Source organism: Bacillus rossius, chromosome 1 (assembly GCF_032445375.1).
Source record: "Bacillus rossius redtenbacheri isolate Brsri chromosome 1, Brsri_v3, whole genome shotgun sequence".
Taxonomy (NCBI): Eukaryota; Metazoa; Arthropoda; class Insecta; order Phasmatodea; family Bacillidae; genus Bacillus; species Bacillus rossius.
Window position 1 is genome coordinate 272,225,866 of NC_086330.1, and position 72,089 is coordinate 272,297,954.

Consider the following 72,089-nt stretch of genomic DNA (forward strand, 5'->3'; position numbering starts at 1 on the left):
AATAAATTAATTATGCTACACATCACATAAAGTTTGCAGTAAAATCGGAAGCATTTATGATAATTTGCACGCTACATTGGCTTTAACTGTTCTCAGTATGCCCATTTACCTAACCTAAAATTTGATGTAAGCAAAGGTCCACTTACAGTTTTTTTTTCTTCCATTTCCATTTAGTCTCTCAGAAAATGATTTCTTGAGGTTCAACATACTATTATTGTATCACACGTTTTGTCAAACAAACGTAATATTTTAATACATTCGAAAACTTTTGAATATTTGAAATTTTCAAATACCCAATTTGGTTTCGAATGTGAATCGAATCAAATATTGGATTTGCACAAATATTTGCAATTTCAAGTATTCGCACACCCCTAGTACTTTAATAGCAAGGGTCCAATGAAAAGGAATACTGTATTTACTCGCACATGGGTCGCCATCGCAGATAGGTCGCACCCATAATTTGAGGTCTTTAATTTGGTATTTAAGATTGCCCCCCCCCCCCCATATAGGTAGGTCGCACCAGTAATTCATTACACATATGCATTGCACCACAGTAAAAAAAAAAAATTTAAAAAAAGGGCTGCAAATTGATGGAAATTTACCGTCAATAGCGCGCCGTGCGCGGAGAAAGGTCATTGTACTCGGTCAGCTGCTGTTACGGCGCGCCGGCTGGCTCTCTTTGTTCACTGAGCTGCGCATGCGCAGTATAACTCACTCAACGCTCCGCCCAGACTTGTGACGTTCCATCAGCAACCCGCCAATAGATGCGAGCTTAGCGGAAAAAATATAAGCTCCACCTCCCGCGTACCAGTTTTGTCCAGTTCTGATACCAGTTTATTGGTATACGCACCAGTTTTCTCGCTGCCGTGACATGTTCAAGTTTACGTTCATCTTGATGTCCTGATGCCAATAATTAATTATGATCCCCAGGAATAAATTGTTAGTTTAAAAAATATGCGTCAACTGTACAATACTTCCAAAATTATAAAATACGTATAAAACAGTTGCCAAGACTCCGCTCATTTTATCTTGTGAAGTTTGTCTCGTACCAGTATTTCGGCTAAGTTGTGACATAAATACAGTATTAGAACTTAACAATCAGCCACGTTTGTACATTAGTGAGTTTACGTTTTTCCCTCGTGCATTTTAGATTGTCTCCTGCTATAATTACTCGGACTTTTACACGCCTAGGCTTAAATTGTTACATGTTTAGAAATAAAAGCAACTTTTCATGTTATAAAAAATGTATATTTTGCGATTTAAAATGTTTATTGCCGACTATAAACGTTATGTTTTTCACGATGTTTTTAGGCCTACTAGCTAATCTTATCTACTCTTAAAAGTACCCACGGTATTTTCTGGTTGTTTATGGTTGTTACGTGACGTAAATAGCGGGATGGATTCGATTTTTGAGACGTAATTCGCGTGAAAGTATTGTATTGGACTAGATGGGAACTAAACGGGACCTGAAGAATATAGTGCAAATAACGGGAAAACTTAAATAACGGTAACGTAAATAAGGGGTTTCGCTGTATGTGTACATTGTAAATAAATTTGCCTATACCTATATAAACTTTTTCGCATTTTAAAGCAAAATATTGCAAAAAATATTCCTAAAAAATTTTTCTTCACATATAGGTCACACTTCATTTTCCCCCCATCAAATCTGGTAAAATTGCCGCGACCTATATGCGAGTAAATACGGTATACCAAATAAAATCAAGCTACTGTCACCAAACAAAGCATAAAACAGCCCAATGCGTGGTCACTTCGTTATTGCTCGCACGAGAGGCGAGACGTGGAATGTTAGAAGAAAAATAAATGCGGGGGAGACAGATGGCAGCCAGTGTGTTTCCTGCGTGGGGAATAAGTGGTGTTGCCTCTTTTTTTTATGCTGGGTGAAGAGACCTTTTTCTATCAACCCACGGGAAAAGATAATTGCTTGAGCTGTCAAAATAAACATCGCTGCAGGCGTGCATCCAGTCGGTCGCTGTGTATATCTACTCGAAAAACATAACATCTCAATTCAAAACAAGATTACTTATAACCTACACGTATTGCCGGATGTTTTCAGCCTGATCCATGCAAGTTCTTTAGCCACGTATTGAGTGAAAACAACTGGCGGGCCAGTGTTGTGCCTTGTTTTGCAGACACACAAAGCTTTTATCAATCTGCTGTTTTAATATATTTTTACTCTCCTTGTTAAAATGAAGCAGATAACGTGATTGTTAACAAGTACAAGCAGCGCACGGTACGGGGAGAGGGTGAGCAAGGGCGAGCGAGCAGCCGACTACCATGTTCACACGCTGCGGCCGGAGGGTTTTTCCTGCGTTGTATTAATAGTAATTAATATTTAATGGTATTTTATTTATTAAGAAATTACACACATCAGAAAAAAAGGAAGAAAAAAAAGAAAAAAACCTGCATAAGTCATCAACAATACAGTAGAACCCGTTTATAGTGAACCCGCCTATAATGAATTCCCGTTTATTGTGAATTTCCGTCTCAGTCCCGGCAAAATGATGTGAGGTTATGTATTAATTTATTGGATATAGCGCACAACTTTTGTCAATGTTGATACGTTTTCCCGTGTACCACGAACAAATTTTGCCGACATAATGCACATTTATCTCAAATATTTTCATATAATTACAAGTTTTTTCACAAAACGTCTATTCTGGATCACATTGAAGTTTTTCTCGGCAATACGCTACTCGATTGTCCACTGTTCATATTATAAACAAGTCGTATTCGAGTGGCCTCGGTAGGCTACGTGTAGCCATAAATGGTGCATCAGTTTGGTGAAAATAAAAAATAGTTTTCCCTGCATAATTAAAGAATGGACGAACGCGTGTACATTTAATATGTTATCAAAATTAAACATAAATTACCACCACACAAATACGTATGTACATTATAGCAGCAAATTCAATATTTTTACGTCTCATTTTTATCGTTCACGTTTCGGACATTTTGATCGAGTAAGGTTCGTAAGACTACCACTAGATAGAACTCTGTGGACTAAATTTTTCCATAGAAAGTGAGAAAATTTCGTTCCAAATTTAGAAACTGTGATACTAAATGATACGTAGTGATCTTTGATGTGCCAGACTCGTTATTTTTCGTTTATTTACTTTTGACGGTAAAAAGAATTTCGTGTTATTAAGCTGCAAATGTGCTTCAATAAGAAATACGTACATAAAAATGGGTGAAAAACGTAAGGCATTATCTGTGCGAGATAACTGGACATTATTGAAAAGATAGACTCCAACCCCACTGTCCCGCACGTGTTAATAGCAAAGGAACTGGGAATTGCAACATCCACATTAAGTACAATATTAAACAAGCTGAATAATCTTCTTTATCAAGCTGCGGAAACGTCACAGAGTATTAAATGCCTGAAAAAAGGATAATTCGCCGATGTCCAAGAACCATTAGGTAATAGAAAGTTTGTACATGTATAGTTCATTAAAAATAATATCTGCATTTTCTCATAAAACTGTTGCTTTGAGTATTTCCATTCGTTCTTTTCTTGGCTTAGGCCTATGTGTAGTTAAGATTTTGCTTTTGAGTATGTATTGCCAATATAAAAGTTTTCCCAGATATAAAGTTTCCCCTCTATAGTGAACATATAAACTACTCCCTTCAGATTCGTTATAACAGGGTTCTACTGCAGTTCTCAAATTCAAGCCAGAAAATATACGAAATCGGACTTCAAAAACTAAGAAAACATTGTCAACCAATAGTAATCAAAATCAAGAGAAATCCAGCAGGTAGCTTTGCCTTAACTGCGTACCTCACTACACACACGCAAAAAGCTAAACGTAAACACGTTGCCACAAAAACCTTTATCTGCACCCTGCTGGCAAAGGGACGTGGAATGGGGGTTGTCAAGCGCTGACAGCGGTCGACAGGAAGTGGTATCTATTTTTAGATATGCGCTGCCTACAGCCGGCAGTACAGCACTGGGCAAGAGAAACGCAGTAACACGCTACTCAACACTACTCACCACAAGAAACTTATTTTCTGTCCGATTTTTGGCAATTTTTTCACGGTTCCTCGAAATTGGGTTGTAATAGAGGTGGTCGCAATACATGGGGTCGCAACAAAAAGGTTTTACTGTATATCTATGATGAAACAGGCATTGTGACTAAAGTATGCAAATAAATGTAAATGGTTTAGGATTCCAAATGAAATTAGCAGTAATTGTGTTTCTAATATTGCTGAACTAAAATACAATTTACCTGGCTGCCGTTAACAACGAAAACTTGTGAATGTCTATGATTTAAACATGTAAATATGAGCTCATACACAAATTGGGAATACAGCATTTTAAAAAAGATTCACATTTTCATGAAATAGATGACAATGGATTTCATGGTATTTTACGGTTCACGAAAATTTTCTGGATCAATATGTTGAGTAGCAGGTGGTGGAAAATAAGGTGTATAGAAACAAAAAGGTTGGTTGGTTGGTTGGTTGGTTGGGTTAAGTTAGGTTAGCTGCATAATTAAGTTATTTCACCTAATTTAAATATAGTAGAATCCCGCCGATGCGTCCATTCCGTTTATACGACCGTTTTTTGAGAAACCGTGAAAAATTTAAGCAGGGAAAGTCGAAAATTTGAGTAAAATCGGCTGAAAAACAAGTCTGTTACACTTTGCTGGGTGCTATGTGTTCACGTTTATCTTGGCGGGAGCTGTACTGTAAGAAGGCAGGCATACAAAAGACGGCTAAAAATAGATACCACCCCTCTAGACTGTCCACGCGGCAGTGTCTAGCGGAGCTCGGCGCTTCCACTATCGCACGAAAAGCAGTCTCAGCTGTCATGTTAACTTACCCGCCCGGCGGCTTGACGTCATACATGACGTGACGCTTGCCTCTCCCATCCCCTGCTAATTCTTCAAGGCTTATCCCTCCCAGAGCCATAAACCATGTAAAAACAACCCCCCGCCCCTCCTTTTCCAACTAACATTTCAACACATTCCCTCCCTTATTTCAACCTTCTGCATGAGAAACTGTCAGCGTGTTTTTTTCTTTTCTTTTTTTTACGCTGCGAAGGGACGTGGAAAAGATAATTGCTTGAGCTGTCAAAATAAACATCGCTGACGGCAGGGCGGGAGCGCATCCTGTCGGTCGGTCGCTGTGATTATCTACTCCAAAAACATGTCACAACATTTCAGGATAGCATTGTTCTTATATCTTTCGTTTATAGGGGAATGTTTTCTACCTGATCCACACAAGTTCCTTCGCCACGTTTTGAACGAAAATAACAACCAGCCGGCTAGCATAGCCAAAATCGCGTGACGTGAATTCATTTATATTGGGGGGGGTAAAATTGGTCCGAATTCTCTATTTCGACTATTCCGTTTATAAAGTCAGTTTTTCCGGGAACCGTGAGAGGTTGCATCAGCGGGATTCTACTGTATTGTAACAAACATTTTCCATATAATTCTTGTAGCAGACTTAACCCCTTTCACTTTAGTAATATTTGTATAATTTTCCGAAGTTACATGACGTGAAAACAATTTTTTAGTGGGATTCCAATTCTCATTCTTACTGTTCAAATTCAATATTCTTATTCACGAATAACTTGATATTCGTATATGATTCAAACCATAAAACCGATTTTCGCACAGGACTACTTAAGAATTAACATTTGGAAAGGTTTTACCCAGTTTCAGGAAGACTGGTGAAACAATGAAATGTTTCTTAAAAATATTTAATCACTCATTTTTTATACATGAAATAAGATTAATTATATACAATACTAAAAAGGTCTTCTATACTTAGGAACCTTTTCAGAGACAACTTCCCTGTGAATACATTTGAAAGTCTCCAAATATACCTAAGTGAGATGCCAAAAAATCAAAATGCAAGCTAGCAAAAGTGTGCTGGAAATTGAATATCTTGACTTCCAGCATCGTTACAGTTTATTTTGGGACTTTTTCCTGTCTTGTCTACAACCTGGGTTTACAAAGGAAACAACAGAAATAAGTCCATGCCAGCGTGTTGGAAAACATGACCCTTTAATCAGCTGTCAGGGTGTACATGCCGCTAGCGAACGCACAGTACGCGAGGAATCTGCCACTACGTAGGGACCGGAACCAGCTCAGGCGCGGGCCGACAGCGCCTGGAGGTCAGCGATGCACCTCTGCAGGGACTCCTTCTCCTGCTGTGGCGTGAGGGACTTGAGCACGGAGGACACAATCCACGATACCATGTGCTTGTGTGCGATGCGACGGTCCACGTTCAGTCGCTCCACCTGGTAGTCCAGCCGGCGCTTCACCTGCGAGACACACAGTGGCCACTCTACCAGGGATGCTAAATTACAGCCTATTTTTTTTAAGTTTAGTTTTAATAATTTCCTCAGGAATTTAAACAAAAGTTTCTGTTGAAAGCAATGTTTTAGACTTTTTTACAGGTTATAAAAGGTACTTTTGAATACCTGACTTTCTGTGTTGTCCAAAATTTTGTGGCCTTTCTCCCATTCCAGTCTTTCTCTCCTACATCATTACCACGGAGTGACAAAATTATACCAGGTATTGCAGCAAGACGTAGGGGGCATGCACTGTCTCCTTTACTCTCTCTCTCTCTCTCTCTCTCTCATACACCCCCCCCCCCTCCTTATCTCTCACACTTTACCACACAAGCTCTCCTCACCTTCACACACAAGACTACAACAGGGATTGGCCAAGATCTCTGCCAAAAACCACTCTGGCATTTGCCTGGAGTGAATACACCCATGAATCAGTACATTGATAAATAATACGAGTTTTAAAGCCTTGTGGACATTGAGGTCATTAGATTTTTTTGTATCATCTAGTGTGTTTTGTCGAGATTCCTGGAATATAAAAAGAATAAAGTGTATAGGACCGCCATGATGCTTGATCCTAGATTCAAAGCCGCTGTTCTTAATAAGTGTGAAAAAGACCTAGGAGTGCACAGCGGGGGTAGAAGCAATATCTGGTCTGCATTTGAAGAAATGAAAGAAAAGCAAATTACAACATCTAGTATTCTAGTGAGTGTTGTCTCTATTCATTTTGTTTTCATATTGTATTCAGTAATTTTGTGTATGCTAAATTAATAAACTGTGAACTTTTTTTTATAGAGATGCAGAGCGATGAGAGAGAAATTCAAGTCGGGACATTTTTCAGTGAGGGCATTATACCCCACTCAGAAAATCCATTGAAATGGTGGTGCCAAAACATATTGAAATTCCATTTACTTGCACCAGTGGCCAAAAAGTATCTAGGAATTCCCGCTACACAAGTAGCAAGCGAGTTTTTTCTTCTGCAGGAAATAAAATTACTTTGAAGCGATGGAATCTCTTGCCACAACATGTAGAACCCCTGATTTTTTCGCACGAGAAACGTTTACGTAACCAAAGTTGTTAGAATAATTTTGTATAAACTCTTCCCGCAGTTTACATTGTAATGAACAAGTTTAAAAATATTTATTCTGTAAAAACTCTTGTGTGACTGCAGTTTGTATGTTATTTATAATCAATACAGTTTTACAAATTCACTTGTTGCATTACTATAATATACAGTAAATACATGCTAATAAATTTCTCGAGGTTATTTGGAAATTTAGACTCAATAACAGGAAAATTTTATTTAAAGGTTAAACAGTATGTATTTACATAATTACTTTATACTTATTATGCAGGGAATATTCATAAGTAGTATTTTAAGAGGGTTTTGTTTTAATGTTACAAAATGATGAATTTTTTTGGTATACTAAATTTTAATGAATATGCGAAAAATGCAACTTGCTCAACTGGACTCGAACTACGCTTGAAAAACCCCTGCTCGCAGATGTCTACAGGGAAGGAGGGGGAGCTGGAAGGGGTCGGACCTCCTGGTAGGCAGCGGCGACGCGCTCGCGGTACGCAGCCTCCAGCTGCAGCGCCACGTTCTCCTTCTTGGCCTCGAACAGCAGGTTCTGGCCCTCGGCTCGCCACTGCTGCAACTTCTCCAGTGCCACGCCCTCCTCCAGGGACTTGACCGTGAGGTCCCGAGAGTCGGTCAGCTCCTTGTCCGCCGCCTGCACACCCACGACCCCACCGCCAACCCTGAGGCATCCATCCCCGGTCTAAGTCAAGGACATTGTTGAGGTTTACCAAAGTTCCTGGGAAGTGAATATTTAAAAAAACATTGCGAAGTCCATACTGGAGAGGAACTAAAAGATGTCATACTGGTTTGAACATCATAATTATTTTCAATAATGAAATTTTGTCCTTGTTAAAGCAGAGATCACACGGGAAAATGTTTATAGCATCCACTCGCTCTATAACTTTCAGGAATTATGTTTAGATATATATTGCATAATGAAGGCAAAAATTAACCATATGTAATTATGGCCTAAAATATGCTGGAACCAAGATGGTCTTTGGTTCTATCTCTCCCCAAACTAATTGCGACAGTTAAAATATACTCTATGACACTTTGTGTGCATTATTACATTGCAAAATGTTAGTAATATTGAAAGATTGTTTTTTTTTTCACATTTTCTGCATTTTAAAAGTTTCATTAACATTACATATTAGAAAGTAAGAAGTTACAGAAACTTACAAAAATTCCCAGAACCAATACCAAAGATTTCAAAAGTTGTTTTTAAGTTGGTTATTTAAGGAACCAATATCCGATCAGAAAAACCGCAAAGCATACTGCAAACTATGTAGTCCTGTTCAACATATTTTGTACTGTGATATTAAATTATACAAATATTTATTTACTAGCAAGAATTAGAATACAAAAAGAACACATTTTATGTTTTTATTTTGTGTTCATTATATTTCTACCATTGAGACCTAGATTCGAATTGGAAGGTTAGACTTGAGGTACTTTCGTATAATCAAATTCAAAGATTTGGATTCGAGAAAATTTGATATTTGCTCCATCACTACAAAAAATACTTTTCTTAATATGATGTGAGTTGGAAAAGGATTTTATAGAAGACATTTTCACTTACATTTTGTGCAGAGATTACCGTCAAAGGTCAAATTACAAACTTTTTGGATTAGCGACAATGCACTACAGCAAGAAGCAGACATTTCAGTTCATTAACCTTTTCAGGACGAATCTTGTGCAATACGAGCGCAGCGTTTCATTCAGCCAGTCGGCACTCGTATGCTACGTGGTTTCTCGCATAATCGTCGCACATTTGATTCTAAAATCAAATTTGAAAAGTAGGGGTGTGAACATTACGCGAGAAAAAAAAATTGTTGGATAAAGTTATTTATGAAAACAAAACCCATTCATGGAAAGTGCGTTTATTTAAAAAGTGAAGTTTAAAAGAGCATGCCAAACAATTTAAATTAATAAGTCGTGCAACAAAAACCTTTCTTCGACTTTAAATAGAAAAACCAAAACTGTGACGCAAACGCAAGCCACTTGAATCTGTGACTTGAACTAGCGCGTAACTATTGCCGTAGTACACACTTGCCATGAAAGAGTGCAGGCCATCAAATGTAGTTAACTCAACAGTTGACGGAGAGCGCGCGTTGCATGCAATCAGCGAGATATCGATATTCGACTACGTGTGCGCACTCTATGCAGGAAGCAACATAACCAAACACGAATGATGCCAACTAGCGCTTTCTACATTATTGTAAATGGTACGTCGCGATGATGCAAACGAACAGATAAAAGTAATAACATTTGAAAACATCTTTAAAAGAAAATTTACACGTCAGACAACTTTGTATTTTCGTTAATTAAATAAGTAAGTGGTAATGTCTGAATAAATATTAGATTTCTACTATAAAATACATCGTTTTATACGGAAAAGATACCTACACAAAGTGCTCGGCATAATAGAGCGGGACCAAAAACAACATATGACATTTACGCGAGAAGTTCTTTTATCCCAATTTTGACGGGCTAAAATATAGGTGCGATGATTATGCGATAAAAGAGGGTATATGGACTGCAACTTTCATTTATCTTGAACACATTTTGCTTGCATTGCAAACAATATTCTGTATTTTGTCATATATGATTTAAATGAACAAATTCCAAGAATTCTAACCACGTAGCATATAAATATGTAAAGATACTTTATTTAATAAAAAAAAGTGTTAAAAATAAAATTAACATATATATTGCAAAATTTTACTCAGGCACGTGATCACTGCATAATTTCCTTAGAAGTATTATGGGCAATCCTTATTTTAGTCTGGAACTTTTAATATTTTTAAAATTAAGCACCACAATTTTAAACACACTCAAGACACTTATAATGATGTAAATGGATATTTCATGAAAATGGCAGATGTCTAGATTCATAGCATTGAAAACTTTTAAACTTTCAAGAATTCAAAACTTTTTTTTTGCTTGAAACAAATTATAGATCTGATCTTGATATGCTTAAGTGAAATTAATTTAAAAAAAAAGAATGGATTTATGACAATTGCAATATTTATGTTAGTTAAAATCATGCATTTTTTTTTTTTTTAAATTTTAATTTCTATGTAATAAAATAAAAATTCTAATAAGTTTTTCATACTGTATAAATACATTTTCCACTTTTTCAGGGACAACTACTACCATGATTAACCACTTGTAGCTACATTAAGATGAATATTCAGATTATTAATCACAAGTCAAGAAACTTAGTTACAAGGACACAGATGGAGACTTCTGCAGGTTCATCACACACACACAGTCAACAATTTCCAGCTTCATTCATCCAACCAAGTGGGAGCCTTCAAACCCTAATGCAAAAAAACGGACAGGGTAGCAAATTTCATTGTAAAAGGTATGCATCCCTTTGCCATTGTAGATGAACCAGGATTTAGGGCACTGTTAGAGGAAGCACAACCCAAATACACGGTTCCAAGCCGTACAACATTCTCACACAGTATTGTTCCAAACTTGTACCAAAAATGCAAAAGTAAAATGCAGGAAACATTGGCTAATGATATCCAAGATATTCAGTCAATGTCATTCACAACAGATTCTTGGACATCAAGAGCCTCAGATTCTTATATGTCTCTCACTTGCCATTATGCAGACACACATTTTTATTACAGGTCTCATTGCCTAAAAGTCAGCAAACTGAGTGGTGCTCATACAGCACTTTCCATAAAAGCTTCTATTGTTGAAACTCTGGAGGAATGGGACATATTAAGTGAAGGAAACACTATCGCACTGTTTATTGTCTCAGACAATGCTCGTAACTTTAGAGCTGCACTTGAAACAGTAAATTGCAAATAACGAACTTGTTTTGCACATACTTTTTTGCTGGCAATTGGTGATACCAAGAAGGAAACAGAAGGACTTCAAAATATGTGCCAGAAAGCAAGGTCCATAGTGGGGTACTTCCGTACTTCTCACGAAGCACTTCAGCAAGACATAGGCTTCATGAAAAGCAAAAGAGATTAGGGGAACCTGTTCTAGAATTAATTCAAGATATTGAAATAAGGTGGAATTCGGAACGTGACATGCTGGCCAGACTTATTTTGGTTAGCGAATCAATTGGGGCAGCTCTACAAGGAACTAATTTGGACTCATTCACTCAGAATGAATGGAATCTCTGCAAGACTGTTTTTGATGTTTTGGAACCTCTTGCAGAAGCTACTAAAGAGGTCAGTTCAGATAGTTTCCCTACTAGTTCGCTAATTTTTCCCATTCTCTTCTGCATGGATTATACTTCTGATGAAGAGCAAGCAGTAAATCTTGCCAAGAACTTACTTAAAAGCTTGTGATCACGTTTCATGGTGTACCAAGATTGTGAAGTAAATGTGTTTTCTATGATGGTAGATCCACGGTTCAAAGATTCACTAATTGAGGATGAAAATTAAAAAAAAATATGGGTTGAAAATTTGTGCAGGGAGGTATGTAAGCTGTGTAAGCTGAACACAGTAGCTGAAACTATAACTGAGACAAGTGAGGCTACAAGTGAAATGCCTATTAAGAAGTCATCTTTGTGGGCCTACGTGAAACCTTCAACAGCAGCTCAGTCTACGCTTGCAAGCTACGGAGAAACTATCCAAGGAGAAGTAAACGAATATCTGGCAGCACCCTTAATCCCAAAGAAAGAAAATCCTTTCAGTTTCTGGTCAGAGAAGGGGCGCCCCTTTTTTCCGAAACATAGCTGTGGTAGCAAGAAAGTACTTGCCTATACCTGCCACACAAGTGTGCAGTGAGAGACTTTTCTCAACAGCTGGCAACATTGTGAAATGTAGAAGAGAGAGTCTACTCCCCGAAAATGTAGAGCAGCTTGTGTTTCTCCACAAAAATTTAAATTAACTAATATGTAGTGATGTGACAAGACCTTTTTTAATACGAACTAATTATAAAATTGGAGAACCTTAAAATTTTAAGTACTGTCAGTTTTTTGATTCTACATACATTGTATCAGTAAATATGTACCTGTTATCATATTGTAATGTGATGTGATATAACATGTAAATATGTACCTGTTATCATATTGTAATGTGATGTGATATAACATGTTTTATGGGATTTCAATTCTCATTCCAATTATTCGAACTCAATATTCGTATTCGAGAATAATTTGGTATTCGTATTCAAATTCAATTCGAACTAAAAAACTGATATTCGCACAGGCTTAAATAGCAACCATTATCTAATACTTCAAGCAATCTTTTAAAAATTATATATAGAAATCAAATTTAATAGTTTTATTTTCAGGCCAATTTAGTTTATAAAACAGAAGATTTTGGCATTATTGTAAAAATAAACCAGCATGAATTTGTACGTTAAATTTTTTTTACCAAAGTCTTAATGTAAAATTGAGTTACTAATAAAAAGTTGCAAGATCAAAAGTATTAAATTACTTTCTCCAATCTATTTCATAAATACATTTTGGTACAAACTTCAAGCTAAATAAATTACGTTCATTGAATTTAATATATTAAAAAAATCACATTTTAGTGATTACAGTTCTGATTAAAAAAGCCTATTATTTTTGTGATTTAATTTGCATTTCGGTGGTTTATGATGTATTAACTTCCATTTTGGTGTTACATGGTGTATGGACATGCTTTTCATTGTTATTTTGTTTATCACAATTCTTAGTACAATCTTGTCCCTAAATTATATATTTTGCTTTAACGAAACCTAAGTTTGAAGATTAAGGGGGATTAAGCCCTGCCATCTTGAATTTTCCCATCTTTTTGCAATAATTCTAATTTGGAATATATTTTTTTAATTTTTTGCCATGTCAAAGCATAAATATCTCCCAGGCCTTCTATACCTCGTTGCAACCACAAATTTACCAATAGGCTTAGTCCGTAAATGGTGCAAGAAAATTTTTTAATATTTCTCACAGGCGACTAAAACTATCATGATAACCACATCAGTTCACAAACGTTGACTTCAACAAGTAGCCAAAACTAAGTCCTATGCTATGTCGTAAAAAAAAATTTAGTACGAAAACTCCTGTCCTGTCGCGCAAGCCAACCAGCACTCACGTCCACTTCCTTGTCGAGGTACTCTGCCACCTTCGGGCCGAACTTCTTCACCGCAAAGATGCACATGATGCCAAGTGACAGACCGGTGTAGAACTCGTGCTCGCACACCAATATCTCCTTGCTGAACAGGTACGTGCCCAGGCCCACCGTGAACATGTACGGCCCTACGGAGCAAGCGATCACCTCACTGCCTGCAGCAATCTCACAGTTACAACTACGATGTTGGCAAGCATAATCAGGGGAATTAAGGCTTAATGTCTCAACTTCATTAGGATCATTAGAAATGATGCGGGAGAACATGAAATGATGATCATCGAAGGAATTCCTTTGAGGGGGGAAAACCCACAAGGATTTATATACTATGTCCCCCACATTCAAGGTTTGACCTCACCAGGAATCAAACCCAGATCCTTTGAAGGGAGAAAGTTTTCTGACCACTCGGTACAGGGGCCCTACCTGCCTACTACAAGATGATAAAAAAAAAAAAAACCCACCACCCACACACAAACACTAAAATGTTATCATGTGGACCCAGGGCTGGTTTGGCTACTGTGCCATCGTCATGGGCATATGACCATGGTGTGACTAAGGCAGAATGGGCAAGGTGATTATGCAGAGGTTCAGCATTATCTTCCAAAAAGTAAATTTTACACACAATTTTTTTTTAAAAATTCTTAGGTCAGACAGAAGTCAAACCCCGGACCCCCTCCAATAACCGGCCAGTTATAACTATGTACTTATAAAAAAAAATTATTGTAAACATAGATAACTCAGAAAAGTTACAGTTCTATGGAAAATATTTAGCAAAAACTGTGATAATAATTAAAAAATACAATTATTTTTTCTCTGAACTTCTAAAGTTTTCCAAGACCATTTTAAATTCCCAGAATTTTCCATGTTTTGCATGTTTCCTTAAGACTTCTTGCAGCACCATCAATTCGCTTTTAAAGCTCAACTCCACCCACCATGTTAAATTATTTCATTTTAATGTATTTATCATATTGGTTACATTCCCACATAAATGTGTTTCACTACATAAGCATTGCCTATATCTCTGTTAGTGTTTGTACTTTATATTATATAAATTCTATATATAAACTATATATAAATTATATATATATACATACATATATATATACACACATATATATATATATATATATATATATATATATATATATATATATATATATATATATATACACATACACACATCATAAAACATCCAGCAAGTATTAATTATTCAAGTATTTGGACTACATAACTGCACAATGGTCACACACTGTAAGTTCATTTTATATCCCCACAGCCGAGAAGTGCATGAAACTTGGCTTCTATAGGCCAATTTCCAAAATGTTACTTCATAAATATCTGAAAATACAACATGATGGGCTACATCCAGCTGTAACGGCGTACACAGGCACCGCACTGACCCGTGACGCCCGTCTTCTTGTAGAAGAAGGTGAACCACTCCTCGGGGATGAAGCCGTACTTCACGGGCGCCGGGTGGATGGGCATGGCACGCCTCGGGAAGTTCACCACGTCACGCTCTGGGGGCTCCTGGTAGGTCGACGGCAGAGAGGACGAGGCGGCACTGGTGTGCGTTGTGCACGCACCAACCAGGGGCCGGCCCGCCTGCAGCTGGGCCACTGGAACAGGGAAAGACCACGTGGCTCGTTCTTTTCCTTCAATGTGTGTCATGTTTAACAGCGTGATGAGGCTTTCCCTGAAATTAATAAAGTTCCGAAAATACTTTCTTCGAACACAAAATACATTTGACATTCATCTCTATCTACCCTGAAAACAGCATCCTTAAATCCTACTTAATTCTGAAAAATACACTTTATAGCTTACATTACAGTACCTATGTATTAATGCAGCTGTGATAATTTTTTTAAACGTTTTTTATAGGCTGTTTAAAGAATCACAGGATTTGCAAACTTAACATTCACATCAGTCCATTCCGAAGTTGTGTTTGTGCATGTTTGATATAAATAATATTACAAATTGGTTACATCATGAGAATGGTTCTTTATATTAGGTTAGTTTCATTAAAAATATTTTTAAATATTACAAATGGTTGGTTAGGTTAGTATAGCTACATTAAAAATTCTGTAAAATATTTTTAATGTTTGCTTAATTGCAATGTAGCGTAGTAACCAGTTCATACAAATCCATTCCTAGGCCTGAACAATTCCAAAGTTCACCAAAGATTACCAAAGTTCGCAGCTCGCACAAGAAACTTTAGTAGCAGATAAAAACGTGTCCATATTGTCTTTCATAGACCTAAGTGATGGAAAAATTAGAGAATAATCGAGCAACATTAAAAATACTTTAAAGAAATGTGGACGGTTGAATAGGTTACGTTAGCTACATTAAAATTATTTTACTAACCTAACCAAACTCCACAATGTTCTTAAGTATTTTTAAAGTAGCTAACCTAACCTAATCAACCATTCTCACGATGTCACTAAATTTCTCCAAAACATAAACATACAGACACCCACGGGAAAGCAAAAAATGGTGAAAGCCGTGTCAATGCACAGGTATTTTAATGTAAGCTATAGACTGTAGACTATGATTTCTTACAAACCAGTAAGAATTTATCAACGTTGTTTTCAGGGTAAATACAAGAACATCCTTAGTATAAAAAAATTTGATTTTTTTTTAAATTTTATTATGAATTTCCGGAAAAGCAGCAACGTGAAAGTTATACCCATGCTTTTATTGTTGTATTACCTAAACATATTATATACACCCGAAGTCCAATAAAAAATTGTTGGCCCATCCTGCAGTCACTCCAACCCAGCACCCAGCACAAGCTGCAAACACCCCCCCCCCCCCCCCCCCGGCTCACTCTATATCCATCCCTGATCGTAACAGTCCTTTTTTTTATAGATTAGACTAAGGCATAAGGATTTTAGGTAAATATGTAAATGGGCGGTATTTGCGAAAAAAAATGTTAAAAATCCGAAAATACCTTTATTGTATGCTCTTCAACTTCCTCTCTTCATTAAAAGCGGCGGAGGTAAGAAATTCCAAATACTTTAGGAGATATCGAATTTTAAAATTTCATCATATGTAGTTGAGCGGTATTTGCGGAAAAAAATGTTAAAAATCCGAAAATACCTTTATTATAATTATGCTCTTCAACTTCCTCTTTTCCTTAAAAGCGGCGGAGATAAGAAATTCCAAATACTTTACATTTGTGTGTATGTACTCACAAATATATGGGTATTTGCTATCAAATTTTGAAATTTGAATTTGGATTAATATAAATTTATTGCATTAAGAAAATCAATTTTATAGCAGAAATACAAAATTTAACTGTTTGAGATCTAATTAAAAGTAATAGTCTTCCATATTTTAAAAGAATGGTTTATATAATTTTGTGTGTGTGTGTATATATATGAGGGAATGTCTGACAGTGAGAGGGAGCAATTTCTAAATATAATTATAATTTATATTATATATATAACATATAATAATAAATATAACTGTTTGAGATCTAATTAAAAGTAATAGTCTTCCATCTATCTGTTGTGTGTGTGTGTGTGTGTGTGTGTGTGTGTGAGAGAGAGAGGGATTGGCTAACAGTGTGAGGGAGAAATTTCTAAATATAATTATAATGAAAAACAAAAATATGTATTAAATTATGAAAATGTTTATTATAATTCTACATGGATACTTTTAAGCTGTGGTATATTATTCTAGAAAAACAAAACACAAAACTTTGTACTTAAAATCAAGAAAAAATTTTTAGGATATAAATCTTCTTAGATTTAACATGATTAATATTTAATAATTAAACCTTTTAATCTTTTAACTTTGTACTTAAAATTGAGAAAAACCTTAAGCCATCTTTATGTAGATTAATCAATTAAGATTAGTTTAATTATTATTTACCTACATTAATGTACATTAATCTTTAACAATCGCATGTAGTCTTTGGTCTTTCAATCCAATTCTTAATCAGTCATAATTTTCAATTATCTAACACTGTAATAGTGTGGCTTTAAACTAACTTTGGTATCTCTATCTCATGTATTACATCCTCCCGATGATACAATTGTGGTCTTGAATATATGGCCATTTCTAAAATTTTAATCCTCGCTACATACACCTAACCATTACTACCTTTTCAAAACAGAAAACAGATATAACTTTTCCGGGATTCTTTTCATTGTCCCAATTAATCAGGACATGATCTCCAATGATGGCTGTCAAGAGACAACAGGTCCATCATTTACAAAATAATTGTTTCAATTTCTTTGGACATTACAGTGTGATCTTGAATACGCGAAGAAAATAGATCAGTATCAATTGATCAATTTTCATTGACTTTCGAGGGAGTCTGTTCCATGTTTTGGTACTACGACTGCCATGGAATGTTCGAAAATATCCTAAATGATAGCGAGTACAATCTTCTATGCAATAAATGCATGAAAGTCTTCGGCACTGTTCAGTGTTGAAAAATATGAACTGGCGTATTTTTTGAGTACCCCAAAATGTAGGAATAGTCGTAGACTGTTTTATGAGGTCATTCATTAGTGAAATATCTGCTGTGGTTATACTCAAATAATAAATTAAAGGGACATATACCTAGTCTGAAGGATCGGTTTCAAGGAATTCAAGTATATGATGTCATGGCCTCTGGGTACGACTTTTTCAGCCGTTCTTTTCAGGGTTCAACCAACACCATCAGGTGCTTCCTTACCGTGCTCTGGTTAAGAATGCCATGAAAAGTGAGTAATTTCTGGATAAAGAATTTTTAGATGACATCACACCATTTCAAACATGAATTTATTTTTATACTGATTAACAGACCTGTCACTCAACATATGTAATCTGGTTATAGGTAATTTTTGAGTTTTAATCCATTCAAATATAGGTTTATAAATCTGTCCAAACAGCTAATGTGTCATGTCGATTGTTGCTAGATAGACTAAAAAAAGACAGGTTTGACTGCAGTATCATTGCACAAGTATAATGCTCCTATATGCAATGTTATTTGCTGTCTTGCTCCACCAAAGTGGATAGCTTGTATTTCTTCATTATACTTATAGCAATAATTTTCACTGAAATCTACATGAATCAGAGAACGACACTTATAGTTAAATTGATTTTGATATGTTGAATAGCTTTTCCTTTACGGGTTTATGAACCGATTTTTGTTTTTCGTCCTTTTCAAACGAACTAACTTCGCAAATTCATTGTCGATAGGTCACCAACTTTATCAGCTATTGGTAAGAAGTATTCTAAAGATTGTTCCTTGCAGGTTGAACATTCTCTGAATAAGCATTTTGTGGAATGCATATAATATATAGCCACTAGAACTGCTGTCGTGCTACCAAATTTCAATGCTCTGAATTCACGCAATTTTGATATCAGTTAAATGTTGGCATGCTGTAGGCCTACACATTTGAAAGTATTTTGCTCAATCACATTTGGCCAGGTGATCCAAAAAGGTCTAAATCTGAAAAGGTTGTTAATCTTATCTTGTAACTGACTGTACCTAAAAACTTTTGGTGTAAGTTATAAAGTGAGTCACAAAACAAACACTTTTGTTTCATCTGACCTCCTTTGAATTTAAGATAATCTTTCTTCCCTGGACACATTCGTGTGTTTTCATCCTTCTCTAAAAGGTTTATGACTCATTAACTTTCAGCTTTTTAGTGCTCATTTTTCGAGGATTGTTTAAAGTGTCATGCTTAAAAAAAGGTTTTGATGCATGCAACAACTTATATTTCTGCAGTGATTTCAGCTACAAAATTTTGTAATACTGTTTCTTTTCTTTATGTTTGTTCCCAAGATCATTTAGATCTCTTGATATTAATTCTCCAAAAAGTAATTTTTTCTTTACAATATCAGGTACTTGTAGATTCTTTACGATCAAAGATACTTTAGCTTCAGGAGATTCCGGATTAGCATTTTTAGCTTTCAGTCTCAAATATCTTTCCTTGTACTTTTTGCTTAATTTCTTGCAATATTTTTGGAGATGTGATCTTGAGTATTCTTTGTAAATTTTGGTGTACTATTACTATACCTTTTTTGTTCCTATACTCTTTACTTTTCTTTTCCATTGTTTACATTTTTGTCTTCTCTGGCACTCAGTATTGACTGATTTTAACTGACCATTCTCTTTTATTTAAATATTTTAAACTTCCCTTTTCCCACAGTTTTTCCAAAGATTCAGCATTACTTTTCATTTGTTCTTGCCTTCTCCTGTTGTACTCTTATTTTTTAATTTCTTTTCTGCATCACTCAACTTCTTTTGTCGTTCCATTTTTCATAACACCAAATACCTGTTTATAACTAAAATTCATGAATACAAGTTGAAAAAAAAGCAGTAAAGTAGTCCAAAAACACACTTTCATATATAAGTGGTTATTATAATTCTGTATAAATCATTCCCTCATATTTACGAATGAGGGAATGACAGTGAGGGAACGAATAATCCCCAAAACATATTGAAAAGAATATATATATGTGTATATATATGTATATATATGTATATATATATATATATATATATATATATATATATATATATATATATATATATATGTATGTATGTATGTATGTATGTATGTATGTATACACACACACACACACACACACACACACACACACACACACACACACACAGCGACGCAGCGACAGGTATCAAGTGATTTAACAGATACATGCTGCTATTTCCACATAAATTTTTTTTCTAGTTTGCAATGGTTTTTAACCACAAAATTGCAGCAAGTATCTTAGTTACATTACTTGATACCTGTTGCTTCATGAAAAGTTCTGATTTTAAGGGCCCAGTCATTATTGAGGCAATCTGTTCGCAAGCACATCAGAGACTCACGCATGCAGAGGCGAGCAATGTAAAATTATTAATTTTACATGAAGTTCTTGAAAATCAGAATATGCCTACACAAAAAGATTAGAAATAAAATAAGGAACTAAATAAATCAATTTCAGGGGTTTAACGTTTATTAATGGTGCCCCTACAGTAAACAATAACCCACTTCTTGAACCTAGAACTATTCCCCCCCCTCTTTTCCCTCTTAAGCCATTAACACCACAATTATTCACTGCTCTAGTTCCCAGAGCATTGGCTGAGCAAGCACATAGGTTATGCTAGTCTATTTGCAGCATTAGTTATTATATTAATTATGTATTAAAAGAGACTACTAAATTATGTTTCTGAAATAAATCAGAACTTTAACACAGATAAGAGGTCCTGCAACATTACCAAAATGTTTGAAACATTTGAAGCTAACCATTCCATATCATGTATCCAAGTTTATCCCTTGATCCTGATGGCATGATTCTGTGGTATATGATGTTTGCTGTTTTAATTTAGTACGTGGAAAGATCCTGAATAGAACAAAAATTACAATGGAATAATAAATTATCATTGTATAATCAGATCAAATAAAAATTCAAAAATGAAGTTTTTTTTTTACTAGGCCTACCTACCTTTTATCAATTAGAGATGGACAAAGAGGGGGATAATAAAGCTGGACTCCCAATCATCTGTTTCATCCGTCCGTCACTCGTCCGTCCGTCAATCACGTGACATGCAGCCAATCAGATGGCCCGAAAAATTCCGTCCGTCTGTCAAAATCTTGCCAAGCTTTAGCTTTTGACGGACCAACGGATGGTCCACCGCCTTGTTAAGTTGATCGTCTTCAATACGACTTTCCGAAAACAGTGTTCGATTTTTTTAATTTGCAACATATAGAAGGCTGTGTCGTATTGACCGATTATTATTGTCATAATAACGGTAAAGATTGCTTATGAGAATGAGCTTTTCGGAAGAAATGCTGATAAATTACGTCCGGGAAAGGGAGCATTTGTATCATATATATAGCAAAGACTATCGGGATAAGCAACTGAGGGAAAAAGCCTGGATAGAAAAAGCTTCTTTCTGTTTCCTTTAACGCAGTAATAAAATAAGCATAATTTTATTTATTGCTGGCTAATATTTTTAAGACAGCACCCGTTTAATCCACTTGTCAAAGCACGGATCCCACCTGTCAACTTATTATCACATTCATAAAAACAAAAGTTAATTATCCCAAATAAATTATTTTCACCAAAAGTTTACCTACAATTGAGAAAGTATGTGGCGGAAAGTTGTAGCACTGATATTTTAGAATAGTGACGGACGGACGGACGGACGGATGGCGGATGGTTGAGTGTCGGTAATAATTGCCGAGAGAAATAACGGACCGAAATTGACGGAAGGACGGGTGACGGACAGATGAAACGGATGATTGGGAGTCCAGCTTAGACTTCCAAACGCAGACTATTAATACTCTACCTATTTCAAAAGCAAAAGCCTTTCATGCTTATTGAATTCAATTTTAACTGTCCTCATAGTGACATATGATTTAAACTCTAAACTCCATGTCTTCAAGTCTAAAATTCATATTATTCAAAATCATAACTGTACAAGACAGGGTACTTGCGAGCTCTTAACAGGTTAAAATAAAATATCATTATAATAATAAAAACAAACACTGGGTCACACAATGTAGGCCATTTAACCGATTTCCAAAATAAATTGACAAAAATATACTACCAGCTCGAAGAGAAACCCTGGACAACATTTCTAGCAGACAGACAAGTTACACCAGACAAAAGATGGCGAAGAGAATAATACATTTCGTATTTCAATTGTTTGAAATTAGAGGCTCTTTTCCAACATTAATCATTTGACACTCTATTGAAGAATACTATTTTGAAATATTTCAAAAGATAACTTTAAGGAACTCTCTCTAATTTATTAAAGTGTCTCATATATTGATATCCAATATTCACTTCGCTGTTCAGTTAAATTTATATTATTATGCCTTATGATCTAACAATTACATGTGTAATCAGTTTAGAGAAAAGTGCAATAAGGAGGGGTGTTAAAAAATTTCATCAAAACAATTTAAGATTTTTAGGTGAATTTAACAACAATTATGAGTTTAATTACAAATTGTATTCCAACAAATATTCACTCGAGTTTAAAATAGATACCCAGCCACTGTCATATACAAAAGTAATACCACTTACTTTCATTCTACATCTACTTAGTGGAGCTTGCAGCAACCAGCAAACCAACACAAGTAATAGTTCACACAAGAGCTAATATAATTGTTTAATGGGAATTTGTATTAAGTAAGAATTTTTTTTTAAACTCGGTTTCGGGTTAAATTTCGCTTACAGTTTTGAATTTCTAATTTATTTGGGAGCTTTGTAGGGGTTCAATAAATAGCAATAACTTGTATCATTGCCACAATTATCAGTTTAAAGTTACAAGATTAAGATATCCATAAAACATTAATGCATCCTTTACGTAAAATTTAACACCTAACTTAAACATCTTACAATTTACTTAGTTAAATTAACCACATGGGAATTTGTTGACATAAAGTTTAATATGTGCGTATTATTTATATGGTAAATTTTTATTTGAAAATCACCAGTGAAACAAAAGACTGTTCGTCGCTTGTGGGCTACTCTGTTACCTGTAGCCTGACTATTTATCCTACTAATATTATAAACGCGAAAGTTTGTAAGTATGGATGGATGGATGTTAGTTACTCTTTCACGTAAAAACTACTGAATGGATTTGAATGAAATTTGGCGTACAGCTAGCTTATAACCTGGATCAACACATAGACCCCATATTAATATGAAATTTCATCCCTAAGGGAGTTAAAAAGTGATAATTTCATTTTATAACAGAAAAAAATCATAGGTCATAGACATACAAATAGTGAGTGAGTGTCATTTCTCTATGTTTGACACACGATCATACACATAGTAAGGTCTGGCAAATTAATATTTTTCTCCTTGGTGAGACCAGTCCGCTTAGTGGAGCTCGCAGCGGCTAGCAAAATAAAGGCGCTAATAACAATTGGTTCTTAACTTCGTCAATAGATAGAGTTGCCTTGAATTTTAAACACACCATAGCTTGATGCGTTTGTCATGTCTTTAATTTTCGTTTGATTGTGCCCATAGAAAAGAGAGGGATGGATAGAAAGGCCACTCTCTGAATAACAGCTAGAACGCTATTTGCAGCGCTGTTGTGGCCGTGCACAGTACTAACCGTATAAACATTGGTGGAAGAATGACCTAAGTAGCTATTTATGCTAAAACCACCTATGATACAAGATAGCATTACTATTGAATTTTGCAATCACATCTACAGCATTAAGAGGGTGGAGAGTTTTCAGCTTATCGACGTTTATTCTCTGTATCCATTCATTGTATACCGTTTCTTCGTAAACTGGGAAGCGGTGTCTAACAGCAAATTTATCATCACAACCAGGCACACAGCATTTTCGTACACGTGGCGGCATTGTATTTTACTTAATACGTAATTTCATACTCAATTTAACAATCTTACCTCAATGAAAATATGACCACTAAATAATTGAATAAATAAACGCCAGATATTTTCCAGTTTCCACCTACGAAGCAATAAGCAAGTAGCACGCAAATAACCTAAAGTCCTAAACAAAAATACAAAAGAAAAACTGCCGCCATTACAAATGAGCCTTGGCAACGAATCGTAAACAAGCATTGAGCAGTGAGCAAACTAGCGCTCTTACGGCCGTGCACACAAACAAAACGTTGTTCAAGCATCTCTCTAATGAGTGCACATCCCGTGATTGTGCCGTATGCATTCCTATACCATTCATCCGATTGCGATGAAATTTTGGTGATTTGTTATGCGCATGCCCATGAAGGTTACTGATACAGTATAACTATTTTTCAATAGTTAGAGCACGAATCGTGTCAAAAAATGTGTTTATTTCATTTTATATAGCAGCACTTCGTCTGTTTTTGTTGTATAAGTGCGCAAGCATGACACAATTTATTTAAATAGAAAAGAGAGACAGATATATATATATATATATATATATATATATATATTGACGTCCCCCGGCCTATGGTCCCTAATTTCCTGTTTGCGAAAATGTCCTGTTTTGCCCATGTAGCTCTCGTCGGTGAGGAAGTGAGTTCAGGCCAACGTGGCCGGGACCGGAAAATACGGGACCTGGAAGGAATGTTACGTGGGTAGGAGGAACGGTAGGTAGTTCAAAGGATAAGGCGATGATGTCCGTTTTCACGAGCCCCGTTTTATTTCCGTATAGAAATCTTACCGCAGCCTGGCCGGCACATCGGGGACCGAGCGTCCTCCCCGCCACGACCCGGACTCCCGAAAATAAGTCTCGTCCTTAGGATGCGACCCGAAACGAACAGAGAAGGTAATACCGTAGCTAATCGTACCGATTACGAAAGTTCCGTATAGTTACAAAGCGCGTACACGGCCCGTCACGTGAGCGGAAAGGGTCCAGTAATTACTCGTACTGACTGAGAAGTTCGACGGTTCGAAGAGGCACTTACACGGCCTGTGACGTATGCAGTTAAAGTCTGCCGTCAGCCGCGGTCTCGTGTTCGAGATCGGGCGCAGGTCCTAGCGGGGTGGCTGGTTTTCTTAGCGTTTTCTGCTCCAGGAGGGCGCCAGGCTAGCTTGGTGTCTAACCGTGTGATGGTCGTGGGTTCGTTGCCCCAGCGTGGTCCGCTAGAACCGTCGGCGGTGGTGAAATTTGTTTCCTGATTGGGTGGGTTGTTTAAATTAATTTACATACACTGTTGGCTGTTCTACGGGTCGCACGTCGCGCACGGGGGGTGCGGGGTGGACTTTTATTGTTCACGATTGACACTGGTTCATTACATTGGGCGCGAGGTTTACTCGGCGGTACATGACTGCCAATGGGGCGTCGGAACACGTAGAAGTTTTGATTACACTATGATTACAATTACACTTGATAAAACGGCATTCTGTGGTGCTTTTAAGTACACGGTTACACTGCACACGTTGGCACCTGCATGCCTCTACGTGCGTTTACTTAAGTCCTCACGCCAGTTGCAGTCGAGGGAGAGTGTTCAATTAGCATCGGCTAATTTCGTAATCTGTAATTGGCGTCGCGCGGGCCCACCTGTGTGGACCGCGGCTCGCTACTAAATTAATACACGTTTACTCTTGAAGGTAGCCTGTGCCTATGCACTAGGCGATTAAATAAAGTTCTGGGGTGGCGGGAGACGGCCCGTACCGAATACTGCACGGCCCCACGTAATGCTTTGTGTGGGGCGTGTTAAATTGATGCGGCTGGGTTAGGCCCTACACCGGAAAAAGGACCGGGCGCACACGGGGAGTATTAAAAAGAGGTTTTGTTGGTGACTATAATTACCAGATGGACATTGGATGAAACAAAGAGATGCTGGCTCCCCGTGGGACGTGCGTCCGCCCCGGTCCGCGAGTCGCGCTGTACTGACGTGCAGCCCTGGCGCGAGGGGAGGGGTAAGCTCCCTGTCGCGCCAGTGTTTCTAAAGTTCCGTTATTCGTAAAAATCTATATAATTAACTAATTTTAAGTGGCTCTAAATTCACATAATAAAACATAATGATTAATCTAATATCTATATATGTTATAGAAATGACATTTAATAAGTTTGTCTAAAATAAGTTTGAATATTAGAGTCAAGCTGGAGACTGTCTGTTTCTTGAAAACTACTCCAGTGGCGAACGATAATGCTAATTTGGGGTGGTTTGAATTACGTCACACGTTTCCCTACTGAAATTAGGCTGAAGGCCGCAAGGGTTGCACTCACAGCTGTTTTAGCGGAAAACTACACGTGAGTGAGCCGGGCACTCCTACGTCGCACTTTATTAATTAGGGGCTTTTGTTTGCTTTTGATTACGTTATTATTGCGTGGGGAATTTTGTAGGCACGGTGAGTGCATTGCATGCGTAATTAGAAATGGTTCGCTATTCTCTACCTTGGGGCTGCGGTCCGCTCACTTGACTCGGGTGGGACATGGCTAGGGGCGCTTTCCGTCAGCGGAGCCGAGTACTGGCGGGTGCAGGTCGGGCTTTGGGGTGGCCTTCGGCCGTACAATGTCAAGTCCGGATAGACACGTAAAGCTGAGAAAGCCCAGCGGAATAACAAATGCTAAAGAAGAGCAGCTCGGCTGCAGAGACAGTCCCGTGACGTTTCACTGACTACGAACTCAGAGCTAAGAAAACGCGTCTCTCGAGCGGAGCGGAGCGCACTACTGCTCCTCCGCCCGCTAACAGGCCGAGGCCCGCGGGCCGCAGAGGAGGGGAGGGGAAATCGGCCGGCGTGGTAGAGGCCCGCCTCGCGGTGCGCCAGGCTGCAGTTACATGGCTGACATAACACTTGAATGCAAACTCAGAACTATTATAACTATTTAAAAAGGAGTCAGTTAATAAAATATAAACACAAATGACTCAGTTAATAAATTACAGAATAAAGGTGAAGTATTTACATAACATTCACATACACTAATGCAGACGTAAGTTATATATTTGCGGAGGCTCGTGGTTATTTAAATGCATTAATAGAACATAGTTATTTACAACACTCCTGTCGTATCAGGGCGCACGCAGGTGCGTCCCTGCTCGACGCACTTCACAGTCGGTGCACTGGAGGGAAACATATCTCCCTTAGGTCCACGTCGGTGGACAGGTACGACTTCTGCATCTGGGAGGGTATGACGACTGTCGTCAATATACACACACACACACACATATATATATAGACGTCGTACCGACCATGGCCTCTAAGCCCATGCTCCGCACCACCAGTACCAGATCCCGTTTTCGGAGCGCACCCCTAGCCAGGCGTGACCAGGGCCGGTGCAAGGGAAATTGGCGCCCTAGGCGAAATACCTTAATGCCCCCCCCCCCCCTCCGTCGGACACCCCAAAAATTTTTTTCCTTGCCTCAAAATACATCACGTAAGCCTAAGATTTTGTCAAAAATCAAATGTAAGCAGGCTTGTATTTTTTTTTACTTTTTTACTTATTACAAATCATAAACAGGTCACTGTGGACTTTAAATAATTACTTATATCAATATAAACATTCCAAACTGTTACAAAAATCCATTTTCATCTATTTTCAATAATCGTTAAACATATTATATCAGCTGTTATGTGTCGTGCTGCACAGCCCCCAGCTGCTTGGCGCCCTAGGGGGTTGCCTAGTTCGCCTATATGGATGCGCTGGCCCTGGGCGTGACCCTCAATAAACTCGAATAAACTTCAGGACACGAGACCCCGGGGACTCGATTTCATAAAACAATCAATGAATGAGACACTAGAACAATAGTAATTATTCATAAGCATTAAGCAAATGCGTCGTAGGTAATCCGTGCGAGCACCGCATGCACGGAGTGGGCAACGAAACTTATTACCAGTCGCCGCTGCCACTGGCCTTAATTACAGTGCCCGTGAACCTGAACAAGTCAGGTTAGGAGAAATCCAACCTAAACAATTTACATTGAGACAATTTGTCACTATATTGACAGTCGCCAACTTGGTGTGACATTTCAAATCATTAAATAATACAAAACAGCTGTTAAGCCTTAAGCACCCAATTACCAGGTGCTAGACTTTATTTAAGCTCCTGAAATGTGTTTTTTGTTATAATTAATCCAATTAATATAATATAATTTTTTGGCGCTGTCTCACAAGGGAAGTGAAAGTTCCCCCCCCCCCCCCCCCTTTCGAAGCGGCCATGTTCGGCAGTCTTGAACCACTCCGCGCCGGGTCAAGACGTGTTCGTCCATGAGCAGCCTTCACATTTGTGCTCACCGATCGCTACTTCAGTAAGTAATGTAATCACGTAACCTTCTAATTCACTGCTGATCACGTCGACTCTGTGTGTATTCCGCGGAACCGGGCCTATCCCGACCGTCTTTTTAGTGATTCCGCACCGCGTAGCAGATTACGCCACTTACGGTACTGGCCGCCTCCAGCCACAGTGTTTTTTAGTTAATTCGCCTCGCCAACGCATGCCGGCTCCAACGTCACGTAAATATTACAGTTAATTTAGGGTTACGCTCGTCGAGCCCTCCCAGACTCGTTAACTCTCGGCGCTGGCCGTTTCCAGCAAACATGAATCACGTTTCCGCGAGACTGCCGCGGTAAAATTCAAGGGTTGTTGTAGTGTTGTGTTTTGTTTTAAAGTGTAAATGTAATACGGCGTAGATGCACCACAGCACATTATCGCGGTTTGTGTAGCGACTTTGTACCACGTAGTGTACGTGTAGGGCGTACCATGTACCCACGCGTACCACCGAAAAGTACGTGAATTAAACACTGTTTAATATAAACTGTGTCGTCTACTGTCATTCTGCACCCTTCCGTCCTCCACACGGCCGAGCGCCGCAACTCAGGATAGGTTTCAAGCCGCGTACCTGGCAGGGCACGCGGGGGCAGAGTACCCACAACCCACCATCAACGGCCTAGTATCGCACTAGCCTGGCGCCATCCGGACATCAGCTGCACCACGACTCTCGTAGCGCCCGTCAGGTACCTCCTGGCCCTTAATCAGAAGTCGGATGACGGAAATATATATATAGAGTGAGATAGAGACGGAGAGATAAGTTAGATAGAGTGAGGTATAGAGAATGAAAAGGGTTAGATAAAGAGATATACCTATAGATGTATAGAGCTATATAGAAACATATATAGAAGATATAGAGATAGTGGGAAATTTATATGTAGATAAATAGAGATAGAGAGATACATAGATGTATATAGATGTAGATAGAGATAAATATAATATATTATATAGAGAGATGGATAAATGATTTGTATATGTGGAACTACTTCAAACATATTGCAAAACAAAACTGAATGAGGCATTGCAATGCAGGCCGAGCATTAGCTAGATAATGGAATCTTTTCAATATTAGTAATCTCTAATTTTTCAGTTTTTTTCTATATTGCTTTATAAAGTCTAAATTACATACAGACCAGGTAAATAACTATAAACTGGCAGACCAATGTCTGTCGGGATCTGAAAGTGATATAAATTAATTTTCACATTTGACATTCAAATTAAGAAGACAATTACTAACTACATCTGATTTCGAAAAAGGTCCCCTTCACCCTATGTTCAGCCCAGGCAACGCCGGGTATTGCAGCTAGTATATTAATAAATACACTCAGGGAGAACAATATAATATTTAATTTTGCCTGGGGCCACAAAATATATTAAGTCGTTCGTCAAACCAGGTAATCTTAAGGGGATTGGTGCACCAGCATCGTATTAAAAAAAACAATATATTTGTTAATGATTCAGCTGCTAGAGAAGATTTGAACCATTCTGGTGAAAAATTTATTTTTTTATTTTTTTATTTTAATTAAGTTATTGCTGATTTTCGGGAATTTTTTAAGTTCAAGCTTTATTAAAAAACTATAAAGAAATCAGTGGTAAAACTTTCGCAGATAAATTTTCAGACACGGGAGATATGACTGTGACCATTTTTTTATCTGTAATCATTATTAATTTAACGTATTTACAATTTGAATTTTAATAAATGAGCTGCTACGAAATTGCGTGATATTCATTTGCGAATTTAATAACATTCGCGTTTTCATTTGTAATTCAAACGCCTACATATATGTCGGCTGAATGATTGACTTTATTTTAATCTTTAGCTTATTGTAGTCGGACCTAAAGTAAAAACGTAGCTGTAGAAATTTGAGCAGCGTGCAAGCTCGGATACGAGGAATTATGGAGCGCGCTGGACAGTAGTGACACCTTGCGACAGTTTTCCAAACTTTTTGCAGCTCGTTGCCACCCTGCCACAGCTGTCTGCCTTTTACGAAGGGGAGACGGGATTTCGCGGGAAACTGATATGAAGATCAACGTACTCAATTTCAGTAGATAAGAGAACGTGTTTGGTCGAGCTCGGCGTATAATTGAATGGTTATTCTCTGTTATTATTTAGCACAGTGATTTAGCTAGATGTTTTTTGTTGTAAGCGTAAGATAAGAGATTATTTTATTATAGCTTTTTTTACCATATATTTATTTTTCAGAGTTGCGTATGTACAACGCGATGGACGCGATGTGACAACAAAAAAATGTGTAAAATTGTAAACATGTTTTTTTTCAGCAATGCGTGAACCATTCATAAACTATACTCAACATGTATCCGTATAATTACGTTTGAATTTTTTTTATGACAGGCATCAATGTTAACAAGTTTATTACGCCACAATAGACTTTTATCAGAAAACTAAGTGTAGCAGAAAACACTCAACATAGTCTCACACAAAATCTGTTTACATGAATGCAGTTTTAAGAAGTAAGCTACGTAAATAATAGTTAAACATTATTTAATATCTGCTGGTAACGTTTCCAAAGTATCAGCTTCGCCTTCATTCACGAACAATATTCGTGAGCTTATTTATGTATTTTGCTGACTATTCGTTGGTGACTGTTAGGACTGCAAAATTAGTAAATATTTTTCACCCTATCCTGAGTTAAATCTAAGTGTGCGCGGTTAGATGAGGACCTAGATGTGTCTCAGGCTTACGCCTTTACACTCTACTCATGCGGGGTATTAACCATGCGCGTAAGGGCACGTTGCCATTGACCTGTAGGATAGTCTCAACAATCCTCTACGGACTCGAAAAATGTCACCTGCTCATTGGCTACTTGACTTGTGACAACTGTTTGTTGTAATGCCTGTGATTCATCGTTGATTTTGTTGAGGAGTTTTCAGTGATTCAGAGCCTCCCATTTAACTGTGGCCGAATTGAAGAAGCAGTACACATGTTACATGCTTGAATTCATAGCGAATGGAAACCACAAATATTTACTGATGTAGTGGTTGGTAAAAAAAATATTATTCGTATCGCGTCCATCGCTTCGCGCCATGTTGGCTCCTATATTATATGGATTTACAAAATATAACGATTCATTTACGACACTTAAGATAAGGTGTGTAGGATTTTAAGAATTCACTTGAATTAATATTTAAGAACATATTTCAGGATAACTTGTGAAGACGCTCGTACAGACGGCACCGGTTGTGATGACTCATTATTACCAGAGCAGGGGCCATCTCGTGTACACGAAGTGGCATGTGAAACCTCAACATAACTCGAAAATCAGTTAGTGTTTCATTGAAATGTGTCCGCTACAAATGTTCAGGAATTATAATTTTGAAATCGAGTAGAAATATTCCTGCAATTAGCATTAGGTATATTTTAATAGACATTGAAAGAGAATCATTAAGTAGCTTCAAAATCCAAATACCAGAATACAGATAGTCTGTAACAATACAGACCTCACCGACTAGATATGGTCCAGATTGTTAATACTAACACATTTGAAAACTGACTAGTTACTGAATATGTTGAAATTTTGCAAACCTGTTACTTTAGATGATTGGCGATGTAATAATGTCTCTTGGAAACTACATAAGATTTTAGCTGCTTTTATTTCTCCATAAATTCGCAAATCACCATGGCATCCATTTTACGATCACGATTTAGTTCTTAAATTTTAAATTAGGTTATTTGTTGAGAGCCTGGTACAATGTGTCTGACCACTAAAGCGACCCGAGCCGCGTAGTGTATACTACTGCGAGGTTGCCGAAGTAGGCTCGGGTCGGGACGAATTTCGCTGTGAAGAAACAAAGGTTTTTAATACATGGAAAACTATCCCAAAGCCGAAAATTTGTACAGTAGTAGAATGAAAATTTCTTAGTAAAACGTCAAAAGTTTAAGTATTGGCGCAAACCTTGTGCGTCACACCAAAAACGAGCAGTTAAGTCCAAAATGATAATTTTTTGCAACGATCCACAATAATGGATATTGAAAATGCAGTTTATGGAGTAGACCGTCAGTATGGAACCAAAAATAATCTAGAAACATTGCCCTATCTGAGGATAGTGATAAAAAGCACAAAGTTTAAACATGTTTCTATGAAATAGACCTTTTAAATCATTAAAGTTAACTAATTCACTTTCATTCAATTTTAAGGAAATATAAATACATCTTACATAAACGTAAAGAGCCCAACGTGGAAATCGTTTAGAGTAAACGTTGTTGCATATTTATTCATCTTTAAATTGGTATATATTTTTTAAGTGTCTCATACAATTAGTCTGACCACTAAAGCGATCCGAGCCGCGTAGTGTATACTACTGCGAGGTTGTCGAAGTAGGCTCGGGTCGGGACAAATTTCGCTGTAAGGAAACAAAAAATTTTAATACATGGAAAATTATCCCAAAGCAAAAATTTTATACAGTAGTAGAATGAACATTTGTTGGTAACACGTCAAAAGTTTACCGATGAAGACTTGTGATCACACCAATAATGAGCAGTTGAGTCCTTAATGATAAGTTCTACAATGATCCACAACTATGTTTCGTAAATTTAATAACTTTAATACTTTTTTAAGCCGGTTATCATTATGGCACCAAAGTAATATAAAAGAATGTCCTACATGGAAACTGTGATAAACACCTCAATGTTTAAACGTGCTATTATTAAATTGGTAATTTTAATAATAAAATGTAAGAAATATATATTTTTTTATAGAAATTTGATTACATGTTACATAAATATGTTGAGCGTAGCGTCAAAATCACTTCATAAATATTGTCTGTGTTTTTTTTGTAAGGTTTAAATGTATATATTTTGAGTGTCTGGTATAATAGTCTGACCACTGATGTATTTCAAGCTTCATAGTGTGTGTGCAGCAGTGTTAAAGTCGCTCGTGCTGGGACGTTTTTTGCTCCAGAAAACTAAGGTTTTTAATGTATGGTAATTCCAGACTGAAAGAATAAAAGTTTCCAAACTGCAAGTGATTTTTGCTGCAAACGTAGATAAAAATCTTCCAGGATGCGATTTGCTTAGGTAAAAATGTTAGTATGATCGACTCTTTAATTTATAAATTATAAATAAATAAAAACAATAGAACTTCCCGGAAAGTTGTGATGAACTGACGATATTACGCGAGTAGCAGACCCGTACGTGACTACAGAGAAAGGCTATTTTCCTTGACCGTTAGGATTTCTGGGACGAACACCCTCTCACAGCTGGGGTTATAAAATACGGTCAAACTCTTGCAAAAACATCCACCACTGCTCTTTGTCACTAGCAATTCAACGAAGTAAGCTAGGCGCAGCACTCCAATGAATTAACTTAGAAAAAAATACTAAATATGTAATTCAATCAATACATTTTACAACACAATTTATGTTTTATTTATTTTCTGGAAAAAAAATATTATCATACGAATTATGTTATAAAAGTGACAAAACTCAATAAGCACATTTACGGTGTATCGTTTTCTTCAATTGTTATGTAGTAAATTAATTTCATACAATTAAATATATATATATATATTATAATATAGGCTACATTAAAATTTTGCACAGTTCTGATCTAAAATAATATAATGTATTAGAAATAAAAAAATAATTATATTTTTTGGTATTAAAATAATTCTTAATAATAAAATTTTTGTAACAAAATACGAACACACATATATAAAACCAGAGGTCCTCTAGAATTTTTATTTACAAGTTCCAAGCAGAAATTGTTTATTGTTAATTTTATTGTATCAAAAATCATTCATATAAGAAAAAAGAATATGTATATCTCAATAGATGTAACATGAATACACCCAATCATATGCATTAAATATATTTTAAGTATTCCCTAAATAAGACCAAGTTTATTGAGTGTTGCAATACGCAGCGTGTTTCAAAGCCCGCCCGCCATGAAACATCAGTAGGGCTGCAGTACACTGCAACGCTCGGGCAGCTTTAATGAGGCAACTAATTATGCTAGACTCTTTATAAATATACTATCTTAAAGCTAAAAGTATAATTAAAAACATTTATTTAGACATTTTTTCGCATTGGGCTCTTCAAATCGGTGTAAATCGTATTTTTATCTGGGTGGCAAATATAAAAAAATATATGTCGTGAATTAATCGCTTTATATCATATCTTAAATATTAAATATTTAAATTTTTTCTAACATTAATGAGTGTATTACAGTTTCTAGATTATTTTGGTAAGTTTACGGACAGTCAAAATTAAAAAACTGTATAAATGGGTAGTATTTTAATGGACTGATGCAAGTTGCTGTCACCTAGGACTTAAATGCAAATTTTCGGTGATAACGCACAAGGTCTACAGCGGTAAACTTTCGGTATGTTATTAAGCATAGTCAACTCTACCACAGTACAAAAATTCAGCTTTGGACAAATTTTTCACAGGTTGTCTTGGTTTCCTGGAGTAACACGAAAGTCTACGCGGGGAAGGGCGGCTACCTGATCCGAGAATGAAGGATAGGGCGAGATGGGAAGCGAAGATAAGAGCTGGTTGGGTGTCCGTGTTGGAGGGAGAGAGAGAGAGAGAGAGAGAGAGAGAGAAAGAAAGGCGATATTGTGGAAGACCTTCGAAAGATTCCCGCTAGATGGCAGGCCTCAGAGCTGCAGTCTTCGACAACCTCCCCTCACGGAAGCTCTCTCGCCACTAACTTGCCAAATCTCACCCGCTAGCTTATATACGTGCTGGTTGGCCGTACAGTAGTAATAAACAAGCATTTATGAAACACTTAAGCTCATTTCCAACAAATTCTGACGAATGACTGTTTTTTGTCCTGCACCAATCCCCTTAAGGGGTCAAATGTATCCTTAACAATGCACTTTATTTTGTGAATATTTAGATTTTAGATAAATTTTCATTGGAATTGAATACACTAATACTCATACAGGTGCCTAAACACAGCAGCGAGCACTTACTTAGTACAGACTCAATCACTAACTTGACTTATGTGGATGTGAGGCAAGGGTGCCTTCCACCAGTGGGGATTGGCACAGGCGAGTGGAGACCAGGCTTTACTATCATAGGAGATACGATGACAGACGCCCTCCATTCAAGAAGACCAGTCTTGCCCTACGATCGGTTCCCTGTGGCATGTTCGCACCCTCACGACAAGCAGCAGCTCTGCTCCCGTGATGCTTGTGGTAGCCACCACTGATATGGCCTGCATCCTGGTGTGCAGTGAGCAGCCAGTTGTGGCGTCACTGGATGCGACCGCTGGGATGCTCCCTGTGTGGTACACTGCCAAGTACCCCGGGCATCAGTGCACTCGCTGTGGCCGTACAGTTACCCCTTTCTCCACAGATGCTCCTGGGTGTTGAAAAATGTTGCTGTTGATGGGTGTCGACACCTGGTGCTCCAGGTCCCTCAGCGAGGTGTTAGTGGGTTGATTCTTGCCCACAGTGTGCCCTTGTGGGTTCCCCCCTCGCCATCGGTAGGACAAGAGTGACATCGTCATTGATGCAGTAGCCTGGACTCGTCCCTGGGTTAGTCAACTCGGATGCTAAAGCTTGCATCAGCAAGTGACTCCAAATGGCCTCAGTTACTATATACCGGTACCTGTATTCTGGGCGGTTTGTGTTCTGCATCTTCCGGCTCGGTACTAAGGGGTACTATTTCTTGTTGATTCTCTGTATTAGTTACCTGTGGTCCTGTGTAACGGCCACGATAGTGAGCGTTTGCAGCCATCGTCTTCCCTGGCATCGTCGACAGGGTGTTTGTTTGGGCTCCGAACTCTTGCCTGGTTCTCGTGCTGATGATGGTGGTCCACCATGTTCTGGTGTGGATGCCTGTGTATCTGGTGATGCTTCGTCTGTTCCCATTCCGGGTCTCTTTCCGTCTGGCAAGTTCCCAGTGTCTGGCATCCTGGGTAACACATCCTCCGGCAGTATAACAAGGCACAAGTAATCGCGGTTTTATTTTCTCACATGGCAGCCATCCAATCATATGGCCGAGCTTCTACTGAACTGTATACGGACCTCCCTTGTGTGGCGCTAGGCCTGCACAGTAACCCTGCGGTGCTGCTGACAATGGGTGCACTTGGGGGAACACTTGGTCACCTGTCTGCACATCTGGTGTGGGATGGTTGGTCACTGGTGTTATCTCCTGTACATACGCACTCTGCCATCTTCGCACCCTCTCGTGGTCCTTGTTTCGTTGCTAAAGTCGTTCTTCCATCTTTTCCACCGGGTGGGGAGTGCCATCAGTCGCCCACTCGCAAGGCAATGGAAGATTGTGGCCTTGTACCATCTCGGTGAGGATAATTCCGGTGGCTGCGATCACCTGGCGGCTGGTGCAGAACAGTGTTTCATTGGACGTGGTCCACTGCAAGGAATATCCACAGTTGCGCCTTCAGGTCCTGGTTTCGGAATTCTCTGGGCTTCGTCCCTGGATGATAAGTGGGTTTCGAATGGTGTCCAATATTTTAACTATCGCTCCATTCCCTTCCTTTCCTTCCCAGGTACTGACCGGCATTGTCCGAGATGATGGACGGGGGATAGCCTCAGCAAAGGCAGAAAACTCCCGCATAAGAATATTGATCATCGTGGAAGTCCGTACATTTCCGCATAAATACCCCTCTGTTCACCTTGTGAACAGGTCCTTAAATACTAAGATAAAACTTTTCCCCCAGGGTGTCTGTGGAATTACATCCACAGCTAATGTTTGAAAAGTTGTGCTGGGCACTCATGGGACTTTTTGTTCTACCCCCTCCCATCTACATGCTTTTCGTGATTGACATATCTCACACTCGCGCAGATATTCACGCATATCACAAGTGGTGCCAAGTCAATAATAGTGCTGACAGAGGGCAAGTCTGGTTTGGTCCATGCAGGGATAGAAGTCAAATAGTAGTCATGAAAGGACCTGAGTACTGCCTCATGGGCCTCGTATAGAACGTACATCTTTCACTCTGCATTTTCCCTGGCTGCATGGTTCAACACCGTGCCGTCTCGTATGCACAAGTTCTCTTGAGGTCCGTTACATGGAGATGCCGGATGAATCATCCTCCACTTGCACTTCGGTGGTAATTCGTAGGCAAGTGTGGTATTGATCATTTCGGCTGACCAGGGGCCTGTTTCACAATGTTTACAATTTACAAGTGTACAAGTTACAAGTTACCAGTGATAGATATACAAATACTTGTAAAATGTGTTCCACAATAAAATACTTAATACTTGCAATCTTTGTCTAAGTTTACTAAACAGCTGATCAAACTTTACAAGTTAATATCATGAACATAACCTCAAAGATAGGATCATAGTTTTGCCTACTTTGTTTCTGGATTCACGTAAAATATGCCACCTTATAGTGTAATTAACGACAGAAAAATTGCACTATTGATGAAAATCAAAGAAGAAAAGGAAATATTATTTGGTGCATTTTCTTCTTCTCTTACTAAGCAAAGTAAGGCTGATAAATGGAGAGAAATTCATACAATTGCACAGTCTGTTGGCTTTGTACCACATCAGAAGGACTGGACATATACAAGAGATGTACTGTGGTCAAATATGAAAAAAAGTACATTAGTGAGTACTCATTATTGTTTTATTCTTTATATAATTGTTACATTTTAGGTACATACCCATTAAAGTTGCTTTAACCAAACAGTTTAGAATCTTGTTAACTACCTATAAAATTTTTAAATATCAATGAGTTTAGTTTGATCAATTACTGATAAGCAAATTACTGATAGCTCAAGTTCCAGTTTTAATCGAAAATATAATTCACATTATTAAACTGGTTTTCAGGTCAAAGTAGACAGTTCAAAAACCACTGGCACTGGAGGAGGAAATAAATTCAAGAAAAATGAAGTTGATCATTTAGTTTGGGATATTATTGGAAATGAATCACCCATAATCAGTGGCTTAGAGGTGTCAGAAACATTTGACACAGAAAAAACTGTTGAAGTAAAATGCAGCTTATCAGTGCAAACACCTGAATCATGCAAAAGAACATGTGATGATTTGGAGATACAACGGGTGCAGAGGGATGTCAAACGAGGTAAACTGTTACGCTTTTGACTAGTCAATTAATATAATCTACATTTTATGATTCTTAATACAGCACAAACCAATAAAAGTTTTTAGTTACATTTACACGCCGTAATCTGCAATGCATTATTACTTTCCGCAGGTAAACAGCAGCCAAGAAAAGATGATGCAAGTGATATACAAGAACTTAAGACAGAGAAACTGAAGTTACAAATAGAACACTTAAAATTAATAAATGAAAAAAACAAGACTGGAAATTATTAAATTAAAGAATGAATTGACACAATCTGCATTTGTAGTTGGCGAGAACTTATCTCAACTATTGGTGATTCAAGCAACAACAGATAATGGGACTGTGTGAAAATACTGTACATGGTTGTGTGAACAATACCTTTTATTGTTACAGAAAAATGTCAGTCCAGAACATTTGTTTAAGTTAGATGAGCTATATTAACAATACAGTAAATATTTGCATTATTGGTTTGGTTAGGGTAGCTAAAGTTTAAAATACTGTGCAACCATTTTGAAGGGTTGTCAACTGTTGATACTATTTTACAGTATTTTAAGTATAGCTAACCTAACCTAACCACAGCTGCTCACACTATTAAAAATGTAACCTACTTGTATTATCGCAATGCCTTATAACAAAAACATTAGAAAAATGCCAGAAACTAAACAAATCAATTTTACAATTTGTCTATGTTTTATATGAGTCTCTCTTGTAAATAAATATGTTCATTCTTTCAAGCAAAATGATTAATCAATTCATTTAAATGATCTTGAGCACCATTTTCAGCTTCATGTTCTTCTTGTTCCTCTCAATTTTTTTGTAATTCTACTGGCTCGGTACGCAAGTAATTTAAGCAAGGAAACTTCTCCTTCAAAATTCCTAATGCATTTTCAATTAACCTTCGTGTACTTTTGTGTCTGCGATTAAATTGTATCTCAGCATCATTATCTGGATGTCTACGAATAGGGGTATTAGCCATTCTTTTAGTGGATATGCGCTGTCACCCAGGATTATGGAGTTAGGGAATGGTCTCCAGCCATCATCCATGCGTTTACACAGTGCACTGTTCCTGAGGACACGAGCATCGTGCACACTGCCTGGCCACCATGCACTCACATAGTAGAATATTAAGTCAGGCCCGCAAACAAACATACAGTTAAGTGAATGATTCCCTACTCTGTCTACAAAGTGGTGTTCATTTCCATAAGGTGAATCAATATTTATCAGCGATCCATCCACGACACCACACACATGAGGTGACGCCACTCCCGCTGCCTGTTTAAGTTTTTAATTAAATATTAGCGTTGGAAAAGATCTCAGGGGTTTTAACGGGGGTTCGGCCTCGTGGCTGCGGGCAGGAGCGCGTCGTGGTTCGGAACCTACCTGGGCTGTTCAGGCCACCCAGGACGCCTTGTAAATGATTGGTAAACGAGTTACAGGACACTGCACTTTATTCAGAATTGATACACTTCTTGGTCCCGGTACTGGCCGCGTCCGTTGTCGGACCGCTGTGACACGCGTATCTCTGAACGTAAACAACGCGCGCGACCAGGATAGGTTGCAAAGTAATATCGACAAGCTGAAACGGTGAGTACACGTCCCTATGAAGGATTTGGCGGATAGTCGCGGAACTTATGATGCTACGGCTTAGGCTGACACGGAAACACGAAGAGAAATCCCTATGTTCAGGATTGTTTGGAATCTAGCCTGCGATGAAATATTAATGTCTCTAAAATTAGGTAGATACGCCAGCTGGAGACGTACACGTCAAAGTCAAAGTCTCTTGAAATTGAAAGTTATTCAGTTAAATCACACATTACAAATTACACATTTAAGATGGTGAAAATTAAAAGGCGAAAGTTAGTCAGTAGCATTCAACACTCGTTACAAAGAGCCTACGGTAATAACAATTAGCTGACTGTGAAGCCGAAACTGCGTACCACTATACGCTGTCCTTAAACTGGACATGGAATTATGTAAAATATGAGAAAACTCCCTGTCGGGATAAAAATTAATAAGTTACGAGTCGCACGAAATATCGTGCGACTGGGGTGGGGTCGGCGCCGAGCTAGTTAAAGGATTTTAAAAGACTTACACTATTGCTGATATGGAGATGAAGCGCGAAAGTTGATGGCTTGACGTTCGCGAAGCGCCCGACCCCTTCGAGCTCCCGACGGTAACTGAGCGCGAGACCGCCCTGCGGCCTCGCGCCTAACCACGTGAAACACGGGAAAACCGACCCGGCCAGTTTCGGACTTAAAGACATGTTACACCATATATGCTTATAATACAATTAGACATAATTTCCCTTACATGAATCTTCTTTTAAATTGTTATTAATTTAGTTGTTTCAATTTGACAAAATAATTATACAATTAATTAGGCGCATTGCCACACCCGGCCGGGCGCTGAAGTCGCTTTGGTGTTCGTTGCGGCACACTTTCACACACTCCGCGGTCATCACGCTCGGGCGTGTTCGACGCACTTAGGAGCAAGTGTTGTTGTGGCATAACGACCTTTGCGGACCAGAGGGAGCACCGGCGGTTGGCGTCAGAGGAAATCCAGCAACTTCGTAGAATTTCTGTAGTACATCTATAATTTTTTCTGGCCACTTTACTGTTTCTTGAAATAAGACTTAATTTACAGCATTAACAACAGAGTGTATACTGCGACAAACAGATGCTTTGGAAATTCCATGCATGTCACTTACTGCATGATATTGACAACCACTTCCCATCCAGTGTAAAGCTCTACACAACTGTTGTTTAGGTGTAAGAGCGCCACTTTTCTTTGTCTCATGTTGCAAATGCTGGCCTATTCTTTGCAGAAAAATTTCCATGGTTTCATAACTTACACGGAATCGTTCATTAAATTCATGTATTGAGATGAAATCATTGTTTACTCTTTGCCTGAATATTTTTCTTCGTCGAAGATTCACATTTTCTTCTTCAGATTCACTAGAACTGCTGCTAAACATGACTTAACTATTGTAGTAGAACACGAAAGTAGTAATTTTACAAGTTTACCAAGACACAGAGCTTGGTAGAAATTTGATTAACATTACAAGCAGACACTTGTAGGTTGTAAACATTAATTTTTATTGTGAAACAAAACTACTTGTAAATCCTTCAAAACTTACTTGTAAACTTGTATATTCACGTGTAAATCATTAAGTCTTGTAAAGTTACTGTGGAACAGATATTCACAAGTTATTAGTAAAACTTTACCATTTACAAGTCTTGTAAATATTGTGAAACAGGGCCCAGGTGGTCAGGGAGTAGCATATCCTCCCAGTCCTCGCTGTTGACTAGCTCTTTTAGGTTCACGTAACAACAAGTTGGGCAACTGGTTTTCCATTTCAGGGACATGTTCGTCCTCAAAGTCAAAGGATTGTGGGAACAATGCTCCCCCGATCAGTTTGCCCTTTCAACCTTACATAGTGAACATCCATGTCAAACACCTGATGTTGGTGCGTAGCGTGAATCTTTTCCCTTCCAGGTGTGGTTGGTACTTCTTCATCGCCCATACAACTGTCAGGCACTCTTGCTCATTACTGTAATAAGAACACTCTGCCTGGCCAAACTTTGCACTACCATAATCAATGACCTGCCTATCTCTCTGACAATCCACATGAAACAATACTGTTCCCACTTAGAGGAAGCTCGCATCTGTCTGTAAATATAGGAGTCTCTCGGCATCGACTTGGGCCAGGGTGTGTCAAAGGGTGGATGTGGTCCTAACTTGGTCGAAGGCCATCTGGGCTGCGGCATCCCACTTATAGCAGTACTGAGGAGAAAGCAAGTCTGTCAGTGGCACAACCATTTGTGATAATTCAGGGACATGTAATCTCTGCCAGTTGATAATCCCTTCGAATCTCTACATATTTTTGCAAGTCCGCAGCACCTGAGCCTCAGCGCTCTTGCGCGGGTGGCCAGGCTGGGGGCAGTTGCCATCAGCACTTACTACATGTCCCAGAAATTCCATCTCCACTGTTCCTAGATTACATATTATGGTATTGTAGCAGTGAGATGGTAGATAACTAATCGTTCTAAAATGCGCGATAAGAGGATGATGTGGTCTTCCCACTGACGCCGACCGCCAATGCTCCTCTGTCGCATAGACCGCTATGCCTCATCAACGTCACGCAAAAGGGTGTGCACCGAACGCGCCCGTGCGCGCAGCAAAGTGCAGTTCGTGCAACGAGGCGAACGCCATACAACGAGTGCTACACCGGCGCAAGGATCCGGCCGGGTGTGGCATATCCTTCCGCCGCACTACAACAAATTGTTATAATTATGTTTTTCCACAGGATTTTATTAAACATTATTTTTTATTAATTAATAATTAAGTCTTTGCAAAATCATGTTTCAATGTGCGATTTGTCCCGAACCTGGCCGGTTCAGTTTCCCGCGAAATTCACACGTTTCCGCGGGAGGGCTGGCGGGGGAGGGGGGTCGCGCGCGGCGACACCGCTAGTGTCCTTCGAGAGCTCAACCAGGCCGGCAGCCTGCGCGCAACGCGGAACTTTCAAACTTTGCATTCACCGACATGTAGTTTTCCATAGTGTAATTTCTTTTCAACCTTTTGTACAGTTCCGTGGTCGGCCTAAATTTACCATGAGGTACTTAACTTAATTCAATCAGTGCTCAAGATGAGTGTTCCACGTCATACGTAAGTACTGTGGGGAGATTATGTGGTTTCACGTCGGCGCTTCACGCCCAACCTAGCCTACCGGCTATTTAGTTTTGGTCCGCACGGGGCAGCCAGCAGGCGACCCGTGCTATCAGACTTAATAACGATTCAGTCCCTGGGACACACCTAGACACCACGTAGAGTCGCCGGAGACACGGGCCTACGTGCTGCTAGCCCAGTTTATCAAGTGTAATGTATTAGTGGAATAGTTGTTCGCCTAAGTGTAATTCGTCATGTCAGGGCTTATGTATCACCGTCGTACGGCAGTGCGCCACAAAACTTAATCCAGAGCTAGGTATTAGTGTAGTGTATTGTGCTTCAAAATATCGTGTGCCATGTCAGAGTGTCTTTTGTAACTTTCGCATCACGTAAACGAGTCTGCCCCTCACGCGCATAAGAATCGTGAGCCGCCACTGAGGAAGTGAGCTGCGCGTGTGACTAGTCGCGTCGGGCAAACCGTTACGGCCAGAACGGGCAGCACCATGTATTGGGCTGTGCTGTATTAAATTCACGAGCTATCTGAAGAAGTTTTGTGTTATTATTCAGGCGTCCCGAGTGGCCTCAACAGCTCGGGGGGCCCTACTGCGTTGACCCCTACCTCTAGCCACAAGGCCGAACCTTCCCTGAGATCACGAACTGAACAAAATCACGTCTAAATACTCAGAGGTAGCGGGGACGGCGTCAAATTGGCGCCCGACTAGTGTGGCTTTCATTTTCTAAAAATTAATTTCCAAATTTTGTTTCAAATTTTTCAAATTTTTTCTCAAATTTTTCAAATTTTATACTTCAAATTAGTGTACCAGTAACGGCTCGCGTAGGAAGTCGGGAATCGCGCGGAAACGGACGCGACGCGCAGACAGCCAAAGGAGCGGGCACCTGGCGATAGGCGCGCGTCAAGTTACACGCCAGACGCGCATCAAGTTACGCGCCAGGCGAGATAACGGCTGTGGGAGCGGAAGTCCGCGCGCCTCGCACACGGATCAGGTGGCGCAGCTGCGCAGCTGCTACGCGCCGAACATGAGCATGAACATGAGCCGTGACAGAGCGGTAAGCATAGACATGGAAGGGGTATGCCACGCATGCCTTCTGCCAGGGTTGCCAACATCTCATGCCGCGGCAGGGATTTTCGCCACCTGTACCTGCGACACGGAGTTCGGAGGGCAGGAGCACGAAGACCCAGTAAAATTCCTACAGCGATACCGGGACAGGCTGGCTCGATATGCGGTCCCCACGTACGCACCAGCGCGCCCCGTCAGGACGGACGGGCGCGGCACACACAGCCCGTCAGCGGCCCGCACCGGGTCGTCGGCGAGCCGCACCGTACACCAGGTGGCCCCGGCGACACCGGCAGCACCTGCGGTACCCACGTACGCACCAGCACGCCCCGTCAGGACGGACGGGCGCGGCTCACCCGACTCGTCAGCGGCCTGCACCGGGTCGTCGGCGAGCCGTACCGTACACCAGGTGGCCCCGGCGACACCGGCAGCACCTGCGGTACCCACGTACGCACCAGCACGCCCCGTCAGGACGGACGGGCGCGGCTCACCCGACTCGTCAGCGGCCTGCACCGGGTCGTCGGCGAGCCGTACCGTACACCAGGTGGCCCCGGCGACACCGGCAGCACCTGCGGTACCCACGTACGCACCAGCACGCCCCGTCAGGACGGACGGGCGCGGCTCACCCGACTCGTCAGCGGCCTGCACCGGGTCGTCGGCGAGCCGTACCGTACACCAGGTGGCCCCGGCGACACCGGCAGCACCTGCGGTACCCACGTACGCACCAGCACGCCCCGTCAGGACGGACGGGCGTGGCTCACCCGACTCGTCAGCGGCCTGCACCGGGTCGTCGGCGAGCCGCACCGGACACCAGGTGGCCCCGGCGACACCGGCAGCACCTGCGGTGTCCGCTGCCACACCGGCACGCCCCGTCAGGACGGACGGGCGCGGCTCACCCGACTCGTCAGCGGCCTGCACCGGGTCGTCGGCGAGCCGCACCGTACCCCAGGTGGCCCCGGCGACACCGGCAGCACCTGTGGTACCCACGTACGCACCAGCACGCCCCGTCAGGACGGACGGGCGCGGCTCACCCGACTCGTCAGCGGCCTGCACCGGATCGTCGGCGAGCCGTACCGTACACCAGGTGGCCCCGGCGACACCGGCAGCACCTGCGGTACCCACGTACGCACCAGCGCGCCCCGTCTGGACGGACGGGCGCGGCACACCCGACTCGTCAGCGGCCCGCACCGGGTCGTCGGCGAGCCGCACCGGACACCAGGTGGCTCCGGCGACACCGGCAGCACCTGCGGACCGCCGGACGGCAGCTGCAGCGCCCCGGGAGCAGTGCGGTGAGTCGTTCCAATTAGGGCAGTTGGGACCTGGGGCAGGGCATTTACTCCGGATTCCCGTCAGGATGGATGGACAGCCAGTGCATGCCCTTGTCGACACGGCCGCCAGCCACACGTATGTGTCGGCTCAATGCTCGAGCGTCCGGGACATTGACTCAGGGGCGGAGGAGGTACAGTTAGCGACGCAGGGGGCGACAGCGCGTATTGTCGGTCGCGCGAACATCACCATCTCTATCAGGGACCATGTTAGTCACACAACAGCACTAGTAGTAGAGGGACTACGGGAGACGCTGATCCTAGGTCTGCCTTGGCTGGCGCAGGAGGACGCCACTGTGGAAGTCAGGGAGGGGAGGTTGCACGTTGGCCACCACGAGCGGCGCACAGTTTACAGCCTGGGCTATCGGCCACCCGCCGAGCAGGGGACACCCATCACGCTCGCGGACTTGAGGAACGGTGTGCCCGCTACCCATGTAGAGCTCATAAACAATGTCTTGTCTCAACAGCCACAGGTGTTTGCGGCCACAGATATGCTCCGCCGTACCACAACCACGGAACACACCATCCCCACCCGACCTCACCAACCCCAGTTCGTAAAACCATACGGGTTCGGACCCACTGAAAGGCACGTCATCCAGACCCAGATCACGGAAATGTTACGCGATGGAGTCATCGAACCCAGTGAGTCGCCATACAACTGCCAGATTGTCATGGCGAACAAGAAAGATGGCTCCATGCGTTTTTGTGTGAATTTCAAACCAGTCAATTCAGTAACCATACCCGCCCCACCACCGCTTATCAACATAACAGACGCTTTGGCAGGGCTGGGCGACGCCCGCATCTTCACGTCCCTGGACCTCAAGTCCGGGTACTGGCAGGTACCGGTACGTCCAGAGGACCGCCCGAAGACTGCGTTCACTGCCCCTGACGGCCGGCGTTTCCAGTTCTGTGCCATGCCGTTCGGGCTGATGGACGCCCCCGCGACCTTCCAGGCCATGATGGTGCGTGTGTTAGACGGGTACGCGGGCGAGTTCGCCGCCGCGTACCTGGATGACGTCATCATCTGGTCACGGTCGTGGGAGGACCACGCCCGGCACCTCGGCCTGGTCCTTGAGCGGCTGGCCAGACACGGCCTCACGTGTGCCCCCCAGAAATGCCACGTGGGCGCGGCTGAACTGGAGTACCTAGGCCACATGGTGGACGCGGAGGGTTGCCGCCCTCTGCCAAAGCACCTGAACCTTATTGAGTCCAAACCCGCCCCTCGAACCCGCAAGCAGCTGCAGAAGTTGATGGGCCTTCTCAACTGGCTGCGCTCGTTCATTCCGCATTTTGCCAGCGTCACCGCCCCGATGACGGACTTGCTGTCACCCAAGCTCCGGTTTCAGTGGACCAGCGAAGCGGACGCCGCCCTGGATGCGGTGAAACGGCAGTTCCGCGAGTGCCACCAGCTCGCCCGTCTGCAGCCTACCTTCCCCTGTTCCTTCAGACAGACGCCAGTCAGGAGGGGATGGGGGCCGTCCTATACCAGGTGGGGGACAAAGGCGTGCGCCGGGTGGTGGAGTACGCCAGCGCCAAGTTCGGCCAGCCCGAACGGCGGTACCATGTGAACGAGCAGGAGTGCATGGCCGTCGTTTGGGCTATGCGCCGCTACCGCCACCACCTGGAGGGCCGCCGGTTCACGCTGCGGACGGACAGCCAGTGTCTCCGCTGGCTGGACTCCGCCCAGGGCCGCAAGTCGAAGTTCACGAGGTGGGCGTTGATGCTCCAGAACTTCGACTTCGCGGTCGAGCACGTCCCTGGACGGGACAACCAGTTCGCCGACGAGTTGTCGCGCCATCCCGACCCACACAACATGTTTCAGGATGACCAGGACTGGGAGGGGCTGTTGCCCCCAGGGGGAGTCGCGCCGCCGGTCACTCCAGGGGAGGCGCCCGCAACTTTATTCCACATCCCAAGGGCCCCCGATCATCCCGCCGTCTTGCCTGTGGAGACCCTGAGCGGATTAGTGGAATTCGTGAAACAGGCCCAGCGGACAGACGACCCCACACAGGCCGAGGTGCGGTCATGTGGGGAGCAGGTTCACCCCTACCACAGGTGCGTGGACGGGGTGTTGGAGACCCGGGTACCAGGGGACATGGACGCCTGGCGCCTTCATGTGCCGCTCGGTGCCCGCGAGCAGGTCATGGGCTTCCACCACACGCACGAGCTGGCGGGACACCCAGGTGCGCACCAAACCCAGTTAGACATCCGTAAGACCTTCCATTGGCCGGGGGTGACGCGGGACGTACGGGACCTGGTGCGGCGCTGCCAGCAGTGCCAGCAGAGGAAGACGAGGCGGTCTGACGGGGTGGAGCAGCAGCACCCCCGACGGCCCCGCGACCCGTTTCACACCCTGGCCCTGGACATAATGGGGCCCTACCCGCGGACCACCCGGGGAAGGAGGTTCTTGGTCGTCATCACAGACATTTTCACCCGGTGGGTCTAGGCCTTCCCGGTGTCCAACGTGCACGCCGGAACCATAGCCGCCCTGCTGGACCACGAGATATTCCCGCGGTATGGTTTCGCGCGCGTGCTGTTGACGGACAACGGCTGTCAGTTCAGCGGGAGGCGCTGGAGAGCTGACTGTCGCCGTTGGGGTCTCGACCACCACACCACCCCCATTTACCATCCCCAGGCCAACCCCACTGAGAGGCGGAACCAGGAGGTCAAGGCGCAGCTGCGGCTGAGGTTGGGGGACGACCACTCCAAATGGGACGTCCACCTGCCGAAGCTGTTGTATTGCCTCCGGCGCCGCACCAACGCTGTCACCGGTCATTCCCCTGCCGAGCTTCTGTACGGGAAGAACTTGGCTTTGCCCGGGGAAAGCAGGGTGGCCGATGTTGCCATGGGCACGGTGGCGCGCCCCAATCATGAGGAGGGGAGGGAGCACGCCAGACAACGGCAGGCCCAATTCCTGGCGGCCCACAAGCCCATGACTAGTCACCCCCCACCCCCCATCCAGCCAGGTCAGCTGGTATATGTCAGGCAGCACCACTTGTCGTACGGGGCGCGTAACTTTTGTGCGGGGTTGGCGCCCCGATGGTCGGAGCCGCGGGAGGTCCTGTGGAGGACGGGCCCCTCATCCTATGCGGTCCGGACGCCAAGGGGGCGGCCCGCTAAAGTGCACCGGGACGACCTGCGCGTAGTCGCGCACGGGGTCAGAGTTGGCCCAACGACCCCCTCTTCACCATCCCCCACACTCCAGGAAGCCACAGATACGCCGCGGGAAGGAGCAGCACCTGAACCCACCACCCGGGGGGACATGCACACGGGCGACACAGACGTGGGTAGCCCTGATCAGGCACATGAGTGCAACCAACCCGACCTCCGGGACACCCCGAGCAGGTCCCCGGTGCCGCTGACCACAGTTCCGCACGTCCCCGAGGAGGTGGGGAATCCGTTGGTCTGGTTTCCTGACGAGGAGGGGGAGGAGGTCTGTGAGGAGGAGGACGACAAGCCACTGTGGCCGCTGGACCTCAGCCTGGCGGACGCCACGTTCCGGGTATCCGTGGACGAGCCCGAGGAGGGGGAGGAGGAGCCGGACAGTAGGGATAGGCGCCCCACCCGCAGACGTCGGGCCCCGGTCAGGACGTGCTGCGCGGACGACAGCAAGCCGGTGGAGTTCGCTCCTGTCCCCGCCGTGGAGGCGAGCTGCCCGACCACCCAACCGGACACGAGGGGACCTACCACACTCTGCACAGTGGAGACCCCTACCAGCACAGTCCCCACCACACGACCACAGAGGGCCCGCCGACCCCCGGCCTACCTGGCGGATTACGAGTGGTCCAGGTCCCCGTCGAGCTACTCCACCCGGGCGCGGCCCGTAAGGGGCGATCCAGGTGTGCCAACACTCGTGGCCGGACCCCTATCATTCCCCCCGCCCACGTCATCCATTCCACCACCCTGCTACACCCCGACCACACTGACCCCCCCACCCACTTGTCACCATATTGAGCTAGAAGAGGCGCACGTCGCTGCCCAGTCCCAGGGGGGGAAAGGACACGGGTCAGGGCGTAACCCCTTATCATTCATTGAGTGGGAGAGGTATTCAGGGCAGAATGTTTACATCACAACACACCACCACTCCGCCGCGTAGTGTAGGGCTCGCAGTGCGGCGAACGTCAGTGAAGTGCTCAGCGTGTGAAGCGAGGCGTTGATGCACATAGCGGTCTCAGAGAAGGGGGGGCATTTGACGCCGACCGCCAATGCTCCTCTGTCGCATAGACCGCTATGCCTCATCAACGTCTCGCAAAAGCGTGTGCACCGAACGCGCCCGTGCGCGCAGCAAAGTGCAGTTCGTGCAACGAGGCGAACGCCATACAACGAGTGCTACACCGGCGCAAGGATCCGGCCGGGTGTGGCATATCCTTCCGCCGCACTACAACAAATTGTTATAATTATGTTTTTCCACAGGATTTTATTAAACATTATTTTTTATTAATTAATAATTAAGTCTTTGCAAAATCATGTTTCAATGTGCGATTTGTCCCGAACCTGGCCGGTTCAGTTTCCCGCGAAATTCACACGTTTCCGCGGGAGGGCTGGCGGGGGAGGGGGGTCGCGCGCGGCGACACCGCTAGTGTCCTTCGAGAGCTCAACCAGGCCGGCAGCCTGCGCGCAACGCGTAACCTTCAAACTTTGCATTCACCGACATGTAGTTTTCCATAGTGTAATTTCTTTTCAACCTTTTGTACAGTTCCGCGGTCGGCCTAAATTTACCATGAGGTACTTAACTTAATTCAATCAGTGCTCAAGATGAGTGTTCCACGTCATACGTAAGTACTGTGGGGAGATTATGTGGTTTCACGTCGGCGCTTCACGCCCAACCTAGCCTACCGGCTATTTAGTTTTGGTCCGCACGGGGCAGCCAGCAGGTGACCCATGCTATCAGACTTAATAACGATTCAGTCCCTGGGACACACCTAGACACCACGTAGAGTCGCCGGAGACACGGGCCTACGTGCTGCTAGCCCAGTTTATCAAGTGTAATGTATTAGTGGAATAGTTGTTCGCCTAAGTGTAATTCGTCATGTCAGGGCTTATGTATCACCGTCGTACGGCAGTGCGCCACCAAACTTAATCCAGAGCTAGGTATTAGTGTAGTGTATTGTGCTTCAAAATATCGTGTGCCATGTCAGAGTGTCTTTTGTAACTTTCGCATCACGTAAACGAGTCTGCCCCTCACGCGCATAAGAATCGTGAGCCGCCACTGAGGAAGTGAGCTGCGCGTGTGACTAGTCGCGTCGGGCAAACCGTTACGGCCAGAACGGGCAGCACCATGTATTGGGCTGTGCTGTATTAAATTCACGAACTATCTGAAGAAGTTTTGTGTTATTATTCAGGCGTCCCGAGTGGCCTCAACAGCTCGGGGGGCCCTACTGCGTTGACCCCTACCTCTAGCCACAAGGCCGAACCTTCCCTGAGATCACGAACTGAACAAAATCACGTCTAAATACTCAGAGGTAGCGGGGACGGCGTCACCACATCTCGGAGAAGATAATGATGTATTCCAAATAGGCTATGGCACACTGTCTTGCATAGCCCTCCAGTACTCGAGTTATCATCTTCTGAAAAGTTTTTGAGGTGTATTTCAAACCAAAGGGCATTGCTCGAAACTGAAATCTCCGCCCATCCGGCTTGGTGAATGCTGTTTTCTCTTATAGGCACCTGGAAGTGACATCGACCCAGGTGTCTCCCCGGCTCCTTCAGGCCGTTATGCCTCGCCAGCGATATCTCTTGAGTGTGTTGTGCGACGCAAGTGTCGGAGACGTGCGACGTATGTTTGCTTTACAGGATATGACTTATTATTTTATGTTAAATATATTTTTGTTTTACGTTTTTGTACATATTTTTGCTTATATTTTATTTTAATTAATTTTGTATTGAAGGGTTTTGTATTTTGAAAGTTTTTGATTGTTCACCGGGCGCCAAGGCCGCGGCTTCCGCCTGTGACCAATCAGCGTGTTCCGCGGGCTCGCGGAGAAGGGGGGAGACGCGGGCGCTCAGGCGCGGCAGGAGAGTGGGAGGGCAGTCGTGGACCCGGCACGAGAGGCGACGGACGCCTTGAGGACGTCGCTCCGGGACGGTGAGGCAAGCGGGCGCGGTATTTGCAGAACCACTAGACTTTTGCCGAGCGGAGACGTTTTCATATACTTTGCAGTCGAGTTTGTCGTTGAGTAGTTACAGTCGCGAGTTTTCGTTTTACTTTTCGCACACGCGTGCGCTGTTGTCAATTCGGGCGAGTCGCGATTCTTTGTTTTATTCTGGTCATTCGCAGTCTTAGGTTCTGTGTTATTTTTTTCTTTTAATTTCTTTCTGGCCTGTGCAGAATACAGTCAGACAGACATCCTATCACGCGCGGGTCTTAAGGAGTATATTCTTTACCGTGGGAGTGATAGTCATCACGGGCGGGACGTCCCGTAATTTTCTTAACTGGATCAGTGCGCGGAACCGGGTTTCGACCCACCTCGAATTAGTCACAGGCGGAAACGTGGCAGCCCCATGTAAAGTGTTCGGGGTCTTGTGCATAAAGGACCATCAAACTTTATTAGAATTTTTTTTTTTTATCTCTGGAGACTAAGTTCCTCGGCCACGCGGCCTGAACCCCCTCTCTACCGAACCCTGAGTAGCTGGCAGTACAGTAGCATTGTCAGGAACTAGTCGACCAGACCACGACACAAGTAGCCTGCTTTGAGTTCGAGTATACTAAACACTCACCCGAACTAAACCCGCTATGATGGCCTCAACACTGATCTGTGGGAGTGAAGAGCTGACTGCAACAGCATTCAACGAATGGAAGTCAATGCAGAAACGCAATTCTACAAATCTTTTTGTTGGATGTAGAATTTATGTTTGAAATTAGTTGTGTAATATTAAAAAAAAGAATGTTACACCTGATGAGCAGTAAATTTCATTGGCACTTATGAGAAAAAAGGTAGCTACTATTTTTAAGATTTTAAAGTATTTTGAACCATAATGGATTATCCATTTTTACAAATGAATTTTTCGAATTGCGTCAATAGAAAAGAAAAGAGATCCTATGAACTTGTTAATCGATCATTTTTTAGGATGTTTTCTTTAGAAATGAAAACTCAACTAACTGCCTTTGCTCTTTTCTGGCCGTGTATACTTGATTCAGCCTCAATATAGAAAAAAATGAATATTTTTGTTTTGAAAAAAGTCATGGAAGCTGTTTAAAATAGTAGGTTGTGTAATAATTTAGTAGTAGCAATGGGGATATGCACGTCTTGTTTTAAAAGTTCGTCTGCAGACTTTACAACACCAGATATGGTATGACATTTGCCCAAACATTGAAATATTTACGGGTTTAGGCAAAAACGATTTTCCGGTTAAAATGTTTGCCATCATGACCAAAGTGGGCGTGATGCCAAATCCAAGTTTAATTTGTTTAAATGTTAAAAATAATGATCAAATGAAATTTTTATCATTATTAGCTTGATACAGTAGTACTTTAACTTTAAAATTTAATTACGTCTGTTGGCTTAAACTGAACCACATCATTTCTGTTATTTAGATCGTAAAGCGGACGCCACACACCAAACTACGCGAAGTTCGCTGCGCAGGTGGCCAGACAGGATAGTCTTGTTCGCGAATTTGGAGATACTCATGCCGTGGGTTTCGAGTGATCATTTCGACGATTTTGATTTTCTGCTGGCTCTCACAGTATGTAAACGTAAATTTAAGGGTTGAAGAAGTTAGTCTATAAATAAAATAATTTTAAGAATTTCATCATTTAATGGAGCATTTGCGTTTCAGGACGAAGCCAGATGTAAGAAATATTTCAGAATAAATACAATTTAGTTCAATATCATTCCCGTTAAAACAATCTCGGGCATTCCCCTGCATATCCTGCCTTCTGTGCCCTTCCATTTATTAATTCAATAAACATGCATATTCTCGTATTTCTTAAATGAACTTTTTCTTCGACATAACTTTTTGAAACACAATACTGAGAGAAAAAAAACCTAATAAAAAGTAATTGCAGAAATACAGCCCAATTGTGTGCGAGAAAAGATGTTGGTTTTATTATCTGTGTATGTGCCTAGTCAGCAACGTTTAGAAAAATAGCCGAGAACCAAACACCCCCGGCAACTGTCCAGGATCACCAACATAACAAATACAGCTTGATGTTGCCAGTGATATCTGGGTTGCAGCTGGCTGTATTTTACTCGCCTAGCAAACATTGCAAACCTAGGGAGGCTGAACCAGATCCTGTGATTATTCATATTTAACACCCTGTATATTATGTACTTGGATTTTGTGATAGTGGAAGGCTGAAGCTTAGAAGTAATGTGCAGCTTACAACAGTTTTGAGCACGTGTGCACAATTTAAAACAATTTTACATATTTTTAATGTAGCTTACGATCACTCGGACCAGTAAAAGCGTATCCTTTCCAGAAAAACTTCAGAATCAGAAGCAATAAAGAATATAACATTAATATAGGTATATTTCTTATGTTGCTGCTTTTCCATAAATAAAACAAAATTCCAAAAGTGATGTTTTTCAATACGACACGTTCCTTGTAACAGCATTAATAAATTCCACTGTTTTCTGAGATATTACCGTTTATAGATAGAATTATATTAACTTACAATATCTCTACATTGATGTGGGCACTGGCATTTTTTGCTTTAATTGAATTGCAGATCCTGTGATTATTCATATTTAACAACCTTTATATTATATACTTGGATTTTGTGATAGTGGAAGGCTAATAAAAATAAAAGTTATTGTTAGTTCCTATTACACATCAAAACCCAAGTGTCAGTTCTTAACAGGGATGTTATTTAGTTTTTGTGTGCTAAATCTACATACTGACACAGATTTCCTTAGCTGTTGTAACACATATGATAACTGGCAAAACTGAGTCTTATATTGGTTGTATTTCTGATAGATTTAAAGTTCAAGTTAAAAACTAATAAGTTGCTTTGTGCAGATAGTTGTAAATATAATTTAGTATTTCCGTATTCACGAAATACATTATTTGTAATTGAGAGTACTTGTTTGAATGTTACTACTATTGAACGTGAATACAGATGTTTAATTTTGAACTGTGCGAATATTGCTTTATTTGTTGATATTAAAACAAGGATTTACAAGACAAACAGATTGTCATTTGTAGTGCCAGTATTTCTTATGTGCGTTTATATGTTACTACACATTAGAGTTTACACATGTAAGTATTTTGAAAGCAATTTTCACAGGTAATTGTTACACAATAATTATTTTGATATTTTTCATGTCTGAATGTTCTTTATCATACGCAGTGACATGTTAATTGGGTTAACTCGCAGTTGTATAATCAACGATTGCCATTTATTGCATGTCTGTGTATGAAAACCATAATCAGAATTTATAGGAAATATATAAGTTGTAAATTTAAAAGAATTTTAAGAACATATATATTACTATTAATATAAAGGATATCTAGAGATATTTCTTGTAATTCTACCACTACAGAGAAAGTTACATTCTATTTATTAAAATGTGATTTTAACTTATCAAATAGATGCAGGAATGCTATTAGATTTTTATATTACGTTTGTGATTTTTACCAACTAAAATGTGTTAATTTTATCGAAAGTATAAAAAATGTTTTAATAACTTTACAACCTCTTTGGAATCAGTATTATGTTGTTTGGCGCTAACATACAGTTTAAAATTATGTGACCAAATAAAAATTATTATTTTGAAATTATTGTGACCAATAGTAAATTTTCTATATAATTTTCTCATATTTGGTTTCTTTTCTGGCAAAAATACGTTGTTTTGAGCCATCTTGTAATTGTCTTTCGCTTAAATAGGTTGTTGGACTGGTTGTTTCATGCGTAAGGATTTAAAACTATAACGACGTTTCAGTACAGTAGCCCTATAGAAGAACAGAAGACGGGACGGTAACTTGTGGGGCAAGAAGACTGAGGAATGTGAGTAATTTAGTAGCCGCTTAATTGGGTGTTGAAATCTGTGAGCGTATTCGTGGGCTGCCGTTGTAGCCATATGTATTACAATTACGATCAGTTAATCATTACTATCGTTGCTGTATATTTCACATCTTATAATTCCAGTATTTTTTTTTATATATTTCTGAAACTACTTTTGTTATGTATCACAGCAAAAACTTTATCGTCTTATTCATTATAATTAGGAATACTATTAAGTTCAAAAGATTTAACACTGTACCTCAATTAATTACAAATGTTCCATGTTTGTTTAAAAGTCGTGACAGTTTGTTTTAAGGCCAGCTATGCACTTTAGAAAATATAAGGTGAATTACCAATTGGTAAAAGCTTTTTGTGGGTTTTATGACCTAATTTTCCCTACACTTCTATTTGTATTATTGTGTCCTGATTGATAAATATGCTCTGGTGCAGTGGCGTAAGTTAGCCAGGATTTGTGTATGGGGGGTGTTATGAAGCATGGCCCCCCTGTATTAAAGCAGGGGGTCCGGGGGTCCTCCCCTGGAAAAATTTGAATTTTAAGGTGTAAAATAGTGCTATCGGTATTTTAGCAGTTTTCGGTACTTCAATTTAAATATTGTAATGGTAAAAATTTTATTAATTGTAATATGAAATTTGTTTGAGTGATGAATAAGAAATTTAATTAAAGATTTTGTGCTAAGGGGGGGGGGGGGTTGAACCCCTAAAACCCCCCCTGGCTACGCCCCTGCTCTGGTGTCACTCTGTACTGTATCCGTGTCCTTACTGCAGGAAGAGACAATTAGGTCTGGCATTGCAGCTAGTGTGTACAGATAATTTTTTGTTTATTAATGAATGTATGTTTCTTTGCTTCACCGCCATTTGTTTTCACAATTCCACAATAAAAGCATTTATGAAACTGAAACCGGCACAAGCATTTGTGATAGTAGACCCCTATGTGTTAAAACAGAAATCAGGTTAGTCGTACTGGAATTAGAAACCATGTCCTCTGGAATTAGAATTATATTATTTTTATTGATTCTTTATGCTTTAAGTGCAAAGCCCTAAATTGTTACAGAATTTTTTTATAGTGTAATATATTATTATCTCCTTAAAAATAATGTGTAGATAATTTTTGTTTACAAAAAGTATGCACTGGTTATTTTATAAAAAATTCACTATCCCCTGCTCATGATTTACTTTTTTTGAAATGATAAAAATCTGTGCCATTGTTTAAGTTTTCTGTATCCATGTAAATGTTTGTAGTATGTGTAACGTCAAGTACTTCAGTTTTTTTTCCTTGGCATGCTGTTGTGTGCGTCAGCGAATAAAAATAGTAGTTTAAAAGTTTGGAAAACAGAAATGCTGTGATTGGCAGAGGTGGTGTGTTGGGTATGCGCATCTCTGGTTGGTGTCATTGTGCAATGCCACACTTGTGCGCTGGGTTCGAGTCTATTCCTGCTTCCGCGTTATTCGTCTATGTTAATAAATTATCTGAAACTTAACTTTCGGCGGACATACGCTGAATTTTATCGTCAACCTGTTGTATGCTTAGACGTGCTATAATAATTTAACGAGTTTAGCGGTTTCAGTGTGGTAACCATTTTCACGCCAGACGTTGAGAAACTCATGATCAGCATAAAATAGAGGTATGTCAATGAAGATGGTTTGTGCTGTCTTAAGTTAAGTGTTATTGGTTTTGAGTTTTATAAAATAGGTTCCATCAAAGTTAAACAGTAACATGTTGGAAGACAGTTGTTCAGGTAACAATTGGCAGTGATGTTGGTATGCTGATCAGCAGTGCTGACTGGCTGTTATTAGTTGCCACAATAGGCCACAAGTGTGTAATGGGCATTTCCATACGCACGGGTGTGACATTTGCATGATTATCTAAGAACTTTATATTAGATTTATTTACAAAATTTAATGTACCTCTTTTTAAAACGCAAGGATATAGTTCTTCCAAAAATCTTCTATTTTGTTCCATTAACAAAATTAAAATATTTATTTTGGTTATGCTGTTGTAGTGCAGTCAATCAGCGTTACGGGTGTGACAAATTTTTGGCCATTGGTAAATTTAAAATTACATAACTTTCTAGTACACCAACTTGAAAGACTTGATTTGACAATACTTAACCTTACTTTTAGAATGGATATTTAACAATTTTTTATTTACTTTGATCTGTGACTAAAAATTTGTTTGTTTTATGTTACGGGTGTGACACTGACACACACAATAATACAAATACTTATAAAATAAAATTGGATTACCTTGTATTGGATATTGTTGCTGCATATAAAAGCCAAAACTCTAGATCATTTTTAAATGCCTGTAGAAAAGGGCAAAACAACATGGATGGATAGTAAATCCTGCCAACAAAACAATGTTATATTTACTACCTTTTCATGCCAATACATATGTAAACTTTGTAACACAATAATTATTGCCAATTATATTAAATCAACTGTAGTTTGTCATATTCATACAATTTAATTATTATTTTCATTGAAAACAAGTCTAAGAAGGCATACAAATATTTTTGAAATTTTCATGGTAAGGCTCACTTTCGCATGGAAAGGCCCTAATGCGTTAGTAGCACTATTAAGATGAGTACAATAATTTTGGCCGCCGTTTCTATTCCTTCATGGTGGTGGTGGTAAACAAACTTTGTTGGCGGTAAAATGCTTGCGATTGTGGCTTGTATCATATGTGTTAAAACTAGTTGAACTTAGTTGATTTTACTTGCTTCAATTGACTTAAAGTTTGTAGTGCTGGTCTGATGACAGTTGACAATTAGTTTGTAAACTGTATGATATACCTGCGAGTAATGTAATAATGAATTTTGTCTTATTTCTTATTCCTTGTATCTGCCTTCTGTGTCTGGTGGGTAGGTGGTTTCGGAAAATGAAGACGATATTGGGTACATCCAATAAATGGCTGCAGGCGTATGGAAGTCTAGTTAAACATTTCTTTAATTATAGTTGGACATTTTTTCAATTACATGAGATAGTTACCACATTTCAAAAACCTCTTGCAAACTTGTGAAACTGAAACTAATAAAAACAAGCAGAATTTTGTATAGCTTGGACTTTAAAGTAATTATAATTGATAAGTTTTTGTATTGAAACTTCTTTGCTGAGGGCGCAACAATTTTCGAGTTTTATGAAAATTCTGATCGCATGAGGGGAAATAATAGGTATGTGGTGGGGGAACCGGGAGAGGAGACAGCTGGGAAAGGTTGAAATGATGCAGTATACTTGCATGCTTGCACACTTGCACACTTGCACACTTGCATGCTTGCATACCTAAACCCTTGAACACCTATACACTTGAATGCTTGCACACTTGAACACTTGCACGCTTGAACGCTTGCTTACACGCTTGCACGCTTACACGCTTGCACACTTGAACACTTGCATATTTCAACACTTGCACACTTGAACAATTGCGTTCTTGCTATCTTGTGCATTTGCTCAATCATGCCTTGCACACTCTCACACTTGTGCTCTTGCCATCTGTGCACTCCCCACTTGCACATTCTAGCATTCGTGCTCTTGCGTTCATGCCATCTGTGCACTTGCATATGCCTGAACTTGATGGTAGACTTGTAGACTGTGCTGCCGAGCTGCTGCAGAAGTTGGTGGGAGGGATGCTAGATCTAGTACATAGTTGAGCGGCTTTTTACCGACACATTGCATGTACTTTTTGTATCTAATCGTATCTAGACCATCCTCAATTTTACCACCATATAGCTTAATGAAGAATGCCTCACCTGCAGCTGCTATTTCATCTGGTGATGCTACGGTATCATTGAATTTTCTCACAACAGATTGTAGTTGAACGTTATCTTTAAGCTTACTAAAACCAGTTCTATGTCCCTTTTTGTATGGTCTGGATGTTGTATCACAGCCCATCATAGCATGTATGAACATAATGTGTTCTATCATGTTTCGCAATCTTTCTAGCATCTTCAAGCTGCTATAAATTTTCTTTTGTGTATTAGAACTGCTCGGAGTTAGTATATGCACCTCCTCGTTTGTACGAGCCAAGCCTGCAATAAGTACAAATAGATCCGAGTCTTCCCCTACCACAACTGAGTTACAACCTTTCCTTGCTTCCTCCAAGGCTGTACCAACTATGAGTGTCTCCGCATCTGCAGGAGCATGGAATACTGCATAATTTGCTTGGCGTAGGTGGTTAGCAAGCTCCTTAACAAAACTTATTTTATTTTCTGTGTTGGCCAAGAATTTATGCTTGGCAACAATTGCATTCGTAGAGGTATTGACAGTGAAGTTTTTGCTTGATTTATCAGAAGCACGTCTTAAATGTGCTACATCCTTAGTACTTGATTGATATCCATCAAACACAACTACTACATTTTGGCCATAAGTCCTCCTTACATAACTGAAGTACACTTCACATATTTCACCATAAGTTGCAGGTTGTGGCCAAGGAACTCTGTGAAGAAAGTCACCACCATCAAGAACAAATATGGGATTTTCTGGTAATGCACAGCTGCTACTACACATCTCTTCAATAACAAGTTTCATTTCTGACTTAGTGCCCTTTCGGAGAGTAATATTGTCAAATAATGCTTGTGGGAGAGGTGCCAGTTCTTAGCGCAAACATTCTTTCAATACTTGTTCGGTTTTTACAACACATGCAATCCTGTGAAATAGTTGATTTGGATTTACTTCAAAAGGTTCTCCTGCGAACAGCACAGTTTTTCCCAAGTTTGCAAAAGTGAATACTTGTTCTTTGCGTTTGAGAGAGACACTTTGAAAGTTTTTACCCACAACTTTCTTTATTGCAGCTTCACCTATTTCTTTGACATAATCGCAATTCAGCCTATTATCTGCAATTACCCCTGAAGCTAATGACACAAGGCGGTCGTCTATTTTATCGAATGGACAGTGAAGTCTCAACCAATCAGTAAGTTTATTTGCATAAACTTTTTCACGAATCTTGCACGATCTTGACAAGTCTGTATGTTGCTCAGATGACATGTATGAAACACTAGCGAATGTCTCCATTGCTTCACTTGCTTTAAGTGTTCCTGGCATAGCATTAATCCATCGGGCAAGAACATTTTCTGTAAACCCACGTCCACGTGTAAGGCCTCCTGCTGTCTTAATTCCTTTCATAAGCACCTGTTCTATAGTGAGGTCAGACCAAACACCAGATTTGTCCGATCTTCGAATTGTAAAATACCCTAGCTTCACGAATCTTTCGAATTCGTGTGAGGGAAGAACATATTCAATTTCAAGCATGGTTTGGAGGTACAAGTGCGCAGATTTTGCATAGTGAACATGTCCAGCAGCATGAAGGTGACACAACATGCACTGAACAGTATATAAGTATAGCCTCCAATCGCCAGTTCGTTCAGTTCTGATAAAGTCATGGATAATTTCTACTTGATGAAAATATTGTATCCAAAGTCTCGCTGTGCGACTTGCCTTTTCAAGCTCATTGATGGTCTCTTCCATTATACAAAGAATGTTCTCAATGTTTTGTATATCTACCTGTTTCAGATCATCTTGCTTTTCCAATTCATCCATGTACAAATTTTTCAAGATGTCGGTACTTTCCTTGGTAATTTTACCTTCATTTAAACAAAGATCATACAGCAAAGTGGCAATTCCAGTTCGGGTAAGCGTGTGTGCTCGAATAGCCTGGGCAGATGCATGTTCAGACAACTTGTGTATGATAGACTTTTTGGCAAACACTTGCTCCCAGAGTTCTTCAATGCCACTGCTTGCCATAATTTTGCCAATGGCTCCCATATAGCTCTTTAACAAATGAAAGCCTCCTAAACGAACTACAATAGAAGAAATCATGTCATCATCTTCAGCACCAGCGACAATATCCATAGCTTTTATGAAAAGAGGTTGGTCGAAAGTAACAATAAATGTTTGATTTAGTTTTTTGCACTCTTCAGCAGCAAATCTGAGGCATGTATAAATTGTGGTCATGTTACTTGCTTCTAGATTTATGAATGGAAGAGGCATCACAGTTGATGTTTCAAACGCAAGGGATTTTCCTGAAGCTACTGACATAAACCCACTCCACCCTGTTTGGGAGGCATTTACTTCACAAACAGGCCCAGCCATCCACAATAAATCAAGGCAATGAGCGATGCTTACACTTTTTGGTTTCAACTGCAAAATTAAAACATCTTTCATTTCAATGTGTCTGAGACCAATATTTCTTTCTTTCTCATACACGACAATGGGAATATAAGCAAAAGATCCTGTGCATTTTTCCGAGGGCATTGTCTTTGGCCTAGGTACTTGAAGTTCATCATTAACAGCCGACTTGGGGGTCACACACTTAACACCGCCCATGACATGAAATGTACCATAACCATTGACATTGCAGGTATTATGATCCACATTATTGAACACAAACTGAACAAATCCATTTCTCTGTATTTCTGTGTGAGTATTTACTGTCACTGAGGATTCGTACTTCAAGACATCATTGTAGGGTGCGCATAGATGTAAGCTATGCATTAAGTTGATTAAATTTCTTGATCGTAATTTTCTATGTGTATAAATGGCAAGACCTATTTGTAAAGCAGACATAATTTTGGTCGAGCTGCAGACATGACTGCATGTGCAACAGTTAGTACCTTTTTTTCTTCTGCTTTTCCTCTCCTAGGTTTCATTAACCCTTCAAGTAGATACATCAAAAAATAACCAATCTGATCCCTACCACCTTTTTGTATGTCGTTCGGTGAGGGGTATATATCACAATCGTTGATCTGTGAAAATATTTCTTCTTGTATAATTAAAATTGCTGCATATAAGATTCTTTTCTTTTCATCTATTCAATTTTTTTCTTTACCTTTGTGCCATTTGTCCATAATAACATGAGATGCCAGAGGACTAAAACAGATGACATTACCAAACATTTTTCGGCTGGGCGACATAACAATTGTTTCACCATAGTGTTCTGATAACTTATGTTTCAGGTACTTGTCAGTAAAAGATGACCCACGTGGGTTTAGCTCACATTTTTTCGTAAGATCTGATAACAAGTGCTGACTTTCATCGTTGTCATCAAGATAATCACAGAGCTTGCTGAATGCCACAGCTCTATCATCATCACAAGGTCTTCCTCGTGCATCGGCAATGATACCGGGCATAGTGGAACCAATAACTCCAAATTTCAAGTCGCATATCTTATGATATTGTGCTTCAGAAGCTACAAGATCATTTTCCACATTAAATCTGGTTGCAACTATACTGGCTCAACTATCAGCCCTAGTTTTACATGTCAATCTTATTGATTCAATTTTTTTAACGTCTGTACATGACATATTCGAGGATATCGGTCTGGATGCTTCTTTTTTCTTTCCAGATCAGTGGGCTCCTCACAAAACAAGCAACACTCTTTGAAGTTGAAGTAACTACTTTTCTTCCGTAGTAGAAGTTCAGCAGGTGGTTCATCCAATGACTTGCATTCTCTAATAGGGTGACCCGTATATTGTTTCCTACAAGACGTTTGTATTATCACAGAGTTCAAGCCTTCAATTTTGTCTGAAATGGAGTCATTTCTAGTTTTACTTATTTCTTTGATTTTATCCAATCCTTTGGTGACATTTACAGTTTGAAACTTATTCAAATCTTCACTGCAAAAAACACATTTCTTGGATTCATCCATTTTCTGCTAAGTCTGTTGTACACTGCACAGCACGGACTATTATAGTTCATTGCTGTACCAAACCCCTGAAACATAAATGAAACAATGTTACGTGCAAAGTAGCAGTAGTTGCATATTTACACAAATATGAAATTAACTCACAAACACTGATAACAGGCAATGCCCAGTTTACTTATTAACTAGCAATAAGATTTTTTTGCATTTTTAAACGTACGTTTAACAGTATACATGAACACATATAACACATAAGGGAGTTTCCAAAAGGAGGAGGCAAATCAAACTGCTGATTGAGTAAATACCATGAGACAGGTAAGGTTTTCAATGACATTACTCATAGAAAACTCACCATAACTTTTCAACTGTAAAAGATAGAGAAAAATTGAATAGAAACATTTTTATGTAAAATTTAATTATCTTTCTTTTACTTCTCTAGTAATTTTCTTGTAAAAGCAACGGTTTACGAGTTAAAATAAGAAAAACCTATTTTGTCCGTCATTTTTCTAAGATGGCGGCATGTTCCCCATTGTGGACTTCAGGTGATTTTCTTCCAAACATAAAGGAGACCCTACAGAACATTATTGTACCAAAAATTAGCTTTCCAAAAATTATTTCCTTCTACAGCCATTTTTTGACATATTATGACTATACTATAACTGTTTACTGTTGATAATATCTTAGTATAGTGGAGCCAGGTTATAATGTTTTCCTGCTTACAACAACATTTTAAGTCATAACATTTTCCCCATAAGAACATTGCATTTATCTCTGGCATTTAATGTTCCTGAATAGTGCATTTCTTGCCTATAATGTCCAACTATTCCAAAACTTAATCCATCTGTTAAGTTTAACATGTCAAAAGGTTTACTTTACACTTAACGTACATTTTTAAAGGTTTCATCTTTAATTATATATATTTTTGTATGCATTTCAAAGCTTTTCAAAAATTTTCATTTTTGTGAAATCTTAATATTCATAAATACGATAAATATAATCTGGTAGTTTTGTTTTAAGTTTTACGATAATATAACATCAAATAAGTAGTACATGCACCAGAATATTTTTTGTTTACAGTTTTTGCTGAACTTAGTGTTTTTACTCCTGAATAATACTGATATTTCTTGAAAACTTCTTATATAACAATTTGTGCAACCTCTAAATCAGTGTACCAATTGGTTGGAATCTGGAGTATGCAAAGTAAACTTTTCTTTTCTAGAGTATCTGACAGAACGTAATGGCCATAACCTGAGTTATAGTACTGATGGTTGTTGTTTGAGGTTGGCAGTCGTGTGTGGTGTGGCAGGAGACGCGGCGGAGGCAGCAGGCGGAGGCGGCAGAGCGCCGGCTGCAGGAGCAGGAGCGGCGAGGGGTGAAGGACCCGGAGCGTGTCAAGCGGCAGCAGCAGAAGAAGGAAGAGCTCGAGCGGCGGGAGGACGAGGCGGCCAGGCAGGGGCAGGGCGGGGCCTTGCGGGTGAGCGGCTTGGCGCCTTTCTTCCTTTTACCCTTCCCCACGCGTTTAGGTGCTTCGAAGCTGATGTGAATACTGGCAGTTTTTTCTGTCGGTAAGAGCTCATAATTCTACTTGCACTGGACCTCCCGTAACACTGCTTCCACTCTACTAAAAGTTATTGTCCAAAAGGAAAACACTTAGTGAAAATGCACTGGGAATGTACTGTAGATTTGTGCATTCATAATTATTTTGTTAATATTTTATTAGAATATTCAGCGGTTTAAAGTCTGAATGTGTAATACATTAAATTTCCTTTGGGGGTGTAGAGGTGGAAAAATAGAAAATCGTCATCTTGGATGCATTAGTTGTTTTTTGTCATTACAGTTTATTGTAGTGTACTGTTAATAATTTGGTTTTGTAATGGCTGTGTATAATTTTATGGGATGCTTGAATTGACAATGGTTTCTTTTTTGCATCAAATAGATACCCCTGTAAAATGATGGGTGTTCAGATATTTTTTTATATACATATATTCAAGAATTTCATAGTGCCTTTTACTACGTTAGAAACCATACAATTTTAAGGAATGACTGCAATTGTAAAAATTCCATTAAGAGTCACTAATTACACACTCAAACATTTATGGATGTGTGCCGTCTGCCTTAACAAGAGTAAAATTTCAATAATGAAATTGAAATATTTTTATTTGCCTAAAAACTTTTCACTTGTAGTTTTGCACTTTAAAAAATTAACATTCCCAGTTACGTTTAAGTTAAAAGTCATTGGTCTGCAGACTGATTTCTTGTAACTCCAGTGTTTCCCTATTCTGTGCCTATCTTCTAATTTTTATGTGAGCCCTGTGTCGTATCGACAGTGTGTTAGTCAAGTAATAAACATACAACGAACACAACACAGGAAGGACTCTGATCTGATTTGTTGTGAGGAATCATTGTAGCATTTTCTTGGTGTGATTGCTGAGACCATTAGAAACCATAATCGGGATGGTATGAAAAGGTGTGTACCAACTGAAAAAACCAGGGAAACTAGGAGATTTGACGTACCGGGAAATAACGTGGAAAAAGTCAGGAATTTCGAATAATTCTGGAACGTGTGATGTGCGGAGGTATACAGTCTGATCATGGGGATGTTGTTAATTTTAAAAACAAAAACGATCATTTTAAAATCTTGTTTAAGCTGCAAATCGGATGATTGAGTCACGGTTTTGCATATGCTACTAAGGTTCTAACTGTTTTACAAATAATCAAATTGGGAAAACTTAAAAAAAGGGCTGGGAAAATTGTGAATTTTAAAATTATAATTTGTTATAATCTTTTAGAACCTGACAAAATTAGACTTTATGCAACACTGTTAGTCTTATTTTTACACACGATTGTAATTTTCGGTGGAATTTTTGCATTTTGTCGGGATTGTGTCTCAAGCCAAGTCATTAACTGAAAGTACAGGTGTGCTTCCAGTTGAATTTTTTATAAACAACTTTTTTTTTTGGCACAAAAACAGAATTTTTGACTATTGCTAAATTGCTTACTATAGTTACATTTTTAAAGAAGACATAAACATAAAGACACTACCAATTTGAAGCAAGCACTTGAAATTTGTAACCATTATTCAAGTTAAAATAATGAACCATAAACTCAACTAACCACACACATACAGTGTAGTTAGTTGAAATTTATGTTTATGTGTTTGTATTCATGATAATTTTGCAGGAAACACATCTTTACTTCTTATACTTTTTGTATATTGGAAAATTAACCAAATCTAGAAACTGATGAATGACATGGGTTTTGTGAAAACAAGTTACTTTTGTCTGTTTCAGTGGCAAGTTGACTGATGATGCTCACTTAAACTGCTGAAAATCTTTCTTCATGCTGCTTTGCACAGAAATGGGTGCACTTTTTTTTATTGAAGCCAGGAAAATTAAAATATAATTTATAAAACATTAAACATTTTTTATGGAATAATTTTTTCTGTAAGCTGAAATACTTCCCATCATTAATAATCGAAGTACTTTCAGGTTATGTTTTATTTTTAATTATAAAAGAGGTTAAAATATGTATTTTTCTATACAAGCAAATTGCTCATAGGTACGTTATTTATTAAAAGTTTTATTTACTATGTTCATAGAACATAATTGAATATATTATATTTTCTATGACATAATTCTAAGCATAAATGTGTAAGACTAGCAAATACTGTTCACATGTTAATTGCTATTCACATGTTAACTGTTATGTGCAAATTTTGTTCTTGGGCATTGTTTATTTGATTCTCAGTTTCTTGAAATATAGGCTCTAAAGTGTTAGGTTTTGCAATTTTTTCTTTAGCTTTGCCTACCATGGATTTTTTTTGTTAGTGAAGTCTTCATGTTGGGCACAACTGAAGCACTTTTAACTGCATAATGCAATTGTTTGCCCCGTGGTGCATGTTCTAACAGGTGACTTTGGAACAGATTTAGTTTTTATGTTGGCTTCAGTGAATTGGTAGTTTCAGCCAAGTGAAATATATTTTTCTTAGGTGGACGTAATTTCGTTCTGGAAAACGATGTTTATTTGGATGCATATGTTGTCTCTTTGCCTTTGTTTCATTTTTGGGACAGATTTTGTGATTTGTAATAAACCCAAAATAACACAGAGATGAGTATCATCATTTAGGCCTGTGCGAATATATTCAGTTATTGAAAGTTATTGAAATACAAAAATTAATAATTTGTTACTCATATTCTATTTAACTGGGAATACTAACCCTTTGTAATATCAATTACTCTATTGTTTACGAAGATTGGTGAAGCAAGTTTGTTCTTCATCATTGTTGACTATTGACGTAAAATCATTTGTGGAATGTCAAAACCCAATTGAGAAACATTTAACAGAATTATTGAGCACTATCAAAACATGAACTATATTCAATATTTTTGAACACTTATACAATAACACAGGCCAACAAAAAAAAATTGTAAAAATTTTTAAACAAATATATCTAAATATTATGTATTTTTGGGTGCTGAAAGCATATCTGATATCAGTTTTTTTGTATCACCCACAGTTCTCTCAGATTACGACATGGATTATGTTTTAAAGTGGGGATAATTTGCTACATAAAAAATAAAAACATTAAACTTGAACCATGTATTTAAATTAGGCTAGAATTTTTATCTACCATAAAATTACCACTTAAATACAAATATTTTACTTATTTTTTGTATTTCCTTTTGTCTGTATATTTCTTGTAGAGCTTTATCTTCTATGCAATGGATTTTTTTTGTTCTTGATGGAGTGATCAACTGTAATCACCCAACATATTGATGTTCCACCATCCCTGGTACCGTTTCTCCATTACCTTTATGTGCTGATGGAACCATTCACCCTGCTCTTAACTCACATCATCAAGTTTTCAGGAAAAAAGTTAGAAGTTGTGCAAGAAGTGAACTTTGAGGCTCATCAAACATCCCAGATTTTTGAACTTGTCTATCATACTAGCTACAATAAGCTCATAGTTTGGGTCTTTCACATTCCAAATAATTTAGTCACAACTTGCTTAAATTATATCCAAGCCTCCTTTTATATACATTTTAGTCACCCTTGCTTCAAAGATGGAATCGAACATCATTTTACGAATATTAGGCCCAATGAAAACCCCTTCTTTCAGTTTGGTTTCTGAGAAATGGGGAAATCTTTCACACAAATATTTAAAACATTCACCTTCTTTAGATAAGAATTATACAAATTGTTTAATTAAGTCTAACTTTATGTGTAGAAGTGGTAGAAGAATCATTTTTGGATCTACTAAAGTTTTATGCAAAATGTTCTCGCCAGGTGTTTAGTGGACCAATATAAAACTTGGAAACTTTGTAAATCCCTTTTGTTTACCAAGGATCATGCAAACAACTTTCAAATCTCCACATAGCATCTAGTTGTGAGCTGGATAGTTAATATTATTTAATTCATGTAAAGGTTTTGTAAGTTTCCTTCCTATGTACTGAATGAGCAACATTCAGTGAAGCATAAGTATTTCCATTGTGTAAAGAAATTGCTTTTAAACAAGTTTTTGATAAGTCTATAAAAAGCCTTCATTCTTCCTTTTTGTACTCAAAGCCAAATTAATTAATTAAATTACCAATATCATGGCAATATACAAAATCTCCTTCCTGTTTTAAAACTGAGCAAACTATTGATCTCTTGTTCTATATTGGTAAATAGATGTCCCAGATGCCATTAATGTTTTTCTTTCAGCCTAGAACCAAGCACTTCTGCTTTTTCCTTAGTCAAACCCAAATCTCTCACAAAATCATTTAACTCAGCTTGTGTAAACAATTGTGGTACTAAATTTTCTGGAGAACATTGGAAATCATCATCATCCGGTTCAATTTTGTCAGACTCTGGTTCACTGGACTGTAAAAGTCATCAATAGATTGAGGTGGCTCAGGGACAGGAATTTCCGGTCCATGTCCTACCGGCCAAATAGCTGAAGGAAGGTTAGGGTAGACAATTACTTTCTTATTTTTTGAATTATACACATAAACATCAATGCTGTAAAAATAACAATCATTTGAATTAATTTTTTGCTCCCTCCATACCATAGGTAATGCAAATGTAATTTTTTTTTTCTATTTCCTAAGATTTTCAACACAAACATAATATACCTTTAAGGAGCCCAACATTTTTCTTGATCACCAATTTTTGCTCCAAAATATGCAAAGTATATAGGTATATATTTTTTACAGACACCTACCACATATAAAAATTTTTAAGACAGTTCTTACAACCACGGTTTGTCATACTTATAGCAAAGGGACCAAATGCTGAAAAGTGAGGTTATATTTACTTGAAGAAAACTAACAGCTGTCCCATTTTCCAGAATTGCCAACAAATAAAATTTGATTTTAATGTATTTTTCAGAGTAATAGAATGCACAAATACTATATAAAAAAATTAACTTTTCAATTTTGAATATAAAAATGTGATAAATTGGTGGGTGATATTACTTTTTTATTATTATTTTCAGATTCACCACACCCAAATTTGTTTTAATGTTAGCCTGTGTAATCAGAGTTATTTCACTGCTGTTTCTCTGAATGTCTGAATCAATAGTGGCAAAAATCATGTAGACTTTTGAAATCACAGACTGTTTTTATAACTGTAACTTGAATGGGAGGGAAGAGGGGGGACACGCACTACATATCTACTTATCGCCATATTAGCAGTGGATAAAATAAGTAGCAGCTTATTTGCTTCATTTATCTATGAGGGCACAGATGTTGCGACTCAAAAACAAAATTAACAAATGTAAATAAAGTTTCCCTTATTTGAGAGGAAATTTGTACTAGATGTGTTTGTAATATTGCTGAACTAAATAACAGTTCACTAAAATTTATATTATAAAATAACTCATTTCACTACTATTTTACTACCATTTGTTAAAAAAATATTACCATTTTCACAAAATGAATCAGATTTTGCGATATTTTGTGATTTGAAAAAATTTTCAGCCTCCATTATTTGGTACTCATATTTGAATTTAATTTGAACTAAAATCCTGATATTTGCACAGGTCTGGTCAAATCATCATACAAAACCAAAATGAAAATTAATACACAGTCTATCACTGAAATATCAGTTAGTAAATTAAATGAAACAATTCAAGCCAAACTTTATTCAGATCACTGGAATTTTGTTCAACATCAAAAATGTATGAATGTCATTATGTAACATGTGGTTCATAATTAAATGTAATTGCAAATTGGACAAAAGATTATGTAAATGTGCCCTCTGATTTATTACATTTTACTGTCTCTTGTGATAACACTAATTATTTTTTGTTTGTGAGAAAATGTGCCCTAGACATTCTGAACTTGATGAATTTAGTTGTGAGGTAAAGTTTTGAATTCACTCATGTATTAGCATGTAATGCTGCCTTTTTATACTTAATTGTCTATGTACAAATGTAGGTTTTTTGGTTAACGTTCAATTTCAACATTTAATGAGGCAACATGTCAAGTCAATTAAAATTAGCAAAATTTAAATAATTGCATCTCTTAGTGGTGAAATATTATACTTGCATCATTTATAACTTCAATGTTAAGTTAATGTATGTGAAGCTACTTGTAATAATTAAATTGCTTCGGACAAAATATGAACCACTTCACCAAAAATGTGTGATGACTGTGATGAGTATTTCATTCTGTATCTTACACCTTTTTTTAATCAAATCTTTATAAAAAATTGTTTTTCGTAAGAATTAAGCTGACTTCATGTTGTGTATATAATACGGTATATACATAATATATAAACTTTTTGATTTTGAATTTAAATAATGAAAATTTTTATGGTCAAAAATTTCATCATAGTAGTCATCCTATGTTATGGGGTCATATTTTTTTATGAAGATTTTTTTCTTTTCCCAAATATTTAGGTATGATTTTGGGTTTATGATGTAACGATTCAATTGCAATATGGAACATTGTATTCAGGGCTCGATTTTAGCACCTGTCCGCCTGCCCGGGACAGGCAAAATCTCGTCCAGGCAGGCAAAATAAAAAAGGCAACTGTCCGGTGGACAGGTGCAACTTGTGACGCAGAGGTTATTCGCACGCACTAATGCAGCAGAGGTGATTAATAACATTTATGCGACGGCAAATAAAACATCTTTGACAATATCTATAATCTATAAATAAACAATAATGGCTGAAAGTGAGTTTGATCCAGCACCAGCAATAAATCTCTGGTATCATAATGTTCAGAGAAAACGTCGACCCTTTCAGCCTCCTTATCGAAGATGTTCAAGACAGAATCAGCCAATAATTCGTGCAGTGACTCAAACAGTGACTCGTCTGAAAATGATGATTAAATAAGGATGTTAAGTGTGTGATAAAAATAGGTGCAAAATATAGCAAAAATCCTTTTTTCTCACTTTTTCAGCGACTTTGAAATTGTTTTTATTTGGGTAAAACAGCGGACAGGCAAATTGGATGGCGGACAGGCAAATTTTCGATTACACCTGTCCGTTGGGCAGGTTAAAATATTCCTTAAAATCTAGCCCTGATTGTATTATTGTGTACAAAAACTGACAGTATTGCAACATGTGTATGTATCTTTAAATAATGGTTATTTTTGTAGCTTGTGCAACATTGTGCAAATTGTATTAAAAAATCTGTGTCAGGTTAATGGTAGCTTTGTATAATGATGTAATAAATTGTGTACATATTTGTAAACATGTAATTCTTTTTTGGAAGAAAAATTTCACATGTTGAAACCTAAATTTTCCCAGAAGTTCAAAATGCTTTTATGTTTTATTTTCTTGTTTCAACAGTTGTTTGCCAGTCATAAATAAGCTGTGAAAGAAGTAGGGATATTATATGAGTTTCAAGGAAGTTCTGATGTAGAAGAATTTTAAAAACAAGACCAGCCACCTATAAAAGAAAACTATTAAAAGGGGTCCAGCTTCAGTGGATTTTTCAGGGAATTCAAGATTGATGGAAAAAAACTGGGAATAGACACAGCAATTTATTATACATCAGAAAATTAAATAAAATGGCTAGACAAAAAGCTGATCTTTTATGTGCCATGCTTACTGTATTTGGGTTCAGTTTTTGCTTGTTGCGATGCTGGTGTGTCAAGTATTTTGGAGCAGTAGTACCGTGTTTTATCGCATAATCATTGCAAGTGCATAATCGTTGCACCGTTATTTTAGGACATCAAAATTTGGAGAAAAAAATTCTCGCATATACGTTGTATGATTATTTAAATTCCGAGTGCTTTGTGTAGGTAGTTTTCCC

The 72,089-nt window shown here is 39.7% G+C and overlaps 2 protein-coding genes across 5 annotated transcripts; one reads left to right on the top strand and one right to left on the bottom strand.

Annotated features, from left to right (window-relative positions):
• Nucleotides 1–6,010: 6,010 nt before the first annotated feature.
• Nucleotides 6,011–22,240, bottom strand: LOC134527605 (ATP synthase subunit b, mitochondrial). Its single transcript, XM_063360441.1, has 5 exons — nucleotides 22,029–22,240; nucleotides 14,878–15,093; nucleotides 13,445–13,608; nucleotides 7,861–8,049; nucleotides 6,011–6,289 (listed from the first exon to the last, which is right to left on the bottom strand). Exons 1-5 carry the CDS (start codon nucleotides 22,054–22,056, stop codon nucleotides 6,113–6,115), a joined length of 774 nt encoding a protein of 257 aa, XP_063216511.1. The 5' UTR covers nucleotides 22,057–22,240; the 3' UTR covers nucleotides 6,011–6,112.
• A 30,169-nt stretch (nucleotides 22,241–52,409) lies between these two features.
• Nucleotides 52,410–71,525, top strand: LOC134527606 (small VCP/p97-interacting protein). Of its 4 annotated transcripts, none has more exons than XM_063360445.1 (4): nucleotides 52,430–52,448; nucleotides 52,782–52,930; nucleotides 64,151–64,318; nucleotides 66,135–71,525. In XM_063360445.1, the coding sequence occupies exons 2-4, from the start codon at nucleotides 52,874–52,876 to the stop codon at nucleotides 66,147–66,149; spliced, it is 240 nt and encodes a 79-aa protein (XP_063216515.1). In that variant the 5' UTR covers nucleotides 52,430–52,448; nucleotides 52,782–52,873; the 3' UTR covers nucleotides 66,150–71,525. The 4 variants fall into 4 exon arrangements, with proteins under 4 accessions (XP_063216513.1, XP_063216515.1, XP_063216512.1 ...); XM_063360444.1 differs by lacking the exon at nucleotides 52,430–52,448 and adding an exon at nucleotides 52,453–52,537; XM_063360443.1 differs by lacking the exon at nucleotides 52,782–52,930 and having other exon boundaries at nucleotides 52,410–52,537.
• The last annotated feature ends 564 nt before the right edge of the window (nucleotides 71,526–72,089 follow it).

What these genes read in the sequence shown, in the direction of transcription:
- LOC134527605 (XM_063360441.1), bottom strand. Translation starts at nt 22,056, where the DNA reads ATGTTGTCCAGGGTTTCTCTTCGAGCTG. An exon ending in ACCTCGACAAGGAAGTGGAC is followed by an intron (nt 8,050 to 13,444) that starts GTGAGTGCTGGT and finishes GTGGGTGTGCAG; the next exon opens with GCGGCGGACAAGGAGCTGAC. An exon ending in TCGCCGCTGCCTACCAGGAG is followed by an intron (nt 6,290 to 7,860) that starts GTCCGACCCCTT and finishes TGTGTCTCGCAG; the next exon opens with GTGAAGCGCCGGCTGGACTA.
- LOC134527606 (XM_063360442.1), top strand. Translation starts at nt 52,478, where the DNA reads ATGGGGATATGCACGTCTTGTTTTAAAAGTTCGTCTGCAGACTTTACA. An exon ending in ACTTTACAACACCAGATATG is followed by an intron (nt 52,538 to 64,132) that starts GTATGACATTTG and finishes TGAGGTTGGCAG; the next exon opens with TCGTGTGTGGTGTGGCAGGA.